This window comes from Artibeus jamaicensis, unplaced genomic scaffold (assembly GCF_021234435.1).
Source record: "Artibeus jamaicensis isolate MK-2021 breed Jamaican fruit bat unplaced genomic scaffold, CSHL_Jam_final contig_196, whole genome shotgun sequence".
In the NCBI taxonomy this organism is placed as follows: Eukaryota; Metazoa; Chordata; class Mammalia; order Chiroptera; family Phyllostomidae; genus Artibeus; species Artibeus jamaicensis.
In genome coordinates, this window is record NW_026521401.1 from 2,531,079 (window position 1) to 2,603,167 (window position 72,089).

Here is a 72,089-nt window from a genome sequence, read left to right on the forward strand (position 1 = left end):
CCCCAGTAGGAGGCCAGTGAGCGGCAACCACATACTGATGTTTCTCTTCCTTTCTCCCTCCCTTCCCCTCTCTAAAAATAAATAATTTTTTTTCAAAAATTAAAATAAAATTGTAAATTACACTAGAGAATTTCTCTTTAGGAAGAAGAGAAGAGCCATTGAACAAAAGAGCCATTATTAATCCTTGAGTATTTAGCAAAGACACAGCTATTAAGTTTTGCTGGAAAGACATTCCATGACTTTTTAACTGCTTCTTCACTATACTTATGGAACATTATCCAAGCCATCTGTTTGAAGAAACAACCAGTTTTTATATTTCGTAAGGGTAAATTATGGAGAAAAATAGAAAATGTGAATGGAAAGTAATATACACCTGAAATCTATTTTTTTGTTTTAAAACTGGGTATTAAAACTTTATTTCTTTAAACAGTGTAATAGGCAAAACAATGTATTTGAGAATTAAGATTTGTCTGTTAATTATTCCAATTTTTTAAATTACCAGAAAAAATGTCAAAGTTCTGCATCTTTAAATTTGAAAATTCCAGTTTGTAAAAAGATACATTTTCAGCTCAGTCAATGAAAGCTGAGAATATCATGTAAAGATTTTTGGGAGGCCTAGACTTTTAGATGTTTTCTGTCTTTTGAATAAATTCTGGTATAGCTTATGTTTGAAAACAAACCAGGAAACTAGACCCTTTTTAAAAATATATATATTTTAATGATTATGCCATTACAGTTGGCCCATTTCCCCACCTCATTCCCCTCCACCCTGCACACTCACTTCCCCCATTTCCCCTCTTTAGTTCATGTCCATGTGTCACAAGTTCTTTAGATTCAATATTTCCCATATTATTCTTGCCCTCCCCCCTGTCTATTTTCTACCTACCATTCATGCTACTTAGTCTCTGTACCTTCTCTCCCCTTCTCCTCCTCCCACTCCCCTGTTGCTAACCCTCCATGCGATCTCCATGTCTATGATTCCGCTCCTGACCTAGCTGTCCTCTTAGATTGCTTTTGTTTTAGGTGTGATTGTTAATAACTGTGAGTTTGCTGTCCTTTCACTGTTCATCTTTTTATCTTTTTCTTAGGTAAGTCCCTTTAACATTTCATATAATAAGGGCTTGGTGATGATGAACTCCTTGAATTTGACCTTATCTGAGAAGCATTTTATCTGCCCTTCCATTCTAAATGAAAGCTTTGCCAGATAGAGCAATCTTGGGTGTAGGTCTTTGGATTTCATGACTTGGAATACTTCTTTCCAGCCCCTTCTTGCCTATAAGGTCTCTTTTGAGAAATCAGCTGACAGTCTGATGGGAAGTCCTTTGCAGGTGACTGTCCCCTTAGCTCTTGCTGCTTCTAGGATTCTCTCCTTCATTTTAATCTTGGCTAATATAATTATGATGTGCCTTGGTGTGTTCCTCTTTGGGTCCACCTTCTTTGGGACTCTCTGAGCTTCCTGGACTTCCTAGAAGTCTATTTCCTTTGCCAGATTGAGGAAGCTCTCCTTCATTATTTGTTCAAAAAAGTTTTCCACTTGTCGATCTTCCTCTTCTCCTTCTGGCACCCCTCTAATTCGAATGTTGGAGCGTTTAAAGATGTCCTGGAGGTTCCTAAGCCTCTCCTCATTTTTTTGAATTCTTGTTTCTTCATTCTTTTCTGTTTGGTCATTTTTTCTTCCTTCTGGTCCACTCCCTTGATTTGAGTCCCAGTTTTCTTTCCATCACTATTGGTTTCCTGTGCATTTCCCTTCATTTCACTTAGTTCAGCCTTCATTTGTTCCTCTAATTTGTGACTAAAATCAACCAGTTCTGTGAGCATCCTGATCACCAGTATTTTGAACTGTGCATCTGAAAGGTTAACTATCTCTTGGTCGCTTAGATCTATGGGCTCTGGGGCTTTGAGCTGTTCTTGAGCCATAATGTTTTGGTCTGTTTGCACCTGTTATGTATGAAGGGTGGAGCCTTAGGTGTTCACCAGGGCAGGGTGATCCAGTCACTGGGTTATGATGCTGTATGTGGGGACCAGGTCAGAGAGAGACAATGTAGTTTGTTCTTCTCTCTCTTGGATTTTGGTCCTCTCTGCTGCTTCCCGCTAGCAAATTGGGCCCTTCTGGTACTGGTTCCCCGGTGTGTGGGCTCCCAGCACCTCGACCCAGAAAGTTATTCCAATTGGTGCTTTTAGGCTTTAATTCCCATCACTGGGGCCCTGGTTTGCACAGTCTGTCTCACTGCTCACTTCTCTGCCTGGTTTATCTGAGTGTGAATGTGTGACCGCAGTCAGCCAGCTGCCTTGCATCCTTACTGGGTCTGCCTGTTGCCACCCCCACCTGGGATCTGCCAACTGCCATCTGCACACCTGGGTCTGTCTGGCCACTTTTCCCTCTAGGACCCCGCTCCGCCAGTCACTGACTCTGCCCTTCTTACCAGTCTGGCTGAATGGTTCATTGTTGTCAGACTTTCATACAGTTCAATTTTCTGTGTTTTGGTTGTGTTAGGAGGCACAATGTTTCCACTTATATCTCCATCTTGGCCAGAAGTCTCGAAACTAGACCCCTTTTTAAAAAGCTCTTTTCACCCTGTAATGTAGTTCAGTGAATTGAGCTCGGGCCTGTGAGCCAAAGGGTCGCATGTTGGATTCCCAGTCAGGGCCCACGCCTGGGTTGCGAGCCAAGTCCCCAGTAGGGGACGCATGAGAGGCAACCACACATTGATGTTTCTCTCCCTCACTTTCTCCTTCCCTACCCCTCTCTATAAAAATAAATAAATAAATAAATATTTTTGAAAAAACTCTTTTCAGAGCCCACTTACAAAGTTTCCTTTATCTACTAATATAAGGGAAACAAGAATAAAGTTTTTTTTTCAGAGGAGAAGAATAAAGTTCATTTCATTCTGTTAGTTTTGGTATTTCTTTGCCCCATACCAAATTCTCTCCCCAAACAAGCAAATTAAAAAGAAAAAGAAAATAAATTTTAAGCATTTTTTCAATCCTCAGAGCTCTGTATAGCACTGTACAAAATTATTATTATTTAGGGTTGATATTTTTTTACTAGCCCTAGGTTCTTAAAGTCATAAAATACTATTCCAGAATTCTGTTTAAACTGCTTAATGATTCCAGCCTACAAATGAATGAGCATAGACTTGGCTCTTTTGTTATAGATAATGTAAATGGGGCAGGAGGGGAAAAGGGAGGACACAGTAAGCTAAGCAGTCATTCACTGCTCAAAAAAGACCTGCATCGTACAGTACAAAGAAAAAGGTGACAAGCAGTTCATCCCAAGGGTGGCATTTGTCAACCTATTAGCATTTAGGTAACCTCTTGTGAATTACTCTGTGATTTGTACTGGCTCTGTGGTATACCTTAGATCAACTGACAAAAAAGAAAAGAAAATATTATCACCTAGGATACTAAAATTCAATACAACAAGATTTGTCTGAGAGTTAAGGACAGCCGTAAAAATTGAACTGTTACTTTAACAGTTTAAACACAAGATTTTCCGTTAATCACAAACAGCTGGGAGAAATAGCTCACTTTTAATTGAGAGTGTGAGAAGGAAAAAGTAAACGCATTAAATTTAGTAGCAAAAGTGCTGTTCTAAAGAAACTAATATGGAAAAGAAAATGTCATGATAGACAAATTGGCTTTTATCCCATTTGCTGCCAGTATGTGTATATACAAGTCATAATCTACAAAGCAGTATTTAAGGGCAAAAATGTTGCTTTGTAGTATACAAAAGCTAACTTGAAATTATTTGCACTCTAAAATTAAATAAATCCTTAGTAATGGGCCTGGATGTGAGTCTGGTGGCATCTGCTCAAGAGTGGCCCTATGCTGGCTCCAGAGGGATATTGCCTGTCTAGGTGGAAAAGTACTGTAGAGCTGGTTGGAAGACAGGCCACAACTGAAAAAAGACAAAGAAAAGCTTCCATCAACTTCATCTTTTCCCAGGGTTGTGGTTCTTGGAAATCTTCAGCCTCCTGAAATACAAAAGTTTAAATGAATAATGCATCTGGGCAGAGTGCATTAGAAATACCTAGCGTTATGAATTACATACATATCATTAGATCTGTTATTCATTGTGCATGAGAATATTCTTAAACATATTTATTCTCCCCCTAATGTAACTTTTAAAAGAAGTTTCCTGATCCTTATTCTCAGAGTCAGTGTCTTTAATTCATAGTCACTGCATCCACTGTGTGATACTTTGATGATTCATAGCTCATTAATACAAACATTTCTTCTCTCTCCCTCCCTCCCTTCCTTTTATTATAAGCAAAATCAAACATAGAGAAAAGTAGAGAAGGCAGAAATTCACCCATCACATAATTTAAAGTATTTTGCCTCACTTACTATATTTTTGAACTGACAAATGACTGACTTATCCCTAAATACTCCAATATGCATTTAAAAAATAGGAACATTCTTCTGTATAACCACAATATCCTTATTATACCTAATAAAATTCATAATTCCACAATATTATTCATATTCAAACATTTTTCAAGACTTTCCAAGTTATCCCCCCAAATCTTTTTATAACTAGTTTATTCAAACTAGTATTCATTCAGTCAGGGATCACGTGTTGCACTTGATTCTGTTAGTTCATTAAATTCTTTAAACATAAAAGAGCCACTATCTTATTTTTCCATGACCCACATGTTAGAGAATTGCCTTGATTTTAAAAATAAATAGCCCTTGGTAAAATCGCTCTGATACTCAATTTATTTTCATGGGTTTACTATAGAATCATTTCTCTCCATATTCTATTTTATAAATGTTTAAGGTCTTTCACTGGAGTTTTAGGCTATTAAAAGGTGACTTTTTTTGCAAATAATAATAGTGGAGCTATTCTAAAAAATAGAAGAAATCCTGATTATATTAAAAAATTAAATCATCCTACCTTTTAAGCCCAATAAACCCCAAAACTGGAAAAACAAAATTACATACTTCTAAAATTGGATTGAACAAAATTACACACTACTAAAATTGCATTTGTGGTCCCAATAACTAAGTGAGAAGAATTGAAATCCATTCCATATAGTACAACAGTTCTGCCAAAATGTCAGGCACATCTATTAAGTCACTCTTTTAATGCCATGACTTATTTACAATAAAACACAACAAACAGATGTTAATTCTTTTGTTTAAATATATTTCTTTACATGTTGAAAGTTAATTTATTATTCTGGATGAAAAATATAGCCCTCAAAGCCTCATATACTATTAGAATTCTCTCAGTTTTAATGGTCTAGCTTCCTAATAATTTGTACAAATCACTCTCAAAGAGGAAGCCATCCATAATTACTAATAGCCTTTTACTTCCCTGATCCAGCTCCTCAGACTTCATATAGGAAACACCTAACGGTCATATAATCTGGGAAGTCTACATTAGAGATGAGCCAGAAGGCTAGGGAAAGAAATTAATCCTTTTGTGAACCTCACCGTTTAAGAATGTTAGTCTGTATCTTCTAGATAAACAGCAACCTTTTTTTCTTGGTTGAGTCTTTCATCCTCTTTTCTGGAACAACAACAAAAAAAAACCCAGAAACTAATGTTAAGTGAACAGTAGAGGAAACAAGGGAGGTAAATCTTACAAAGCTTCAGGTAAGGTATTTCCCCCCATATTTTGGGAAGAATTACATGTACCTGGGCATAGATCCAAGCTTACAGAGAGCTATATCACTAGTGCCATCTAATTAATAATACTCATGCCTTAACATGACCCCAGGTATCTGAACTCAGACATTTTTCAGAATATTTTTAGAAGAGAGTAGTATATTTTGGGGTCTCCAGGGATTTAAAGCAGGTACCTTAGTTTACCATTAGTATCTTACCTACAATCCTACTCCTCATTTAGAAAAGAAGTTTTGAGAAGAGAAAGGTTGGGGAACTGGGAGAGAGTGGTGAGGGGATTAAGTACAGATTGGCAGTTACAAAATAGTCAAGAGGATATAAAGTGTAGAGACAGTAATACAGTCAATAATATTGTTTTGGCTATGTATATTGCCAGTGGAGTACTGGAAATATCAAAGGGAACAGTGTGTAAAGTATGTGATTGTCTAACCACTATGCTGTATACCTGAAACCAAGACAAAATAATATTGAAAGTAAATTGTAGTTTAAAAATTTTAAAAAGAAAGAAAAAGTTTTGTGTTGATCTATAAGTCATCTTTATTGATTAGGTTCAATTTAGACCAGAACCTCAGAGGGAGGTTCATTAGGCTCCTTAAAATCAGTTCTACTTACTTCAATAAAAATTTCTCAAGGACAACAAATAAATGGTGTTGGGAGCACCAAGAAACTGCAACTTGTGCAAAAGAATAAATTTGGATTCCTACTTTACACCATATACAAAAATTAACTCAAAATAAATCAAAGACCTAAATGTAAGACCTAAAACTGTAAAACTCTTAGAAGAAAAAAACATAGGCATAAATCTCCATGACCTTGGGTTAGGCAATGGTGTCTTAGATGTGACACCAATATTAGAAGCAACAAAAGAAAAAATAGATAAATTGGACTTCATCAACATTTTAAACTTTGATAGTGTCTTGATAGTGTCTAGGACACTATCAAGAAAGTGAAAATACAGCCCACAGAATGGGAGAAAATCATTGTAAATCATATATCTACTAAGGCACTTTTAGATATTCCAAAGTAATTTTTAATTATTTAAAATAATTTAAAATAAACCCAATTTTTAAATAGGCAAAACATTTAAATAGATATATCTCCAAAACGATATACAAATGGTCAATAAACACATGGAAGGATGCTCAACATCATTAGTCATTAGGAAAACACAAATCAAAACCTCAGTGAGAAGACACTGTATACCCACTATGGCTATAATCAGAAGGACGGACAATAACAACTGCTGTCAATGATATGGACAAATGGGAACCATCATACATTCTGGTGGTGATGTAACATGATACAGCTGTTTTGTGAAACAGTCTGGCAATACTTCAAAAAGAACCTCTGCACCCCAGTGTTTATAGCAGCACAATTTACAATAGCCAAGAGCTGGAAGCAACCTAGGTGCCCATCAGTAAATGAATGGATCAAAAAATTGTGGTACAGATACACAATGGAATTCTATGCAGCAGAAAGAAATAAGGAGCGTGGATGGAACTGGAAAGTATTATGCTGAGTGAAATAAGCCAGGTGTTGAAAGACAAATACCATATGATCTCACCTTTAACAGGAAGCTAGCAACAAAACAAACAAGCAAGCAAAATAAAAACAAAGACACTGAAATAGAGAGCAGGGGGATAGTGACTGGAGGGGAGGGAGTTTCAGGGGACAAAGGGGAAGGATTTACAGGAACTAGTATAAAGGGCACATGGACAACAACTAAGGGGGGTGGAAATGGGATGGAGGTGGGGAACACTGGGAGGGTGGGCTGGGATGGGAATAAAAGACAGAAAACTGTACTTGAACAATAATTAAATTTAAAGAATTGTTTAAATACTTCAAAAAGGTAAACATAGAGTTACATATATTCTAGCAATTTCACTTTCAGATATATATATATATACCCAGGAGAATTGAAAACATATGCCTACACAAGAACTTACAGATGTATGCTCACAGCAGCACTAGTCAAAATAGCCAAAAAGTGGGGAAAATCTAAATGTCCATCAATTGAATGAATAAAACAAAATGTGAAATATACATGCAGTAGAATATTATGTAGCCATAAAAAGTAATGAGTACTACTACATGCTATAACATAGATGAACATTGAAAACATTATACTAAGTCAAAGAAGCCAGACAAAAAGGCCAAGTATGGCATGATTCCATTTATACAAAATATCCGGAATAGGCCAATCCATAAAGACACAAAGCAGATTAGTAGTTGTCAGGGTCAGGTAGGAAGGGAAAATACCAAGTGACAGCTAAAGGGTATTCACAAGTTTCTTTTGGGGGTGATGAATGTATTCTGGAACTAGTGGTGACTGAAATATTTAAAAAGTGGATTTTATAGTGTGTAAATTTTATCTCTAAAAAATATTTATTGAGCACCTTATTTCCACAGGGCTAACTTTCCTAGGTACTGACTCATAGTGCCCTTGCTGACTGGTCAGTGGTTTTTAGAAATGTATGTGTTACAATAAAAGTAATGAGTATTCTGCCATGACTGGTGTGGCTCAGTGGATTGGGCATTATCCCACAAATCAAAGGGTCATGGGTTCAATTCCTAGTCTCAGAGCATATGCCTGGGTTGCAGGCCAGTTTCCCGGTTAGGGGCAACTGATCAATGTTTCTCTTCTGCGTCAGTATTTCTCTCCCTTTCTTCCCTCCCTCCTTCCCCCTCTCTGTAAAAATAAAGTAAGTAAGCAGTATTCTAAAAAAGGTTTACATAACAGATTTTTAAAATTTTTTAAATATTTTATTTATTTATTTTTAGAGAGAGGGGAAAGGAAGGAGAAAGAGAGGGGAAGAAACATCAATGTGTGGTTGCCTCTCGCATGCCTCCTACTGGGGACCTGGTCTGCAACCCAGGCATGTGCCCTGAGATTTTTTAAAATTTTTATACCATATTATATTAGTTTCAGGTGTACACCCTAGTGATTAGACATTATATAACTTACTATATGATCATTCCAATAAATCTCGTACTCATCTGATTTAACAGATTTTAATAATCTCAAGTCCTCTATAATAGAGAAAGGCTATAATGAAATCTTCTGTAAAATCAGGAATCCTTTTGTAAAATTACTGATTTACACCCTAATTTATCTATACTTGGAATTTGAATTATTTTATATAAGATTTATTCAAAGGAAAGACTATCCGTTCAACAGTTATTTAGCCTCGCTGTAAAATACCAAGTGTTACCATACAAGGGTATTAAAAGATTTTCCCATAAATTGCACAAATGCAAAATGTGAAATGTTTCAGCGAAACCATCATCACAATTAAGATAATGAACATGTCCAACAACAACACACAGGACTCCTTGTGTCCCTTTAAGACCCTTTCTTCCCAGTCCTTTCTAAACTCGTTTCTCACAATTCACAAGCAGTAGCAAGCACTTCCTAAAATTTTATGTAATATGCTATCTGGGCAGTGGGGACTCTGGCTCTTTAAATTAACTGTGACTATTTTGAGATTAATCCATCTTCTTACACATACCAATAGTATGTTCATTTATATTGTTGGGTGTTATTCCATTGTATGGATATACCACAATTGTTTTTTATCCTTTCAGCTATTAGTGGATATTTAGGTTGTTTCCAGTTTTTGGCTATTACAAATAAAGCTGCTGTGAAGATTTGTGTATATGGTAAAAAAAAGATTTTCCCAGCCTTACGATTTTATCTCCACCACTTTATGAGCTCTGTCAGCCCATCGTTTTTTCCGGAAATGCTGAAAGAGGACCACCACAATTACTATTATGACCATCAGTGCACAGGCGGAGCCAATGGCCAGAGCCAGGAAATACATCTCAGAGAAGCGTACTGTAAGGAGAAAAAAGGTCAAGTTAGGGTTCTATAAAAGAGGAAGATTATGAGAAATCTAAAGATATAATAAGGATGTGTTGTTATCATTAAATGGAATCTCTCTTTCTTCTAACACATTTCCTTGTAAATTCTAGTAGCAATAGGGAGGTCATACAGACTACTTTAGTGGTTCTCAGACTATAGTCCTAGGAGTAGCAGCAACAGAAGTTAGAAACACAAATTATCAGACCCTACCCCAGACCTACTGAATGACAGGTGGGGCTGGCAATTTGTTTTAAATCCTCTAGGCGATTCTGATGCAAGCTAAAATTATGAGAACTACTGGACCAGCTGTGTAAAGTTGTTGCTGACTTAATCAATCCAGTGCCCAAACTCTCCCTAATTATCTTTGCCATTCATTCGGTCATTTATTCAAATTTATTAAGGGCCTACCATGTTCCAGGAACTAATGGAAATATCAAGCCAAAAAAAAGACATTACCTTTAAGGAACTCATACCCACTGGGAAGATGGATGAGTAAGTCAGTAATTACAGCCATCCATCAGAAACGATAGGGATACATTCTGAGAAATGCACTGTTAGGCAATTTTGTCACCGTGCTAACATCATAGAGTGCACTTACACAAACCTAGATAGCAGAGCCTACTACATTCCTTGGCTTGTGGAATAGCCTATTGTTTTTAGGCTACAAACCTCTATAGCACTTCACTGTACTGAATCCTGTAGATAATTATAACATAATGGTCAGTATTTGTGTGTGAAAACATACCTAAACATGCAAAAGGTACAATAAATATATGGTATAAAAGATTAAAAATGGGGATGAAGGCGTAAGTGGAAACACCTTGCGTCCTTGCACAACCAAATCTAAAAACAACAAAGTTTTAACAATAATAAACGCAACCAAACCACACAGAAAATCAACAATAGGGAGTCCAAAAACAACGAAATGCTCAGCTAAACCAGTAAGAGGGGCGAAGCCAGCAGCAGAGCAGGTTGGCCAAAATGATCCTCGACCAGGGTGGTTCGCAGGCAGCCAAGGGCACAAATCCCAGGTGCGGGCTAGCTACAGGCAGACACAGGGAAGAGGTGAGGCTGGCTATCTGCACTCAGTCGAGCATTTGGGTGCAGATATACCAGTGAAGAGGCGAGCAGTGAGACCGCATGGCGCAAGGCAGCGGGCTCCCACATTTCTGCTCAGATAAACAGGTGGGGGCGAGTGGTGGGACGGACTGGGTGAGCAGAGAGGACCACCATTGCTCCCTCTCTGACCCTGCCCCCACATACAGCATCACAAACCAGCGACCTGGGTGGCCCCGCCCTGGTAAACAACTAAGGCTCCGCTCCTCATACCTAACAGGCACAAACAGACAAAAACATGGCTCAAGAACAACTCAGAGCCCCAGAGCCAGTAATTCTAAGTGACCAAGAAATAGCCATCCTAACAGATGCACAGTTCAAAACACTGGTGATCAGGATCCTCGCAGAACTGGTTGATTTTAGTCACAAATTAGAGGAACATATGAAGGCTAAACTAATTGAAATGAATGGAAATGCACAGGAAACCAATAGTGATGGAAAGGAAACTGGGACTCAAATCAAGGGAGTGGACCAGAAGGAAGAAAAAAATGACCAAACAGAAAAGGATGAAGAAACAAGAATTCAAAAAAATGAGGAGAGGCTTAGGAACCTTCAGGACATCTTTAAACATTCCAACATCCGAATTATAGGGGTAACAGAAGGGGAAGAGGAACAGTCACAAGTGGAAACCTTATTTGAACAAATAATAAAAGAGAACTTCCCCAATCTGGCAAAGGAAATAGAATTCCAGGAAATCCAGGAAGCTCAGAGAGTCCCAAAGAAGGTGGACCCAAGAAGGAACACACTAAGGCACATCATCATTACATTAGCCAAGATTAAAATGAAGGAGAGACTCCTAGAAGCAGCAAGAGCTAAGGGGACAGTCACCTACAAAGGAGTTCCCATCAGACTGTCAGCTGATTTCTCAAAAGACACCTTACAGGCCAGAAGGGGCTGGAAAGAAGTATTCTAAGTCATGAAAACCAAAGACCTACATCCAAGATTGATTTATCCAGCAAAGTTTTCATTTAGAATGGAAGGACAAATAAAGTGCTTCTCAGATAAGACCAAATTCAAGGAGTTCATCATCACCAAGCCTTTATTATATGAAATGTTAAAGGGACTTACCTAAGAAAAAAAAGAAGATTAAAAAGATGAACAGTGAAAGGACAGCAAACTCACAGTTATCAACAACCACACCTAAAACAAAAGCAAATTAAGAGGACAACTAGATCAGGAATGAACCATAGAAATGAAGATCACGTGGAGGATTAGCAACAGGGGAGTGGGAGAAGGAGAAGGTACAGAAAATAAGTAGCATAGATGGTAGGTAGAAAATAGATAGGGGGGAGGGTAAGAATAGTAGGGGAAATACAGAATCTAAAGAACTTGAGACACGTGTTTATGAACTAAAGGGGGGGAATGGTGGGGGAGGGGTGTGCAGGGTGGAGGGGAACAGAGGGGGGAAATAGAACAAAATGTGCAATGTGTAATGGCATAATCAATTTTTAAAAAAGGATTAAAAATGGTACACCTGTATGAGGCACTTATCATAAATGGATCTCACAGCACTAGAAGTTGTTCTAGGTGAGTCAGTGAGTGAGTGGTAACACTGATGGCCTAAGACATTACTATATACTACAGTAGACTTTATAAACACCAGACACTTAAACTACTCCTAATTTATTTTAAAATATTTTTCTTCAATAAATTAACCTTAGCCTACTGTAACTTTTTAAATTTATAAACATTTTTATAATAAGACAGCTTAAAACACAGACACATTGTACAGCTGTACAAAAGTACTTTCTGTATATTCTTGTTATCTAAGTGTTTTTCTATTTTTTATTATTATTTTTTTTTACTTTCTAAACTTTTTTGTTAAAAACTAAGACACAAACACACACTAGCCTATGCCTACAGAGTCAGGATTGTCAGTATCACCATTTCCACCTCTACGTCACATCCCACTAGGTCTTCGGGGACAATAAGACACACACAGCTGTCATCTACAACCATGCCTTCTCCTGAACATCTCCTGAAGGACCTGTCTGAGGCTCTTCTTGAGGCTCTTCTTGAGGAGGTATCACTCTTTTCAGAAATATGTCCATGGCAGTTTGCTTGGTTTGTTTTTTTCTCATCATAAATTTGCTTGTATACAGATAATGCACCATGAAGATTCCTCTCTATTAATGAAAACCTTTCAGTGTTGTGGTCCATGTTGTTAAGCTTTTTAAGGAGCTTACTGAGGTCTGCAAAAGCTTCTGCTAAGCCTCCACTGTGACTTTTGTTGAGGGTTCTTATTCTTCTGTAGTTTCCTTTTCTCTTCCCTCCTCTTCAACCATGTGTTGCTGTTCCAGTTCCAACAATGCCTCATTAGTCACTTCCTCCAAAATCACATCTAGGAGCTCCAAAAGTCATCCTTATCCATAATCAGGTTAAAATTGTTTACCATCTCAACCACAGCCTTGTTTTTTTTGCAATCTTTGTGCTATGGTGTGATGATGGCTACAACTTCACTGAGTGATAGCAGTTTTTCAGCTCCATTATAATGTTATAAGACCACCATTGTGTATGTGGTCCATTGTTGATTAAAACATCATTATGTGGCACAGGACTGTATAGTGTAGTGGGTAAATGATGCAAGAGGGAACCCAGAGGTAAAGGTCCCTAAACCTACTAGAATCGTGAAGCCTGGGTCCCCTATCTTTTAGCTTGATTTCTGATTTAAACTTCAATAAACCCTCAGAACCAGGAAAGACAATGGAGAACATCAGTTCAGGGGTTTCCAGCCTAGATACCGTGAAGGAGGGGGGAGAGGAGAACACAAGCCCACAAAATCCATGTCATATTTTCTGTTTGTACATTTTGGGGTGGTAAGGAAGGAGGACTATGGATTTCATTAGATCTCAAAGAGCAGTGATCTCATTATGTTTAAGAACCATGTGTTCTTTTGTGATCTGTTCATTTTTCAGATGAAGAAACTGAGGTCCAAAGGTATGACATTACTTCTTTCAACACTCAGATTACATTTCCAAAGTCACAGCTCTCTGTTGATAGGGCCTTGAAGAATAGTACTAAGAACGAATGCAGAAAATCATACCACTTTAAAGGGTAGTAACATTGTGTGTTGGTTAAGAGCACACACCAGAGAAAGCTAATTTTAAATATCAGCTCCACTGTTTACTAGCTGTATCTTTGGGGTGATAATTAACTTCTCTAAGTGTTAGTTTCCTCAGTGTATAAAATAGAGATAATACCTATTTCTAGCATTCTTATGAAAAATAAAATTATTCATTTAAATTATTCCATGATGTGCCTGCACATAACAAATACTCAATACATAGTAGCTGTTATAATTTTCAATACAATCAAGAGTTTGGGAAATTTTTACATTATGTCATTTTATCCTCACCATATTCCTTGCTATATTATTTTCACTTTACTGAAGGGGGAGAAAAAAGATGTATTTTCAGCTGGTAAATGGTAGCATTTACAAACCCAAACTTACAACTCTGAAGTTTTATGGTCTTTGCTCTTTGTTATCTGGCAGAGCTTCCCAGGTTTTCCTTTATAGACTGTGGGCATAACAATGCATTAGTATGGAGCACAATTCTGGAGTCAAAAGTTGCTTGGATTTGAGTCCTGCGTGACTCCTTTTATCAGCTACATGACTTTGGACAAGTGACTTAACCTCTATTAGCCTCAGTTTCCTTGTTAGTAAAATTGGGAGGTACTAAAAGTACAGTAACCTGACACGATATGTAAAGATTAAATAAGATATGCAAAGCCCCTAACACAACTCAATAAACAACAGCTACCATTATTGGTATCTGCCTCGTAGGGTGGTTAGGAGGATTAAATGAGAGAATAATGTCAAGCACTTTGGACAGTACCTTACAGAGGAGGCACTCAATGAGCACCGTGTAAGTAAATGAGTTAATGAACAGACCTGTTGTTACCCTTTTATCAGAAAGTTGCTTCCACTCCCTTTTACGATCTCAGTGCCATTTTTGTAACAGATTCCCCAGGTCCCTTTGCTTTACTTCCTGTTCCTTTCCACAAACAAAGCCTTTCTCTTTTTACCCTCGGATTCTCCACTTTCCCTCCATGGTTTCCAGATTTGAAGGGTTTAGTCCTCGCTGCTCTTCCAGCCATCACAAAAGATTGCTTCTCTTTTCTACAATCTCTCACACTTCCCAAAACCGTTTCCTCTGCATAACCTACCAGTCTGCACGACGCTGAGCCGGATCTCCCCTATTAGCCCATCAACATCAGGTGGGTTCTTCACCTGGCAGGTATATGTCCCATTGTCATCAAACTGCAGCTTCCAGAGGATGATAGAGACATCATAGCGCTCAGGGTTCCCATCCCAGACTACCCGGTCCTTGAACCTTCCACTCATGGGTTTGAAGGGATCCACATGGTAGTAGAATACCTAGAAAGGAGAATTAGCAACAGGTCTTTTTCAGTGCCTGGGCAATGAAGCGAGAGGGTGGAGGCGGAAACACCAGCAAGCCTCATTGCCCTATCTGTAGCTCTCTGGCAAAAACTTACTTTCCTTTTCACTGGCCTCTCAGTCTCAGTTCTGTCAGTCTCTGTCCCAAGAATTGTTCCCAGCTTTACCCTCTGTTGCTTTAAAAAAATAAAGTGCAGGAAGGGCAAGGAGAAATACACTGGCTTGTTTTCTTAACTGAATATCCCCTAGAAAATGACAATAATCTACTTACAAACTGCTCAGATCCCCCATCTTGGGGACGGAAATTCCAAGTCACTGTCAGAGCATCACCTACAGGAGCAAAGCTGGAAAAAGTGCATTTTAACCGAACATCTGTCCCATTAACAGCCTCCAGCACTCCAGAGGTGTAAATTTCCACAGCTGCTATAGGCCAAAGAGCTGCAATAAAGAAAAGGAAAAGAAGGGTTAATCTGGGGTTGTGTAGAAAGAGAATTGCTGACACAACCAAAGTAAATGTTTAAGTAGGGCATAAAACAACATGAATGACCCAGCTCTCATACTTTCTTTTCACCCAGAGTCTGTATGTCTATACACTACCTTGACCCTCCCTTTCTGTGTAACAACTGAAATACCTCACAGTGAACCTTTTTAGTGCTCTCACTTTCTCCACAGTATGATCCGCTAGCCTTATGGTACCCACTTCAAAACTCTAAACATCAGCAAGTAAAAATTGAAAGCAGAAACAAAAATGTAATCATAACATGAATTACACATGTATACAAGTTAAGCATTCTGTATTGTATGTGTAATGGTCTTTTAGCAGGTAAGTTTTCCAGAAAAGTTTCTTGTTATGTGGATTTCGCACTATTCCTTGTCTTCTGCAGAAATTAAGTTACTCAACCCCAGAAAGTTTATGCTTGCCTGAACTCCAGAAACATGCCAAACGGCACTTTTTTCCATGATATTTACATTTAGAATGCACATGGTGGGGCAGTTTTGAAACCACTGTGGATTTCTCTCCTTAACAATTTTGGCCTTCCCAGTGCTGCTGAGAGTCCCAGACAGGACTCACACACAGAAATCCAAATGCCAAGTCCCGCCTGCAGTGAGAGACTGAAAGTTGCCACAAAAGAATGGTTTGTAATCTGAGATTTGAAAGCCCTCTCTGTGCCTGAATAACTGGCAGCTGAAACACACCTAAACCTGTTTGTCCAAAAGCAGTTCCCCCAAAATAAGTCACCGACTTTGGTTTCAGTTAAGTCAAAACTAAAGTGAACTGCAGCTGTGGCTCAGGCTCAAAAACAAAACAAAACAAAACAACGAAAAACCTCTTTCGACTCAATAGAATCGCAACTTTCCAGAATAGGCAATGAGGGAGGAAATGCTGAGGGAAGTCCACCAATAAGCTTACCTGTGAGTTGTATGCCAAGGAGAAGCACAGCACGCGTAAGGCTCTTGCCATACATGAGGGAAACCCAGCCCTGACCGGAGAGACCAGACAAGGCAGACTGAGGGCTCCAACACCCTCTCAAGGCTGTTCCCAAGGAGTGAGCACCCGAGTTTTCCCAGAGAGAGAAGTCAGTCTCTCACCTATGGGAATCTGAGCGCCTGTGTCTGTGACTCATTCCTACTTGGCTGGTGCACTTTGCTGGAATGAAAGGTGGGGCCTCAGCTCCCAACGCCCTCCTTCCCTCCTTTCTTCCCTCCCTCCCTCTACGCTATGAGCATGTCTGCACAAAGTCCCAAACTCTGCAGTCCTCTGTATACTTTTTAGTTAATCTGGCCTCTGCCTCTGGATGGTCTCAGAAACAGCTAGAGGAGGTGGTGCCAGTCTGAAATGTCCCGTGCTGCTTTCGACTTAGCCCAGACACACTTTTTAAAAAAAACAGACTTTAGCCTTGCCTGGAAAGTGCATGTTCAAACTAACTTGCAGTGATTTAACTTGCTAAAGCACCTCCCTAAGGCTACATTAGCCTAGGGCCAGATTCACAACAACTCAAATCAGGATTCCTTAGCACCCTCTGTGGACAAAACATCCTACAGTTTACACCCTAATTTTAACTAAATGTTACCACAAGGATTTCTGAGCCTTTTCTAGCTTGTAGCTTTCCCCGAGATACATCTAAAATAAATGGACCAAAACAAATCTTAATGTTTAATGAGCCTTTACCTTTGAAGGATTTAAAGAAGAATCAAGATATTCGTGCTCATTTACCCTACCATCTCAATACAGCTTGCAAAGTGCTTTTCTGTTTATTTCTTCTCTATTATACTCCCATGGGGTGTACTCATTTTACCAGTGAGGACACTCAAACCCCAGAGGAGGTACGTGATTTGCCCAAGAATTAAAAATTTTTAGCTTTAGTTATACTTAATAGGTTTAGTGGTTAATGCATGTAGAAAGCTGTTGTTCTAGGAACTGCAGTGCATGATCAGAAACATACTGACTCCAGGAGGCCTGCAAGCAATTCAACTTTTATGCCCTAGGAGGACTGCAAGTGATCAAGATGTTATCTGAGCCATTGTACAGGAAGAGAATGTCTACTGACCAGAATGCAGATAAAGAATTGCTGGCCAACAGATGAAGGGATACTAAGAAAATTGCTGGACTGCAATTTTTATCTGATTAACCTTTTTCTTGAATTCCAAGCCTGTTGCATACCCTTTTCTCTTCATTATAAAAAAAGGTAGGCTTGATGTTAAGATGGTTTTAGGGTACATAACCCACTGTCTTCTCTGATTGCTGACATCTAAGTAAAATGCCCACAAAGATTCAATCTTTGTCTCTAATTATTAGTTCTGATAGTGACAGGCAACACAAATGCCAACTTTTCCAGTTTCACATTCTGGTGACTGTGGTGGGACTGCTTTGGGATTCTCTGGTAAGTCTGGATATTTTACAGGGAATCCTGTTGGTTACCTAGACTGGAGGGCCCCTAGGGTGCAGATTTGGAGACCCCCTAGCAGCTGCCAAGTGATTTCACTTGGGAACTCTCCTTCTCCAACTCTCAGCACTCCCTATTCACCTTCACTTTCAATTTAATTGCTGTGCTTTCTGGTTCAGGATTACGGTTCCAGGTCATGATTTAGATTGGTCATCAGAAGTTAAGGTGCCTTCTGGTTTATGTGATATTACAGAGCTCTGTCTTTTAGAACATAGTAAGAGCTGGGAAACAGGTCTTTGGGACAAATTTTTGCTAATTGGTTGACCTATGCTTATGAACCTATGACTAAAAAGAAAATGATTTTTTCATTGTAATACTGTTTGGCTTATTTATATTTTGGACTCAGGAGAGTACTGGACTCTGAAATCATCTTTAAATTACTATATTATACTGCAATTAGAGTTCTTTTTTCAAAGATCATGGAAATGGTACAGGCTTTTATGGCTTTGCATAATAAAGATGCAGGATTAAAAAGAAATAGATAAATGATTCAGAGAAAAGGGAATTTGCCTGTGGCAGACAGCAGAAGCTCATAAGAGAGGGATGTGGAAGAACAGGATGTTATGGCTGCTGTGAGCATGGTCAGGGTTCCCAAAGACCCTCCAGCCCTGGGTGATTTTCCTCCTGTCTCAGCTGAGTTAGCCAGAGGAGGTGAGCCTGAACTGATCTCTCTGTTCCAAACCTATCAGGGAACCAAATTCAGGGGAGAAAAATCCCCTACTTGAGCAGGGCAATACCATTTGCAAAGACTTCCAGTGGGAATAGGGCCAGAGAGCCAGCTCACTGAATATTATTGGACATGTACTCCATTTTCTACATCAGATTTGTTAAACTGAGAACACTTAAATCCTTCTTATAGGGATGATTATACTAAAATAACTGACTTAGTTATGTCAATTTTTGCTACCTGCCATCCCAGTTGGGCAAACATGCAAGCCTTGCTGAATTTTTACTTATGGGGGATGAGCAGAGGTTGATATTGGATAGGAAATGAAGAGGCTCAGAGGAGACTTTATCAAGAAAATCCAGATAGGGCTTCCAACCCTACTATATTTTCCTACTAAGACAATACCTTTCATCAAGCCCAAATGGGACCATAATGAGAATGGCCTTCCTCTCTCAGAGCATTATAAGAGGTGCATTCTTGAGGGAATGAAGAAAGGAGTCCCTAAACAGAAAAGTCTGAATATGGTTCAGGAAGTACAACAAAAGCCCACAGAGTACTCCTTGGAGTTTCATAAAAGAATCAACCAGGCCTGCCCTGGCTGATGTGGCTCAGTGAGTTGGGCAGCATCCCATAAACCAAAAAAAGGTTGCCAGTTCAATTCCTAGTCGGGGCATATGCCTGGGGTGTGGGCCAGGTCCTGAGCTGGACGTGTGTGGGAGACAACTGATCAATGTTTCTCTCCCTCTCCTCCCTTTGCTCTAAAAATAAATAAATAAAAATATATATACCAAGCCTACAAAAAATAGACTGATTTGGATCCATAAGCCACTGAAAATATTAGAATGGTGAATTTGGCCTTTATCTGCCAAAATGCACCTGACATCATAAAGAAACTTGAGAAGTTAGAGGGAGGAATAGGCAAGAATCCTTCCTAATTACTAATTAAGACATTGCCTTAAAAGCTTATAACAACATTGAACAGAAAAAGGCCCAAGCAGCCACTATTTTCTTGGAATAGGCCTCAGGGAAATTACATTGGCAAGCAAGAGGATTCCAACTCCCATTTAAAATGCTTGCCACTGATCAATGAATGTATTGCAAAAGAATGGAGCACTGGAAAAAATGAGTACTCCAAATGAGGAAAAAGGAAGTTGGAGTTTGAGAATTCGAGTTATGCTGAGGAAAGGAAACTACTCTGACAATGAATGACAGGGTCCAGAGGTTCAATAATTACAACAACCTATTAAAGTCACCCCCACCCCAAAGAACCTCAAGTAAACTAACAGTGGGGGAACAAATTGTAGACTTTTTGATTTGTACCTGAGCAACATATTCAGTGATCAATAGAACTCTGAGTCCTTGTGGCAAACTGTAACTATTATTGGAATCTCTGAAGCTCTGAAAGCCAATTTTTCTTGAAGCCATTAGAATATGCTGTGGAAAATATGGTTTTAACTCATACGTTTTCATATTTTGCTGACTGTCAAATTCCTACTCTGGAAAGGGCTTTGCTGTCCAAACTCCATGCACAAATCACTTTCTCTCCAGAAGAACAACAGCTTCACCAATAGGTTCCTCCAGAGCACACCTGGCAGTTCCTTATGAAGCCATGGGAAGAAGAAGAAAAGCGATTATGGCCAGAAGAATTTGAGAATCAGGTAAACCCCATTGTGTGGACTGCTAGAAAAGACAGAGAGGGCTAAGCAGGCAACCCCTGTTAAAGTTGACCTCAAACCAGGTGTGGGGACCCCCAGTAAGAAGCTATATACCTTCAGGAAAGAGACCCTAGAAGGAATATGCCAAATAATTCAGAAGTTTTGGGAATATAGATTTATTCATTCCTGCTACTCCCCATAAAATACACCCATATTGCCCATTAAGAAGCCCCACCCAGAGCACGTAGAGAACAGGACACCCAGGGACCAGTGCTACATGGTGGCCATACAGAAACTGTTTTTTAAAAGGAGAGCTGAGGTGAGATCCAAGGCTTCACAGGGACCCATATCTTGCATGCCTGTGTGTGAGGGTGGGGCACAGCAGCATTGCTAACCAAAAACTCAGAGGCAGAGAATACACTGAAGGAACAGGAGGACCCAACCCACATGGCTTATGAGAGGACATCAGCTCAGAATGGAGAACTCAGGCTGGACCTCCTGCAAGAGAGCAGCAGGCTTTGGTCTTGAAGACAGGAACTGAATGTCTGAGATTTGCTGCAGTCAGCCATATCCTTTCACAGACAGGTGAACCCAAATCCCACCTGTGGGATTACAGGCTCCACAGATCAGTGAAGCCAACCTCAAGAGTTTCCTGCTACATACATTTTCTCAGGAAAGAAGAAAAAGCACTGATAGGGCCCTTTGCCAGACTCTACATGCAACACAGCTCCTTAGGCCTTGATCTACTAAACCCAGCAGAGCAGAGAAAATAGAGACAAGTGCCATTCATGTCTCTATTGATATGGCATTCATGTCATATCCTTCAAGTTTGGGAATAATATGACACCAGGTTTTATAATATAGTTTATTTCAAATAAACTATATTATTTCATTTATTGTTCTTCCCTTTTACACCATAATACTTCCTCCCTCCCTCTTTGTATTTTTGTTTTAAGCTCTATTTTCTCTCTTGCTATGACTTTCTATTCTGCGCTATTACTATTGCTGTCCTTTCCAGACTCTCAAAACCATATGTGATTGTCATTAGTCATCTCACATTTCTTTTCCCATTCTTAAAATATCCCTACTTTCTCTCCACTTTTATCAGTATTTGCTCATAGGTTGTGGATAAGGAGGTTGTTGTTACAATATCTTTAATATTATTTCTAGGAAGTTACCATGTTTGTATTTCAAATCTCAAATTTCACCATTCCCCACTACTATTCCATTTTGCCTTCCTCCTACCTTTCCTTGTTAGTTTTAAATGTTAATCTTTCCCTGTCTTAGCAGAGTTTTCATCCCATGTTCTTAGTATTTCTCCTCCCTCTGTCCTCTCAAAATAACTTCTCTTTCCTCTAGACATCTTTTAAGCTCTTTCTTCATTTTTCTTTCTTATTCCCATCCCACCTATGTAAATCTTATCTGTTTGGTTGTTGATATTCCTGTGGGGAAGCTTTTTCTACAATTAGGTTCATATTATTTGATAATGTGTGTGTGTATGTGTGTGTTGTGGTTACCAATTTTTTTCTCTCATTAGGTATAAACATATGTATTTTTCTTTAAATTTTTATTTTAACCTACCTGCTTCCCTTCTCTTACTCCATTCCACTTCCCCTCCTCCCTTTGTTATTTATGTAACATTTTATTTTCTTTCCCTCTTTGCCTTTTCTCTATACCCTGCTCTTATTATTGTCCTTCCCTCTACCCTCTCAAAATCTCTTTTCTTTTCATTAGTCATCTCATATTCATTTCTCTTTTCTTATAATCTAATCCCTTTACACATTTATTAATATTGGCTTATTTGCTGTTGATAGTGTAACTGGGGGCTGGGGTTATTTTTTAGATGTGGGTCTGTTTCCTGGGCAGTTTGGTTTTTGCTCTGTCAATACCTGTACAACAGTATACAAGATATGGTGAGTAGAGTGACTCTCAAGTCAGTCATCCAGAGGTGAGAAAGCACCAAAGAATGACCCAACAACAACCAAAACCCAACTACAACCAGAGAGCCCACATAAATGACATAAAAGGCAGCCCAAGAGCGTCAAGATCAAGTGATCAAGGAGACTGCACCACTGAGTCCCACAGGTCTCCTACCATAGAAGTTCACACCACAAAGACAAGGAATCAAAGCAGAAAACATTATGGTACATATACACAATGGAATTCTATGCAGCAGAAAGAAAGAAGGAGCTACCACCCTTCGCAACAGCATGGATGGAACTGGAAAGTATTATGCTGAGTGAAATAAGCCAGGTGGTGAAAGACAAATACCATATGATCTCACCTTTAACAGGAAGCTAAACAGTGAAACAAACAAGCAAGCAAAATAAAAACAAAGACACTGAAATAGAGAACAGGGGGACAGTGACCAGAAGGGAGAGGGGAGGGAATTTCGGGGGAAAAGGGGAAGGATTTACAGGAACTAGTATAAATGACACATGGACAACAACTAAGGGGGTGGAAATGGGAGGGAGGTGGGGAGCACGGGGTGGTGGGCTGGGATGGGAGTAAAAAAACAGAAAACTGTACTTGAACAAGAATTAAATTTTAAAAAAATTTTAAAAAGAAAACAAAAAGAGTCACCTAAAACAGGGAGACAAAGAAACAACCTCCAATCGAAAGGAAAGGAGGAAGCCCTAGAAAGACTGCTAAACAAAATTGAGGTAACCAAACTTTCAGACATCAAGTTCAAAGTAATGGTTTTAAGGATGCTCAAGGACCTCAGCAAGGTCTTCAAAGAACTCTAGGAAAACTTCAAGGAACTTACTGCAAGCTACATCAGCATGAAAAAAAGACATAGAAAGTATTAGTAAAAATGAGGAGTAAGTGAAAAATACAATATGTGAAATGAAGAACACAGTAGAAGGAATTAAAACCAGGTTAGATGAAGCAGATGATTAAATTAGTGAGCTGGAAAACAAGATAGAAAAAAAATTCCCAGGCAGAGCAACAAAATGAAAAAGACTCAGAAAAGAATAAAGAGGGGTAACAGAGCTGTAGGACAACATGAAAAATAAAAATATCCATATAATAGTGATACCTAAAGGAGAAGAGGACCAAGGGATAGAAAACCTTTTTGAAAAAGTAATGATGGAAAACCTCCCTAACCTGATGAGATAAAAAGTCATGCAAGTCGAGGAAACACAGAGGGTCCCAGTTAAGATGAACCCAAAGAGGCCTACTTCAAGACACATCATAATTAAAATGGAAAATTCAAAGATGAAGAGAGAATCTTAAAGGCAGCAAGGGAGAAACAAGAAATAACATACAAGGGAGACCCAATAATGCTAGCAGCTGGTTTCTTAACAGAAACACTACAAGCCCCAGGGGAATGGTAAGAAATATTCCAAGTGATGAAAAACAAAGACCTACAACTAAGAGTATTCTACCAAGCAAGACTGCCATTTAAAATGGAGAGCAGGAGGGATTCAAGATGGTGGAGGAGTGAATGGAATTTACACTAATCTTCTCCCAGGAGCAATCTGGAATTACAGTGAAATTGTGGAGAAATCATCCAGAACAAACAACTGAACAGTAGTGAGAGGGAAGCCTTATAACCATGGATACACAAAAGAAACAGACAGCACAATGTGACTGGTAGCAAGTGTGGTGGACACACTAGAGGGCTGGCTGAGCACCCAGAGGTGTCAGCTGAAGTGCCAGATGGATATTTAAGTGACCAGTTGGATCCCTCTGAGTAGTGTGGGGTCTAAATCCTAAGCTTGGATCCCCAGCCTAGAGCACCAAAGCCCATAAAGTATATAAATAATATCCAGCTGCAAAAGGTGGCAGGGTTTCTCTCTGCCAGAGATGGACTGCTTGAGATGCAAAGGGCCATTTAAAGGACCAACACATAACTTTTCACATGCAGCCACTTACCCTGGGCTGCTGCAAAGGTAGGGGCAGAGTGGACTAGAGACACTTGAGGAGAAACTGGGGACAGAGGCTTTGGGGAGAGGACTGAGAGAGTAGCCATCAGGACCCCGGTGCTCCATCAACCCCCATGCAACAGTAGCCATCCTGCTCAGGCACAGTAGTCCCCTCTGAGCTGCAGCAGCCTGAGGGGAAACAATAGCCCCAACCCCAGAAGGGATTCTGCCCTGCCCTATAGTGGTTAAGCCTGACTGCTGAGTGCAGAGTGACTAGATTAACAGCTGAAGAAGACAGCCACAGACAGTAAATCCCTGGAAGTCTCAAACAGGCTGTCTAAGGCCAAAAGGTCAGATGGCACCATCTGACATCACCAGAGATGGATCCAGAGAGAAAAAACAGTGGTAAATACTAGATGATACCACAATGAAATCCACTGTGGTCTTAACCATGGTTTGCAATACTTTCTTTCCTGCATAGCTTTTTAACATTCATTTCTTGTCCCTCAAGTTTTACATATTAAGTCACAAGACTTTATATTATACCTTATTTTATTATTTTATTTTATTTATTTATCTTTAGAGGGGAAGGGGAGGGGGGGAGAAACATCAATGTATGGTTGCCTTTTGCACATCCCCTGCTGGGAACTGGCCTGCAACCCAGGTATGTGCCCTGACTGGGAATCGAACCACAATTCTCTGGCTCACTGGCCTATGCTCAATCCACTGAGCTACACCAGCCAGGGCTATACCTTATTTTAATTCACATATTTTTCTCCTCCCTTCTCTTAACCCATATTACCTTCTTCTTTCTTATTATTTTTATTTAAAATTTTGTTTTTTCTCTTCTTACAACTTGTTTCTATTCAGCACTCTTGCTATTTCTCCCCTGTCCAGATTCTAAAAACCAATTTTCTCATCAGTGGTCATCTCACACTATTTTTCCCCCTCTTAATATACCCGTATTCTCTTTCCACTTTCAGCCATCTCTGCTCATTGGTTGTGGATTGGTTAGTTCTTGTTGCATGTTTTTAATTTTACCTCTATATATTCAGTATTTTTGTATTTTCTCAAAGTTTACCATCCACCTCTCCTACATTTTTGTCTCCAATTTTAATTTTTCCCTGTCTTAGCCTGATTTTTTTCTTTGCTCTCTTTCATTCTGCTTTTTTTCTTTTTCTTTTCATCTCAAATTTTAATTCTTTGCTGTCCTAGCCTGGATTTCGTTCCTTATTCTTTGTATTCACTTCACCGCTAGCATATGAAAATTACTTTTCTTTCCTCTAAACATTTCCTAAGCTTTTCTTTCCTCCTTTCTCCCCCCTTATTCCAATCCCACCTACATTAATTTTAGCTCACTTGTTATAGATAGTGCTGTGCTGAATTTTTTTTATCCAATTTGGTTCCTATTTTTTAATTATTTCCTTTTTTACTTTTTATCTCTCACTTTATTTTAAAAATTTTTTTTATTTTTCAAGTATTTTTTTATTTATTATGCCACTACAGTTTTCCCATTTTCCTCCCTTTATCTTCCTCCACCCTGCCCCTCTAACCCTCCCACATACCCCTCCCCCTTAGTTCATGTCCATGGGTCATACCTATAAAGTTCTTTGAGTCCTCTGTTTCCTATACCATTTTTATCTCTCCCCATCTATTTTATGCCTACCAATTATGCTTCTTACTCCCTGTACCTTTCCCCCTTTCCTCCCTTCCCCCTCCCCACTGAACTCCCTCCATGTGATGTCCATTTCTCTGATTCTGTTCCTGTTCTACTTTTTGCTTAGGTTTTTTAAAATTGTTTTTCTTTTAGGTTCATTTGTTGATAGTTGTGAGTTTGCTGTCATTTTACTGTTCATAGTTTTGATCTTGTTTTTCTTAGATAAGTCCCTTTAATGTTTCATATAATAATGGCTAGGTGATGATAAACTCCTTTAACTTGACCTTACCTGGGAAGCACTTTATCTGCCCTTCCATTCTAAATAAAAGCTTTGCTGGATAGATTAATCTTGGATGTAGATCCTTGCCTTTCATGACTTCAAATACTTCTTTCCAGCCCCTTCTTGCCTGTAAGGTTTGTTTTGAAAAATCACCTGATAATGTAATGGGAACTGCTTTGTAGGTAACTGTCTCCTTTTCTCTTGCTGCTTTTAGGATTTTCTCTTTGTCTTTAATCTTCAGTAACTTAATGATGATGTGCCCTGGTGTGTTCCTCTTTGAGTCCAACTGCTTTGGGACTCTCTGGGCTTCCTGGACTTCCTAGAAGTCTATTTCCTTCACCAGACTGGGGAAGTTTTCCTTCATCATTTTTTCAAATAAGTTTTCAGTTTCTTGCTGTTGTTCTTCTCCTTTTGGCACTCCTATAATTTGGATACTAGAATGTTTCAGATTGTCTCAGAATCCTCAGCCTCTCTTCATTTTTTTTGGATTCTTGTTTCTTCATTCTGATCCAGTTGGATATTTATTTCTTCCTTTTGTTCCAAATCGTTGCTTTGAATCCTGGTTTCCTTCTTGCCACTGTTGGTTCCCTGACTCTTTTGCTTTATTTCAGTTTAGGTATCTGCCATTTGTTCTTTAATTTTTTGACCAAGCTCAATCAGTTCTGTGAGCATTTCAATTACCAGGGCTTTAAATTTTTCCATCAGCTAGGTTGGCAATCTCCTCATCACTTAGTTCTGAGGTTTTGCTGTGTTCTTTCATTTGGGCCATATTTCTTTGCCTTGGTACAGCTGATAAATTATAAGGGGGCGGGGCCTTAGGTATTCACTGGAGCAGGGCAACCTTCTTTGCTGCACTTCAGCTGTGCCTGTGGGGGAGGAGCCAAAGAGGGAACAGTGCAGTTTACTTGCTCATCTCTAGTGCACTTTTCAACAAACTCTTGTCAGACTGGAAGAAATTGCCACCCCAGCCTTAGCCCACAGTCAGCTCTGAGTCTCAGTTTTCTCCTTAAGTCAGCCCTTCCTGCACAGCCACTGAGCTCGGCAGCCAGCCATGCCCCTAAACCACCTCACCACAGTTTTTCTGGGTCTGTCCACATGGTCCACCACCTTACTAGTCTGGTTGTTCTGGTTAATTTTTTCTTCAATTCTTTGGTTGTCAGAGTTCCTTGTAGTTTGATTTCCTGGTGCTTTATTGATTTTAGATTGGTTGTTATCTACCTTTTGGTTGTGCAAGGAAGAGAGGGGTTTCTACCTATGCCTCCATCTTGGCTGGAACTCCTATTTTTTAAATTTCTGTTTAAACCTAATCCTATAAACTTCCTTTCCCCTTACTCCATTCTGTCTTCTTCATTTCCCTTTTTATTTATAATGTTATTTTTACTTTCTCTCTTTGCATTTCTTCAATTTCCTATTTTTATTAGTGCTTCACCCTCTACCCTCTTAAAATAATTTTTCTTTCAGTAGGTCATATCATATTCACTCTCTTTTCTTAAAATAGTCTCAATCTTTTTATATCATTGTTAATATTGGTTCACTTACTATAGATAGTGGGATTGCAGGTGGGACTTATTTTTCCCACTATGGGATTTTTTTCCTGGACTTTGTAGTATTATACTGGCAACACATGCACAACAACACACAAAATAGGGTGGGTGGAGTGACCCTCAGTCAACCAGCTGGAGAGAAGGACCCAACAAACAATGACTCAACAACATTCAAAACCCAATTATATCCAAAAAGTCAACATAAATGGCATAAAGGACATCTCAAGAACATCAAGTTCAAGAGGTCAAGGAGCCTGCACCACTGAATCACACAGGTCTCCTACCATAGAAAATAACACCACGAAGTCAGGGAATCAAAACAGATCAAGAAGCAGAAGTAAACAATGAGTCTCACAAATAATAGGAAGACAAAGAACCCCCAATTTAAAGGAAAAGAGGAATCTCCAGGAAGATTGCTAAATGGAATAGAGTCAAGTAAACTTATCAGATACTGAGTTCAAAACATGGTTATAAAGAAACTCAAAAAGCTCAGTGACAATTACCAAAAACTAGAGGGAACCTACAAGGAACTTACCACAAAATACATCAACATGAAAAAGGAAATAGAAACTATCAATAACAGCCAGGAGGAAATGAAGAGTACAGTTTCTGAATTAAAGAACACAGTAGAAGGAATCAAAAGCAGGCTAGATGAAGCAGTGAGCGGGCACACAAGGTGGAAAAAAACTCCCAGGAAGAGCAAGAAAAGGAAAAAAGACTCAAAAAGAACAAAGTGAGGTTAAGGGAACTGCAGCACAGCATGAAATGTAATAATACCTGTATAATCTGAATACTCAAAGGAGAAGAAGAGGAGCAAGGGATAGAAAACCTGTTTGAAAAATTAATAATGGAAAACTTCCCTAATTTGATGAGAGGAAAAAGTCATACAAGTCCAGGAAGCTCAGAGTCCCAATCGAGGAACCCAAAGAGGCCCACTCCAAGATACATCATAACTAAAAGGCCAAAATTCAAAAATAAAGAGAATCTTAAAGGCAGCAAGGGAAAAACAAGAAGTAACAAACACAGGAAGCTAATAAGGCCAGCAGCTGACTTCTCAATGGAAACACTACAAGCCAGAAGGGAATTGCAAGAAATATTCCTAGTAATGAAAAGCAAAGGCCTGCAACCAAGACTATGCTATCCAGCAAGGCTCTCATTTGAAATGGAAGGCAAAATAAGAAGTTTCCCAGTCAAAAGAAGGCTAAAAGAATACACCTTTTCTAAACCAGCATTGCAAGATATGCTAAAGGGACTACTTTAAGATGAAAAAAAAAAGGTGAGAGAAAGGGAGGAAATGGCAATGAATAAGTACCTTTCAATGTAAATGGAGTAAATGCTCCAATCAAAAGAGATAGAGTAGCTGAATAGATAAGAAAGTGCCCTGGCAGGTGTGGCTATGTGGATTGGGTGCCAGCCTGTGAACCAATGGGTCACTGGTTTGAATCCAAGTTGGGGCACATGCCTGGGTGGCCAGCTGGGTCCCCAGTGAAGGGTACATGGAAAGCAGCCACACATTGGTATTTCTCTCCCTCTCTTTCTACCTTCCTTCCCCTCTCTCTAAGAATAAATAAATTAAATATTTTAAAAAACACAAGAAAACATGGACTACACATACACTGCCTACAAGAGACTGATCTCAAAACAAAAGACCTACACAGACTAAAATGAAGGGTTGGGGAAAAAATATTCCAAGCAAATAGACAGGAAAAAAAGCCAGGGCAGTAATACTTGTGTCAGACAAAATGAACTTCAAAACAAAGGCCATAACAAGAGACACAGAAGGGCACTTTATTATACTCAAGGGAAGAATCCATCTAGAAGACATAAACATTGTAAACACATATGTAAGAGCAACCAACATACGGCGCACCCAAATACATAAAGAAAATCTTGGCCCTGGCTGCTGTAGCTCAGTGGATTGAGTATGGGCCTGCGAACCAAAGGATTGTGGTTCAGTTCCCAATCAAGGCACATGCCTGGGTTGCAGGCCAGTTCCCAGTAGGGAATGCACAAGAAGCAACCATACATTGATATTTCTCTCCCTCTCTCCTTCTCTTTCCTCTCTAAAGATAAATAAATAAAATCTTTGAAAAAAAGGAGAGAGAGAGAATCTTGGAGGACTTTAAGAAAGATATAGACAACAACACAATTATAGTAAGGGATTTTAACACCACGATGTAAATAATAGATCTTCCAAACAAAATATCAACAAAGATATTGTGGCACTGAACAGTGAACTACTTCAAATTAACTTAACTGATATAGATAGAACCTCTCATCTCAAAAAAGTAAAACACATTTTTTTCCAAGTGCACATGGAACATTTTCCAAGATAAACTATATAATATGATACAAAACAAGCTTCAACAATTCAAAAAAATTAAAATCATATCAAGCATTTTCTCAGACCAGAAGGGCTTGAAACTAGAAACCAACCTTAAGGAAAAACTCAAAAAAATTTAGATTTATGGTGACTGAATAGCATGCTATTAAACAATGAATGACTTAACAATGAGATCAAGGAAGAAATAAAAAGGTTTCTAGAGACAAATAAAAATGAATACACAACACCCCAAAACTTAAGGGACGCACAGAGGCAGTCCTGAGAGGGAAGTTTATAGCAATACAGGCCTACCCATAAAAGAGAGAAACATTTCAAACAAACAACCTAACCCTACATCTACTAAAACTGGAGGAACAACAGCAAAGTCCAGAGTGAGTAGAAGGAAGGAAATAATCAAAAGCAGAGCAGAATTAAATGACATAAAGATTAAAAGAACAATTCAAAGGATCAATAAATCTAGAAGATGGTTCTTGGAAAAGAAAAAACTGATAAGCCTTTAAACAGACTCATCAAGAAAAAAATAGAGGGGATCCAAATAAATAGAATCAGATGTGAAAGAGGAGAAATTACAGCTGAGACCACAAAAATACAAAGGATTGTAACAAATTACTATGAACAAATATGTGCCAGGCAATTTGAAAACCTGGATGAAATGGACAAACTTATAAAATATATAATCTTCCAAAGCCGAATCAAAAAAGAAGCAGAAAGCCTGAACAGACTGATAACAGCTAGTGAACTTGAAGGAGTAATAAAAATCTACCAGCACAACAGCCTTGGACTGGACAGTTTCATAGGAGAATTTTACAAAACATTAAGGAAGAGCTAATCCCTATCCTTCTCAAACTATTCACAAAAATTCAAGAAAAAAAACAGACTCCCAAACTCTTTTTATGAGGCCAGCATCATCCTAATCCCAAATCTAGACAAAGACACAACAAATAAAACTACAAGCCAATATTTCTGATGAACATAGACACTAAAATCCTCAACAAAATGTTGGCAAAACACATCCAGCAATACCTTAAAATGATCATACATCATGACCAAGTGGGATTCATCCCAAAGATTCAAGGACAGCACAATATTTACAATAAACATAATACATCACATAAAGAAAAGACAAAAATTACATGGTCCTATCAATAGTTGTGGAACAGCATTTGATAAGGTACAGTAAAAAGCACTCAGCAGAGTGGGAGTAGAGGTAGCATACCTCAATGTAATAAAGGCTATATATGAGAAACCTACAGCCAACATCATAATTAACAGGCAAAAACTAAAAACTAACCCACTAAGATCAGGAAGAAGACAAGGATGTCTGCCACTTCTATTCAACATAGTATTGGAAGTCCTAGCCACAGCAGTTCCACAAGAAAAAACAAAAACAAAAATGAGGCATCCATATTTGAAAGAAAGAAGTAAAACTGTCATTGTTTGCAGATGACATGATAGTGTACATAGAAAACCCTACAGGGGGGTTTCAAGATGGCGGTGGACTAGGACGGAACAGATACCAGTTCCTAGTACAAAAGAGACAGAAACGTATCCGATCGGAGGAGGTGAGGCCAGCAAGCCAGCAGTTGCCAAGCATATATGAAAATAAGAGACCAGAAACCTCATCGGTCACGGAGGAACCAGACGGTAGGGAGACAGCAGCGGTACAGTAGTCTCTGGGACGGAGCAGGGAGAAACAGCCGGTGCAGGGTAGGGGAACCAGAGCCCTGTGGCCAGAGCCAAACGGCTCCTGGGGCAGCCTTCAGCGCCCGGACTGCTCCCTCCCTGGAATTTTTCTGCCGGGCAGGCCGAGTGGCCCAGGCGGAGAGGTGTGGAAGAAATTTCAGCCTGTGCGCAATTTGGGGAGCTAGTCGCTCCACACGCAGTGTGTCTGGGCCAGTGCCGGAGGGCGCCTAGGCCAACGTTCAGCGCCCGGAAAGCTCCCTCCCTAGGATTTTTGGGCCGGGGACCTGCCAAGTGGCCCAACCAGAGGGGAGCAGAGGTGATTTCAGTCTGTGCATAGCTCGGAGGTCCAGCGCTTGGTGGGAACTGTGTCTGGGAGAGTGCCTAAAGGCGCCTGGGACAGCGTTCAGCGCCCGGATGGCTCCCTCCCTGGAATTTTTCTGCCAGGCAGGCCGAGTGGCCCAGGCAAAGAGGTGTGGAGGAAATTTCAGCCTGTGCGCAATTTGGGGAGCTAGTTGCTCCACACGCAGTGTGTCTGGGCCAGTGCCTGAGGGCGCCTAGGCCAACGTTCAGCGCCCGGAAAGCTCCCTCCCTAGGATTTTTGGGCCGGGGACCTGCCAAGTGGCCCAACCAGAGGGGAGCAGAGGTGATTTCAGTCTGTGCATAGCTCGGAGGTCCAGCGCCTGGTGGGAACTGTGTCTGGGAGAGTGCCTAAAGGTGCCTGGGACAGCATTAGGCACTCCGACGGCTCCCTCCCCTGGAAGTTTTCTGCCGGGCAGGCCGAGTGGCCCAGGCAAAGAGGTGTGGAAGAAACTTCAGCCTGCGCGCAAGTTGGGGAACTATTAGCTCCACACGCAGGGTGTCTGGGCAAGTGCCTGAGGGCGCCTAGGCCAACGTTCAGCGCCCAGAAAGCTCCCCTCCCTAGGATTTTTGGGCCTGGACAGACCGGGGGACCCAACCAGAGGGGAGCAAAGGAGATTTCAGCCTGCACACGGTTCTGGGTCCAGCACCCGGCGTGGTGCTGCTACATCCCTAGGGTTTTTTTTTGTTTTTTGTTCTTTTGTTTTTTGTTTTTGTTTGTTTGTTTGTTTTGTTTGTTTTTCTTTTTTTTGCCAGAGGTTGGCCAGGGGACCCAGACAAACACAGGAGCAGAAGGGATACACACCACGCAGCGTGCCATGACGAGCACACAGAGTTTCTAGGTCTGCGCCCAGTCCTCAGATCGGCTCCCAGCTTCCAGTCTATCCCCCTCAGACTATCTGGAAGCCCGGGAGGCTGAGGGGTCCTGGGAAAAGAGCTGAGACCCTCAACCCCCTCCCTTTCTGGCCAAGCAAGGTGGGGGGCCAGGAGAGACTTGTTTGATAGAGTTTACAGAGAGGGTGCGGAGGACAAAGGGCCCCAACCAAAGACTCTGTGGTTGCCAGCCCAGGAGAACTCAGAGGTGCAGCCTGGGGCTCTGAATCCAGTAGCCACGGCAGCCTGGTCTGCTTCACACCCAGCTTGGCAGCAAGCCCAGGATTGGGCAGAGGGTCTGGGGCTTCCCAACTGAACGGGGGCAGGCCTGTGCTCAATCCCGATGGAACCAGGCAACTAGACCCGTGCAGGTGCCTGCAAACACAGCAAACCAGACTATGGCAGTAACCCCTGGGAGGGGAGCGCTGCGAGAAAGTCCTAGTTCCCCATTGTAGGGAGCTGGGGGAGAGGCGCCAAGTGTCTGGATCCTGAGAGGGGCTGGCTGGAAAAAAAAAAAATCACAACAATCGACCCTCAGCCAACTGCAACCAGAAAAACCGGTTCAGCTAGTTTGAAGCCAACAAGTGACATTCCTTTTTCTGAGGTTGTTTTTGAGAGATTATTTTGGTGCGTTTTTTGGTTTTTGTTTTTTTTTACTTTATTTTATCTTTATTCTTTCTTTTTTTTATCTACCTTTCTTCCTTCTCCATTCCTTTTCTTTATCTTTTTGCTTTTTTAAAGTAATCTGTTATTTCTTTAAAACTTTATTACTGTTTCATCTTTCCATACTTTTGTCCTCTTTTCCCGGATTTTCTGTTTTATTTCTTTTTCTTTTCTTTCTAAACTTATTGCTCTTTCTTCCATTCCCCTACCATTTTTTTCTTTCTTCCTTTTATTTCTTTCCTTATCATTTCTTTCTTTTACCCACAAGAGTCACAATCAACTTGAAAATATAAAAAGACCAGAGATGGACCCATAGAAGAGGCCTCCCAATAGTAGAGTCAGAGACAAATTGCACATTGTTGTGGGAGAGAAGCCACAAGTTGCTGCATATTTGAGTAGGTGGAAGCAGAAAACAACAGGATAACCAAAAGAGGCTGCACCATTGAAATTCACAGGCATTCCACCACAAAAGTTCATACCATAAACCCAGGGTGTCAAAACAGATTAATCTAAGAAGCTGAGGCTAACAAGAAGAGTCTCACAAACAATGGGAAGACAAAGAAACAATCCCCAAATGAAAGGAAAGGAGGAATCCTCAGAAAGAATGTTAGATGAAACAGAAGCAAGTCAACTATCAGATACTGAATTCAAACCACTGGTGATCAGGAAGTTCAAAGAGCTCACAATCAACTACCAGAAACTACAGGGAAGCTACAGTGATCTCACTGTGAACTATATCAACATGAAAAAGGAAATGGAAATTATTAGCAAGGGCCAAGAGGAAATGAAGAATACAATTTCTGAATTAAAAAACACAGTGGAAAGCATTAAAAATAGGGTGGATGAAACAGAAGATCGGATTAGTGAATTGGAGGACAAAGTAGAAAGCATCTCACAGAAAGAACAGGAAAGGGAAAAGAGGCTCAGAAAGAATGAAGAGAGATTAAGAGAAATGCAAGACAATATGAAACGTAATAATATCCGAATAATAGGAATACCAGAAGGAGAAGAAGAAGAACGAGGGATAGAAAACATATTTGAAAGAGTAATGAGAGAAAATTTCCCTAATTTGACAAAAGAAAAAGTCACACAAATCCAGGAATCACACAGAGTCCCATTCAAGAGGAACCCAAAGAGGCCCACTTCAAGACACATCATCATTAAAATGGCCAAATTCCAAGACAAAGAGAGAATCTTAAAGGCAGCAAGGGAGAAAAAAAGAAATAACATACAAGGGCGTCCCGATAAGGTTAGCCACTGACTTCTCAATGGAAACAATCCAAGCAAGAAGAGATTGGCAAGAAATATTCCAAGTAATGAGAAACAGAGGCCTACAACCAAGACTACTTTACCCAGCAAGGCTCTCAATCAAGATAGAAGGCCAAATAAAGAGCTTCCAAGACAAAAGAAGTCTAAAAGAATTTGCTGCCACCAAGCCAGCTCTACAAGAAATACTAAAAGGTCTGCTTTAAGGAAAGGAAGGAAAAGAGACAGACAGAGAGGAACACAGGTACAAAAATGGCAATGAATAAGTACCTATCAATAATAACCTTAAATGTAAATGGATTAAATGCTCCAATCAAAAGACACAGAATAGCGTCATGGATAAGGAAGTATGACCCACACATATGCTGCCTACAAGAGACCCACCTCAGGACAAAAGACCATCACAGACTAAAAGTGAAAGGCTGGAAACAAATTTTCCAAGCAAATGGACAAGAAAAAAAAGCTGGGGTAGCAATTCTCATATCAGACAAAATAGATTTCAAAAAAAGAGCCATAAAGAGTGACCCAGAAGGTCACTTCATAATACTCAAGGGAAGAATCCACCAAGAAGACATTAACATCATAAATATATATGCACCCAACATAGGAGCACCAAAATATATAAGGAAAATCTTAGAGGAATTCAAGAAAGATATAGGCAGCAATACAATTATAGTGGGGGATTTTAACACCCCACTATCAAAAATGGACAGATCTTCCAAACAAAATATCAAGAAAGACATTGTGGCATTAAACAACACCCTTGATGAAATGGACCTAACTGATATATACAGAGCTCTTCACCCCAAAGAAGCTAAATACACATTCTTTTCAAATGCACATGGGACATTCCCAAAGATAGACCACATGATAGGACACAAAACAAGCCTCAACAAATTCAAGAATATTGAAATCATACCAAGCATTTTCTCTGACCATAAGGGACTGAAACTGGAAACCAACCCCAAAGGAAAAAACCCAAAACACCCAAAATCATGGAGACTGAACGGTATGCTATTAAACAATGAATGGGTCAAGAATGAAATTAGGGAAGAAATCAAAAAGTTTCTGGAAACAAATGAAAATGATCTCACAACAACCCAAAACTTATGGGATACAGCCAAGGCAGTCCTGAGAGGGAAGTTTATAGCAATACAGGCCTACCTAAAGAAAACAGAAACATTTCAAACAAATGACCTTACTCTACGCCTGCAAGAACTCGAGGAACAACAACAAAAACAGCCCAAAGCAAGTAGAAGGAAGGAAATAACTAAGATCAGAGCAGAACTAAATGACATAGAGATTAAAAGTACAATTCTAAAGATCAATGAATCCAGGAGTTGGTTCTTTGAAAAAATAAACAAAATAGACAAGCCTTTAAGTAGGCTCATCAAGAAAAGAAGGGAACGGACACAAATAAAACACAATCAGAAATGAAAGAGGAGAGATTACAACTGATACCACAGAAATAGAGAGGATTGTAAGAAATTACTATGAAGAACTGTATGCCAAGAAATTTGAGAACCTAGGGGAAATGGACACATTTCTAGAAAAATATAATCTCCCAAAACTCAATGAAAAAGAAGTAGAACAGCTGAATAGACCAATAACAGCAAAAGAAATTGAAGCAGTAATCAAAAAACTCCCATCACACAAAAGCCCTGGACCAGATGGATTCACAGGAGAATTCTACAAAGCATTTAAGGAAGAGCTAACCCCCATTCTTCACAGACTATTCCAAAAAATCCAAAAGGATGGAAAACTCCCTAACTCCTTTTATGAAGCCAGCATCATCCTAATTCCAAAACCAGATAGAGATACAACAAAGAAAGAAAACTTCAGGCCAATATCGCTGATGAACATAGACGCTAAAATCCTCAACAAAATATTAGCAAATCGCATCCAACAATATATCCAAAAGATTATACATCATGACCAAGTGGGATTCATCCCAGGGATGCAAGGATGGTTCAACATTCGCAAAACAGTAAATGTAATTCATCACATAAACAAAAGCAAAGACAAAAACCACATGATCATATCAGTAGACGCAGAAAAAGCTTTCGATAAGGTACAACACCCATTTATGATAAAAACACTCAGCAAAATGGGAATAGAGGGAACATTCCTCAATATAATAAAGGCCATTTATGAGAGACCTACTGCCAATATCATACTCAATGGACAAAAACTAAAAGCTTTTGCACTAAGATCAGGAACAAGACAAGGATGTCCACTTTCACCACTTCTATTCAATATAGTATTAGAAGTTTTGGCCACAGCGATCAGGCAGGAAAAGGAAATAAAAGGCATACGAATAGGAAAGGAGGAAACAAAATTGTCACTGTTTGCAGATGACATGATAGTGTATATGGAAAATCCTATAGACTCTACCCAAAAACTGCTCAAACTAATTAATGAATTTGGCAAAACAGCAGGATACAAAGTCAATATCCAGAAATCAAAGGCATTTTTGTATACAAACAATGAATCAGCAGAAGCAGAAATCAAGGAAAAAATCCCATTTGATATAGCAAAAAGAAAAATAAAATATCTGGGAATAAACCTAACCAAAGAGGTAAAAGACCTGTATGTAGAAAACTACACAGCACTGAAGAAAGAAATCAGGGAAGACACAAACAAATGGAAACATATACAGAGTTCATGGATTGGAAGAATTAACATCATCAAAATGTCCATACTACCCAAAGCAATATACAGATTCAATGCAATACCTATTAAAGTACCAATGGCGTATTTCACAGACATAGAACAAACACTTCAAAAATTTATATGGAATCATAAACGAGCCCGAATAGCAGCTGCTCTTTTGAGAAAGAAGAACAAAGTAGGAGGGATCACAATACCTGATATCAAACTGTATTACAAAGCCACGGTAATCAAAACAGCCTGGTACTGGCATAAAAACAGGCACATAGACCAATGGAACAGAACAGAGAGCCCAGAAATCAACCCAACCCTCTACAGTCAATTAATATTCGACAAAGGGGGCAGTAACATAAAATGGAGTAAAGATAGCCTCTTCAGCAAATGGTGTTGGGAGAACTGGACAGCTACGTGCAAAAAAAAAGAAACTTGAGCACCAACTTACACCATACACCAAAATAAATTCAAGGTGGATAAAAGACTTAAATATAAGCCATGACACCATTAAAGTCCTAGAGGAGAACATTGGCAAGAAAATCTCAGATATTCCATGCAGCAACATTTTTACCGATATGTCCCCTAGAGCAAGGGATATACAGGAAAGAATAAACAAATGGGATCTCATCAAAATAAAAAGCTTCTGCATGGCTAAAGAAAACAGTATTAAATTAAAAAGACAACCAACTGTATGGGAAAACATATTTGCCAATGATACCTCAGACAAAGGTTTAATCTCCAAAATATACAAAGAACTTACAAGACTCCACTCTAGGAAGACATCGAACCCAATTAAAAAATGGGAAAAGGACTTGAACAGACACTTCTCCAAAGAGGACATACAGAATATCCAGAGACACATGAAGAGGTGCTCAATATCGTTAGCTATCAGAGAGATGCAAATTAAAACCACAATGAGATACCACTTTACACCAGTCAGGATGGCTATAATAGACAAAGCAACAAACAACAAATGTTGGAGAGGGTGTGGGGAAAAGGGGACCTTAGTTCACTGTTGGTGGGATAGCAGACTGGTACAACCATTATGGAAAACAGTATGGAATTTTCTCAGAAAAATAAGAATTGACCTGCCTTTTGACCCAGCAATTCCACTGCTAGGATTATACCCCAAGAATCCTAAAACATCAATTTCAAAGAACCTATGCACCACAATGTTCATAGCAGCACAATTTACAATAGCCAAGAGTTGGAAGCAACCTAGGTGCCCATCAGTAAATGAATGGATCAAAAAATTGTGGTACATATACACCATGGAATTCTATGCAGCAGAGAGAAAGAAGGAGCTACTACCTTTTGCAACAACATGGATGGAACTGGAAAGCATTATGCTGAGTGAAATAGGCCAGGCATTGAAGGACAAATACCATATGATCTCACCTTTGACAGGAAGCTAAAGAATAAAACAAACAAGCAAACAGAATAAAAACAAAGTCACTGAAATAGAGAACAAGTGGGCAGCGACCAGAGGGGAGAGGGAAGGGAACTTAAGGGGAAAAAGGGGGGAGGGATTTTGAGGAACAAGTATGAAAGACACAGAGATGAGGACTGGGGGGGGAATGGGAGGGAGGGGGGGAGACCGGGCGGGGGTGTACGGTGGGATGGGAGAAATAGATTAAAAAAAAATGTACTTGAAAAGTAACTAAATAAAATAATATTTAAAAAAAAAGAAAGAAAAAAAAAAAGAAAACCCTACAGACTACACCAAAAATTACATGACCTAGTAAGTAAGTTAAGCAAAAGAGTGGGATACAAAGTCAATATTCAGAAATCAAAGGTATCAACAAATGGTGTTGAGAGATTTGGACAGGTACATGCAAAAAAAAAATGAAACTTAATCACCAACTTACACCACACATAAAAACAAACTCAAGGTGGATAAATGACTTAAATATAAGACACAACACTATAAAATTCTTAGAAGAAAACATAGGCACAAATATGTCAACAATATTTTCACTGATACATCCCTAGGGCAAGAGATGTAAAGGAGAGAATAAACAAATGGGACTATATCAAATTAAAATCCTTCTGCACATCTAAAGAAAACACCAATGAATGAAAAGGGAACCAACCGTAGAGGAAAACATAATTGCCAATGATACCACAGACAAGGGTTTGATCTCCAAAAATATAAAGAACTCACATGACTCCACTCCAGGAATACAATTAAAAAATGGGCAAAGGACCTGAACAGATACTTCTCCAAGGAGGACATACAGAGGGCCCCAAGACATAAGAAAGGATCCTCAGCTATCCCTGAAAGTGTCCAGAGGTGACCTCTGAAGATGGTTCACTATTCACTTGACCCGGAGAACCCCACAAAATCATGCAAATCAAGAGGTTCAAATCTTCATGCTCATTTTAAGAACACTCAGGAAACTGCCCAGGCCATCAAGGGTATGCATATTCGAAAAGCTACTAAGTATCTGAAAGATGTCACTTTAAAGAAGCAGTGTGTCCCATTCCATCGATACAATGGTAGAGTGGATAGGTGTGCCCAGCCCAAACACTGGGGTTGGACACAGGGTCAGTGGCCCAAAAAGAGTGCTGAGTTTTTGCTGTACATGCTTAAAAACACAGAGAGTAACACTGAACTTAAGTGTTTAGATGTGAATTCTCTGGTCATTGAGCACATACAGGTGAACAAAGCTCCCAAGATGTGATGCAGAACCTACAGAGCTCACAGGAGGATCAACCCGTACTTGAGCTCTCCCTGCCACATTGAGATGACCTTCACCAAGAAAGAGCAGACTGTTCCCAAATCAGAGGAGGAAGTTGCGCAGAAGAAAAAGATATACCAGAAGAAACTGAAGAAACAAAAGCTTATGGCCCAGGAGCAAATTCAGCATAAAATAAATACCTAGTAAAAGTAAAAAAAAAAAAAATTAAAAATTCTCAGCATCACTAGCCATCAGAAAGATGCAAATTAAAACCACAATGAGATACCACTTTACACCAGTCAGAATGGCCATCGTAACAAATCAACAAACAAGAAATGCTGGCAAGTTTATGGAGATAAGGGAATCCTGGTGCAGTGTTGGTGGGAATGCAGACTGGTGCTACCACTGTGGAAAACAATATTAAATTTCCTCAAAAAACTAAAAATGGAACTGAGTTTTAATCCAGTGATTCCACTGATGGAATCACTGTACCCTAAGAATCCTGAAACACCAATTCAAACACCAATTGGGGTGGGTATGAACCTATCCACTCCAATGTTCATAGCAGCATTATTTACAATGGCCAAGTGCTTGTAACAGCCTAAGTGTCCATCAGTAAATGAATGGATAAAAAAAAAGTGTGCTACATTTACACAATGTAATACTGCACTTCTGAAAGAAAGAAGGAACTCCTACCCTTTGCAACAGCATGAATGGAACTGGAGAGCTTTATGTAAGTGAAATAAGCCAGGCAGCAAAAGACAAATACCATGTGATCTCACCTATAAGTGGGGCCTAATGAACAAAACAAAGAATAGAACCAGAGATGGAAATAAAGAACAAGCTGAGAGCAACCAGAGGGGAGGCACAGGGGATAATAGAGGAAAGAATGGAAAGGGGCAAGTCAAGGAACATGTATAAAGGACCCATGGTAATGGACAACAGGGTAGGGATTAACTGAGAGCAGGGTTGGGGTGAGTCATGGGAGAGCAACAGGAAAAAAATTGGGATAACTATAATTGAACAACAATAAAACAAAGGGTTAGATTACTCATTGTCACCCCAATAAATTTAATAAAATTAAAAATGGTTAGAAAAAAATTTTTCAAGAAAGAGAAAGAAACCCCACTCAAATGACTAGAATTTTACAAGACTTAAGAGCCATAAATTACATGGAACAGAACATTCACCCCACTGTCCCAAATCCTTATACTTTGGTGAACAGTACATCTATGTATTCAGTCTTGGACTTAAAAGATGCCAACTTTTGCATTCCAGTTTAGGGAGACTCTAAACCTTTGTTTGCTTTTGAATGGCAGGGCCCAGAATCTCAGGTCAAGGTTCAGCACTGCTGGACAATCTTACCAAAAGGGTTCAAAAACTCCTCTATGATTTATTGGGATAACCTGAGCCAGGACTTTGAGGTTCTAAAACTAGAAGGAGGAACTCATTTACAGAATGTATATGATCTCTTATTTACCAGAATATTATTTCAGCAATATTTAACTAATACTATAGCTACCTCAAATCATTTGGCATTTTGTAGCTATAAAGTATCAGCACAGAAGACACAGATTTGCCAACAAGCATTAAGATTTCTTGGGTTCCTGCTTGAGCCTGGCAAAAGGACACTTATTTGAAATAGAAAAGAAACCTAATCAACAAAAAAACAAGCAAAATATAGCCAGAGACATTGAAATTAAGAACAATCTGACAGTAACAAGAGGGGAGGTGAAAGGGGATAATGGGGGTAAAAGGGGAAGGAAGGGTTTTCAGGAACAACTATAAAGGATACATGGACAAAACCAGGATGGGGGTGGAAGCTGGGGAGGGAGATGGGGATGGCTGGGGTGGGGGGAGTTGTGGGGGATAAATACAACTGTAATTGAACAAAAAGAAAATAATGTAAATAAATAAATAAGAAAAGAAACCTAATTTAAATGAGAATTCCCAATACCAGGATTTTCAAATGAGAGTTCCCAACACAGTTAACAGGATTTCTAGGAATGGAAGGCTACTGCTGCATTTGGATTCCATACTTTGGGCTCATTGATAAACCATTTTATGAAACTCTGAAAGGACCAGAATGTAGTCTTTTAGAATGGATAAAGAGTGCACTCAGGCTTTTGCATCCCTGAAGGCACACCTGGATTCTGCACCAGACTTGGGGCTCCCAAACCTACTAAAGCATTACATGAACAATTACATGTTCATGAAAGCCAGAGCATTGCCCTAGGAGTCCTCACCCAAATGCTTAGTGACATTCCACAACCTACTGCATACTTGTCAAATAAATTATCAATAGATCACACTGTCCAGGGGTGGCCAGCTTGTTTGAGAGCTGAGGCAGATACCTACAAGCTTTTACAGGAAGCTGAAAGTTTCCTTGGAACAGCCTATCACCATTTATGTACCCACTAATTGTTGAACCTGATGGAGCAAAAAGGAAATTTGCTGGAAGAATGGGCAGGTACCAGGCAATTCTTCTCAACAATCCCAACATCTCCCTCAAAACTCTAAGTAAGTTAAATTCTGTTTCCTCTCTCCTGGAACCTGACTCAGCCATGCTAATGCATGATTGTGGTGAAATAATTGATGAAGTTTATTCTAGCAGAATTGATTTACAGTACCATCCTCTAGAGGAGGAAGACTGATTATATGCAGATAGAAGCAGTTATATGGACAAAGAAAACATAAAGGCTGGATATGCAGTTGTGACTCCTGAAAGAATAGTAGAAGCCAAGGACTTAGTGCTGGGAACCTCTGCTCAGAAAGCTAAACAGATTGCACTGACAAAAGCACTAGAATTGCCACCTGAAAAGGGAGTGAGTGTATATACCAACTTGAGGTATGTTGGTAATTTTGCATCCACATGGTTCTATCTGGAAGGAAGGAGGACTATTAACCTCCAATGAGAAAGAAATTAAGCATGGAGCAGAAATTTTAAGATTATTGGAAGCTCTCTATGTACCTTTACAAGTGGTAGTTATGTACTGAGCATCAAAAAGAGGTCACTGAAATGGTTAAAGGAAACAATCTAGCTGATAGAGCAGCAGAAGAGGCTGCTAAAAGAAGATTTATAATGTCTTTGTTACCTGTTCTAGATGTATCACAATCCAATCTTGAATATTTGACTGCAGACTTAGAGAAAGTTAGGCTGAGGTTTTGATGAAGAATGTCCCTATAGCAGATGGAGAAAGAATAAGAAAGGAGTTATACTCCTTCCTGAACATTTAATAGAGCCAGTCATGAAGCATTTGCATGAGACCACTCACTATGGAAAGGATTTGTTAGCCACTTATATTAAACTGTGGCTCACAGTTCATGGAATTTTTAAAGCTATATGAAAAGTAATGGCTATATGTGTTGTGTGCCATAAGAACAAACCCAAGACAGATCTCCATCACAAGAAACAAGATAAATAATACCAAGGACAATACCCACTTGAGAACTGGCAAATAGACTTTACCAGATGCTGAGGGTCTGAGGTGGAAATATTTTAGTCCTTGTTGATACTTTTTCAGGATGGGTAGAAGCCTATTCTACTAGAACTGAGAAATCCTCAGAGGTAATGGAAGATCTACTGAAGGAAATAATTCCTCACTTTGGCCTACCTGCCAGCATCCAGAATGATAATGGACCTGCTTTTGCTTCACAAATTACACAAAAGGTTAGTAAATATATAGGAATCAAATGGAGACTCCATGTAGCAAGGAGACCTCAGACTTCTGGGAAGGTAGAAAAGATGAACCATGTCTTGAAGAAAAATATAGCCAAAATGTGTCAAGGAACTCATCTCCATTGGAATCAAATTTTACCTATTAACCTGCTCAGAATAAGGGTGGCACCTTGAAGTGGGATTCAATTGAGTCCTTATGAAATTGTGTATGGGTTACCATTTCAAACTATGATTGGGGTGGGAGATATGTATGCAGATCAGGAAGTGAAAGTAAAGAACTATGTACAGAGTTCTGGCCAAGACAGAGGTGTAGGCAGAAATCCTTTACTTATTTGCACAACCAAAAGAAGGATAACAACTAATTTAAATACAAAGAACAACCAGAATTGCCAGAAAAACATTTACATGGAATTCCAACAACCAGGAAGTGAAAGAAACATTCATCCAGATGGTAGGAGGGACAGAGTCAAGCAGCTGGGCAGAGAGGACATGCAGCAAGGTGGTGGATGGAGAACCGGACAGGCAAAGCAGCAGCTGGCAGACTGGGGGATGACAAGGCAGCAGCTGGCAAAACAGACAGGAGATCCCACATTTATACACAGACAAGCCCAGCGAAATGACAGGAGAGTGAGACAGACTGTGGAACCCATGGTTTCGGCGCAAGAAACCAGAGACCCAAAACCCCAGGCTGTAAAAAAAAAAAAATTGTGGGGGTTGTGGTGGCAGGAGAAACTCCCAGTCTCACAGGAGAGTTCACTGGAGAGACCCACAGGAAACAGACACAAACCCACTTATAGGAGACCATTCTGCATGGTGTGGGCCTAGCTCCCAGTGGAAGCAAAGTCCAATGCACAAGACCCACACCAATGGATAGGTTCTCCCATGGAGAATCAGGACTGCATTGTACCTAGACTGCTATAAGACTTGCTTCTGCTAAAACTCCCTCACCCTGAATTGAGGCAAAAAAAAACATTTACTGCAAAGTAGCTTCCTAAAATCCATGCTAAACCTTCCAAGGATGAGTGTAACTTGTTCAGCCACTTTTCCCTTTTCATTTGCAGATATCCCTTTCCTGTGATGTGATTAGCGGCATTGGCCCCTTTGTTTTCTGTAAAAGGTAACCATCTAAAATGAACCTGTGTGTGGGTTCACAGGAGAATTCTACAAAGCATTTAAAGAAGAGCTAACCCTCATTCTTCAGAGACTATTCCAAAAAATCCAAAAGGATGGAAAACTCCCAAACTCCTTTTATGAAGCCAGCATCATCCTAATCCCAAAACCAGATAGAGATACAACAAAGAAAGAAAACTTCAGGCCAATATCACTGATGAACATAGATGCTAAAATCCTCAACAAAATATTGGCAAATCGCATCCAACAATATATCAAAAAGATCATACACCACGATCAAGTGGGATTCATTCCGGGGATGCAAGGATGGTTCAACATTCGCAAATCAGTAAATGTAATTCATCACATAAACAAAAGCAAAGACAAAAACCACATGATCATATCAATAAACACGGAAAAAGCTTTTGATAAGGTCCAGCACCCATTTATGATAAAAACACTCAGCAAAGTGGGAATAGAGGGAGCATTCCTCAATATAATAAAGGCCATATATGAGAGACCTACAGCCAATATCATACTCAATGGGCAAAAACTAAAAGCTTTTCCACTAAGATCAGGAACAAGACAAGGATGTCCACTTTCACCACTTCTATTCAATATAGTATTAGAAGTTTTGGCCACAGCAATCAGGCAGGAAAAGGAAATAAAAGGCATCCAAATAGGAAAGGAGGAAACAAAACTGTCACTGTTTGCAGATGACATGATAGTGTACATGGAAAATCCTATAGACTCTACCCAAAAATTGCTCGAACTAATTAATGAATTTGGCAAAACAGCAGGATACAAAGTCAATATCCAGAAATCAAAGGCATTTTTATATATGAACAATGAATCAGCAGAAGCAGAAATCAAGGGAAAAATCCCATTTGATATAGCAAAAAGAAAAATAAAATATCTGGGAATAAACCTAACTTAGAAGGTAAAAAACCTGTATGCAGAAAACTACACAGCACTGAAGAAAGAAATCAAGGAAGACACAAACAAATGGAAACATACCTTGTTCATGGATTGGAAGAATTAACATCATCAAAATGTCCATACTACCCAAAGCAATATACAGATTTAATGCAATACCTATTAAAGTACCAATGGCATATTTCACAGACATAGAACAAACACTTCAAAAATTTATATGGAATCATAAACGAGCCCGAATAGCAACTGCTCTTTTGAGAAAGAAGAAGAAAGTAGGAGGGATCACAATACCTGAATCAAACTGTATTACAAGGCCACTGTAATCAAAACAGCCTGGTACTGGCATAAAAACAGGCATATAGACCAATGGAACAGAACACAGAGCCCAGAAATCAACCCAACTCTCTACAGTCAATTAATATTCAACAAAGGGGGCAGTAACATCAAATGGAGTAAAGATAGCCTCTTCAACAAATGGTGTTGGGAGAACTGGACAGCTACGTGCAAAAAAATGAAACTTGAGCACCAACTTACACCATACACCAAAATAAATTCAAGATGGATAAAAGACTTAAATATAAGCCGTGACACCATTAAAGTCCTAGAGGAGAACATCGGCAAGAAAATCTCAGATATTCCATGCAGCAACATTTTTACCGATATGTCCCCTAGAGCAAGGGATATACAGGAAAGAATAAACAAATGGGACCTCATCAAAATAAAAAGCTTCTGCATGGCCAAAGAAAACAGTATTAAATTAAAAAGACAACCAACTGTATGGGAAAACATATTTGCCAATGATACCTCAGACAAAGGTTTAATCTCCAAAATATACAAAGAACTTACAAGACTCCACTCTAGGAAGACATCGAACCCAATTAAAAAATGGGAAAAGGACTTGAACAGACACTTCTCCAAAGAGGACATACAGAATATCCAGAGACACATGAAGAGGTGCTCAATATCGTTAGCTATCAGAGAGATGCAAATTAAAACCACAATGAGATACCACTTTACACCAGTCAGGATGGCTATCATAAACAAAGCAATAAACAACAAATGTTGGAGAGGTTGTGGGGAAAAGGGGTCCTTAGTTCACTGTTGGTGGGATTGCAGACTGGTACAACCATTATGGAGAACAGCATGGAATTTTCTCAGAAAAATAAAAATCGACCTGCCTTTCGACCCAGCAATTCCACTGCTAGGATTATATCCCAAGAATCCTAAAACATCAATTTCAAAGAACCTATGCACCACAATGTTCATAGCAGCACAATTTACAATAGCCAAGAGTTGGAAACAACCTAGGTGCCCGTCAGTAAATGAATGGATCGAAAAATTGTGGTACATATACACAATGGAATTCTATGCTGCAGAAAGAAGGAGCTACTACCCTTTGCAACAACATGGATGGAACTGGAAAGTATTATGCTGAGTGAAATAGGCCAGGCATTGAAGGACAAATACCATATGATCTCACCTTTAACAGGAAGCTAAATAACAAAATAAACAAGCAAATAGAATAAAAACAAAGACACTAAAATAGAGAACAAGTGGGCAGCGACCAGAGGGGAGAGGGAAGGGAATTTAAGGGGAAAAACGAGGAGGGATTTTGAAGAACAAGTATGAAAGACACAAGGATGAGGTCTGTGGTGAGGGGGGTGATGAGAGGGAGGTGGGGAGATGGGGCGGAGGGGGGGTTGGGATGGGAGAAATTGACAAAAGAAAACTGTACTTGAAAAATAACTCAATAAATTAAAAAATAAATAAAATAAAATGAACCTGTGTGCAAAAATAAAAAATAAAAAATAAAATGAACGTGGGCATAGTAAATGAGGACCATCATGTAATGTGTGCGGGAAAAAAAAAGAAGTAAAGGCCAGTCATAATGGAGGTCATGGCTTTTTGCACCCCTTGAGAGAAAAAGCCATGCTGTCTTTTTTCTCCACAGGACTTGGTAGTCCATGTGAATGTCTCGTATCTCATCCACAATGTGGCAGATCCCATGAGCCAGTGTCTGCATCACCCACACCCCTGTGAATCAGCGCCTGAAAGGGCACAATCTGCTTCTGGGAAGCAAGGGAATTGATGCAAAATGGGGCAACAGTGGAGCAAGCAGCATTGTACCCTCTCTGACCCCATCCCATTGACAGCCCCACAATGCCCCAAAGATGGTTGCCCCACCCTGGTGAATACCTAAGGCTCCATCCCTTACCATGTAACAGGTGCCCTGAGACAAATATGGCCCAAGTGAAAGAACAAATCAAAATTCCAGAAAAAGAAATAAGCAACAAGGAGATAGACAACCTGTCTAATGCAGAGAGTTCAAAACGCTAGTAATCAGAATGCTCACAGACTTGATTGAGTTCGGTCATGAAATGAAGGCTACACAAAGTGAAATAAGGCAAAATATACAGGGAACTAGCAGTGAATGGAAGGAAACCAGGACTCAAATCAACGATTTGGAACAAAAGGAAGCAATAAACATCCAACCAGAACAGAATGAAAAAACAAGAATGCAAAAAATGAGGACAGGCTTAGGAACTTCTGGGACAACTTTAAACATTCCAACATCTGAATCACAGGGATGCCAGAAGGAGAAGAGGAAGAGTAAGAAATTGAAAACGTATTTATTTGAACAAATAATGGAGAACGTCCCCAATCTGGCAAAAGAAATAGACTTCTAGGAAGTCAAGGAAGCCCAGAGAGTTCCAAAGATATTGGACCCAAGGAGGAACATGCCAAGACACATCATAATTAAATTACCCAAGATTAAAGATAAGGAGAGAATCTTAAAAGCAGCAAAAGGAAAGGGGAGTGTTATCTACAAAGGTGTGCCCACAGGACTACCAGCTGATTTCTCAACAGAAAGCTTACAGGCAAGAAGAGGCTGCAAAGAAGTACTTGAAGTCATGAATGCAAGGACCTGCATCCAAAATTACTCTATCCAGCAAAGTTGTCATTTAAAATGGAAGGGCAGATAAAGCACTTCCCAGATAAGGTCAAGTTAAAGGAGTCCACCATCACTAAGCCCTTATTATATAAAATGTTAAAGGGACTTATCTAAGAAATAGAAGGTCAAAAACTATGAACAAGCAAAATATAACCAGAGACACTGAAATTAAGAACAATCTGACAGTGGGAAGGTGGGAGGGGTATTGGGGGGAGGGGGAAAGGGTTTTCAGGAGCAACTATAAAGGACACATGGACAAAACCAAGGGGTGGGGTGGAAGCAGGGGAGGGAGATTGGGATGGCTGGGGTGAGGAGGAGTGGTGGGGGATAAATGAAGGCAACTGAACTTGAACAACAATAAAATATTTTTTTAACTATGAACAGTAAAATGACAACAAATTTACAACTATCAACATCTAAACCTAAAAACAAAAACTAAGCAAACAACTAGAACAGGAACCAAATCCTAGAAATGGAGATCACATGGAGGGTTATTGGTGGGAAGGGGGAGGAGGAGATGGGGGGGAAAGGTACAGGGAATAAGAAGCATGATAGGTAGCACAAAATAGATAGGGGGAGGTTAAGAATAGTATAGGAAATGGAGAAGCCAAAGAACTTATATGTAAAACCCATGGACATGAAGTGTGGAGGGAAGGGGGAAGGAATGCTGGAAGGTGAGAGGGGCAAACCGGGGAAGAGGAGAATAAAGAAGAGAAAAAAATGGGGATAACTGTAATAGCATAATCAATAAAATATACTTTAAAAAAGAACTATGTACAACATTTAAGTCAGACCTTAGCTGTAATTAATGACCTAGCTTGTATTAGAGACCTCTGACACACAGGTTCACTACACTTCTTTGGGCCTTCAGATAAAATCCTACTCAAGACTTGGAAGATAGGATCCCCAGAAATTTGACTAGAAGGAAAGTGGACTTGGCTTTGGGATGTACTCCTTACCACCCACAACCATAGTGAAATTGGCAGAAATAAAAACTTTGCATTCATCACATTGAGAAAAGAAAGCACCAAAAGAACAATGGACCACCAAATCACAAGAAAACCTGAAAGCCATCTTTTGAAAATAATGACTTACATTATTTTCCTTGTTGTTTTTTTTTTTGTTTGTTTGTTCAATCCCATGTTGCAGAGAACTTATTCCTTTCAAATGAGATGAAAATATTTGGGCATATTTAGCAAAAAAAAAATGTTCTAAATATCTCTTGGTGTATTGAAAGATGAACCTCTGTCAAACAAACTTTCATTTCATATCTTGTAAGTATTTGTACACCCCTGGAAAGCATTCGAAATTATACTTTGTTTCTGCATATCAATAAGAGCATCACCTTCTTCCATATTTATAATTGGGGACTTATGGTAACTCTAAAGGACAGGGAAATATTTTCCTTCAAAGTCACTAATGGAGCCCTGGCTGGCGTAGCTCAGTGGATTGAGCGCAGGCCTGCAAACCACATGATCATTGTTCCATTCCCAGTCCAGGCGCATGCCTGGGTTGCGGGCCGGTTCCCAGCGGGGGACTCATGAGAGGCAACCATACATTGATGTTTCTCTCCTTCTCTCCTTCCCTTCCTCTCTAAAGATAAATAAATAAAATCTTTTTTAAGAAGTCACTAATGTAGCCCAAGCTGGAGAGTGTGCAACTTTTGTCAACTGTACTAAAAATTGTTTCGTGCTTTCAGCAGATGGGGAGATGAATTGCAACACCACCACTAATGTGTCTTATCCTTTAGTCACATTGAATTGCCTGCAAGATGGTTTCTAATATGTAGAAGGACTGTTTATTTCTATGTTCCAGCAAATAGTTCTAGGGGACCATGCTCTCTGGGAAGAATGATGGTGTTTATGCCTCAGAAGCCCCCCACCAGTTGGGCTTGATGGGAACTTTTTCTTGTACCTGATTATAACATTGGTTTGCACTTTTTTAGCCCCACTGAATATATACCTTTGACTATATTTGTAAAAGCATGGTCACCTCTTTGAATATAAAAGTAGGTTAGCTTGTGCTATGGTAAAATCTTCAAATGCCATCCCTCAAGCCATTAATGCCATTGTTGAAGAACTAGGACAAGTTACAGAAGCAGTATTAGAAAATTGTGTGGCTATAGGCTACCCCCTTTTAAGACTTAATCATGAATGTGAAGAATTTAAAGGACTCGTCTGCTTCAACCTGACTAATAACCCACAGCTCACACAGCATAAAGTAAAGCAAGTAAATGAAGTAGTGTTCAATGTAAAGAGAGGAATTCTTTGTTGTTGATTTATCTAATCTAACCTCCTAGCTGCTTAGTATTACTGGTCTTAGAGAGGCATTTGTTGTTATTCTTTTTATCTTTTTTTATCATAGCTTCTTGTTGCACACAGTGTGTCCTTTATGTGGATCTGCAATTATGAGACTTTCTAATGCTAAGATACATGCTCAAAAGTAAAATGATTATTTCCATATGAAACTAATCTCATAGAAATAAGATAGTTAGAACTAACTGGGAAATGATGGGGGAACACAAGAGTTAACTTTTTTTACCTTTGGTTATAGTTATTAGGTTAGTGATTAATGCACATAGAAAGCTCTTGTTCCAGGAACTAGAATGCAACCAATTCAACCTTTGTGCCCCAGGAAAACTGTGAATGATCAAAATGGTATCTGAGCCATTGTACTCCAGGGAGAGAACATCCACTGGCCAGGATGCAGATAAAGAACTCCTGGTTAGCAGATGAAAGGATGCTAGATTTTCATCACTGGTCTGCAACTTTTATCTGATTAACCTTTCCACCGAATTCCAAACCCCTTACCTACCCTTTTCTTCTCCTTATAAAAAAGGTCACCTTGAAATGAGATGTTAAGATCATTTTAGGGTATATAACCCACTGTCTTCTCAACTGACTGGCATCTGAATAAAGCACCCATAAAGATTCAATAAAGCACCCATAAAGATTCTCTTGTCTCTGCTTATTGGTTTTGGTAGTGACAGGCAACACAAATGCCAACTTTTCTGGTTTCAGTTCCATAGCCAATAGGGAGAAAATCTGGAACTTTTCCAACTTTTGAATCTAGTTCTCCTTTTACAAAATAACAGCTAATGTGAACCATCATACAGAGGACTCTCAAGGAATAGGTTTTCATAATAACTGTTTTGTGCCTAAAAGTTCATGGGCCATTTTTAGGGCAGCCATCTGTCTGAGAAATCAAAAGGGTAGAATAATTTAAATGAGAAATGGTGCCTCTCTCCCCAGAAAAGTGTGGGTAACAGGTTTAAGAAGCAGTGCTGAAACATCAGTAGGGGGGAGATAAAACAAGATTACACATGCTGTTAAGAGATACACCTAATCAGGAATCTAAACCCAAACAGAATGAATTGCCCTTATCCCTGATTAGCAATCTAGAAACTCTTTAGTGATTCATAAAATTCTGCAAGTTAAATCCTGGAATGGAGAAGTTACCACAAGAGGGAGGAAAGGGCAGCCTGACTAGAAAGAAATATCAAGAAGAAAAGAGAAAATTTTATCAAGAGAGAAGCAGATTACAGACATGAAGGAAATGAAAAGAAAAAAGAAAAAAAACAATGAGAAAAATATCAAGGTAATGGAGGAAAAAAGTAAACAACATCAAAAACCAGTTGTTAAAACTGAGAAATTCAGGAGCTATCCCAATGAGTGATCATCAGTGTCCTAGCACGAATGTATTATTATGAATGTTTCTGAAAATAGAGTATTTGATCTTCTCAGCTTCTAGGTCAGAGATCAACATAAAATCAAAATGCTTTGGGAACCTTTATAATAGTGACAGGATAAAAGAGAGCTTTTCTGGCATATAGGTCCAAAAAGTTCAGTTCCAGGACTTCGAAAGGAGTTAAGGAAATGTGATCCTCTTTGTTGACTTTCAACTTTTGGGGAAATGCAGCTCTAGAAGAAAGAGAAGTGGAGCCTGAGTTTTGAAATCTGCAGCAAATTGCAAAGTTTGGTGAGAAGTTACCAAAAAGCTCATGGATACAGAGAAAAGCAGCAAGAGAATTGGGGCAAGAACTAAACAAGGTGTCTATTGTCAGAAGCAGAAGAATCTCTCCCTCGGGTAGGCAGCTACCCTGTGAGCAGGCTTCCAGCTCTGCTCTGAGTCAGCAGCTACCCTGATTCCATTCCTCAGCAGAGTTCGAGTTTCTGGCTTTGTGCCCAGCAACGCCCAATTCCTTCTAGTTAGCAGGAGTAGTTTCAGCCACCCAGTTTCCCTCCCTAGGCTGGGAAGGAGAAGGCCAAGGGCTGGACTAAGAGAAAACACTACATAAAAAGGACATTTGCCCATAAGAGGCCCTGATGCCAGTCAGCAGGACTTTGATCAAAGCTGCAGGCATCTAGGTAAGGCCTAAGTTATAGTTAGAATCTAGGCAAAAGAAATAAAAGAAAGAGGAATTATAGAGATTAAAAGGAAAAAAATGATGTTTTCATAGACATTACTTTCTCTAAAGTTTTTCAGAGGAAAAAAATCCTGATTGTCATTAAAATCTGTGGCATACAATGATACCTCAGAAAAGGGTTTGATCTCCAAAATATAAAAAGAACTCAAACAACTCCACTCAGGAAGACAAACAACCCAATTAAAAAATAGGCAAAAGAGGTTGGAAGATGGCAACAGAGTAGGAGGGAGCAGATTCCACTTCCCCCTACACATGGGAGAAAAACCTGGCAGATCTACAGAGGAACAGAGCAAACAGCCAACAGTACCCCAGCATATATGAAAATAAGAGACCATAAAATTGTAGCAGACACTGAAAAACCAGAAGGTAAGGAGACTACTCCAGGACAAGAAGGTCCCAGGGACCAGCACGGAGATGAGGCTGTAGCTCAGGCCAAGCACCTCGCGTTTGGCATCCAGTGCTCAGCACTCAGCATTAGGTCTACCACAGACTCTTTGAGAGCCGCAGACCTGCCACAGAGTCCTTGGGAGAAACAGGTCAACTGCTCCCTCCCTCCCTGGCCAAGCAAGGTTTGAGCAGCACCCGGAGAGACCTTGTTGCATGAAATTGCAGAGAGGGGAATAAGGACAGAAAGGCAAACACACAAGGGCCATGATCACCCACAGAGTCTGTGGTCACAGGCTTGGGAGAGTTGAGAGTCACAGTGTCAGGCTCTGACACAGATGGTCACCTGTCAGGCTGGGGAGTTGGTATGTGCTGAGCAGCAGGCTTGAGTGGGAGGAATTTCTCAGAAAATGAAACTGTTTGGGAGATTTTCCTGGGACACCTGCTCGGCTTACACCCCACCCAGTTGGGCAGCAATCCGAGGTTGCACGGAAGTCCCTGCATTCCCCCATAGCACTGGAAAGGGTTTGAGCCCAAGCCTACGGGACCCAAGCGGCCTGGCCTGCATGCACACCCACCTGCACCCCAGCCCACAGTGATGACCCCAGGAGAAAGAGTGCTCTGAAGAAGCCCTGGATCCCCCACCTGGGGCACTGGGGAGAGGCGCCAGATTAGCTCTTAGGACAGTGCTTCCAAGAATGGCTGAGTACACAAGGGCCACACCAATCCCCCTCAGCCTGCTGCAGCCAGCAAGACCAGAAAAACCGGCTTGGCCGGTTTGAAACCAACAAGAGGTTTTTTTGTTTGTTTGTTTTGGTTTTTATCTTTTGTTTTTTTTTAATTTGTATTATTGTTTATCTTTCAATACCTTTTTTCTCTTTTTCCTTCTTTCTTGTTTTATTCCTTCTTACTTTCTTTCTAATTTTATCTCTTCTTCATTTCCCCTGCCTTTTTTTTTTATGTACCCACAAGTGAGACAAAAAACTTGGAACTGTGAAAGGACCAGAGTTGGGCCCAAAGAGGGGGCATCCCAACAGTTGAGACAGTGAGACAAATTTCACTTTGCTATTGCAGAGAAACTACAAGCTACTGCATATTTGTATTATTAGTTTTTTTTTCATTATTTATACATCTTATATTTTAATAGTGTTTTTGTACTCCTTTCAGGATAGTCTTCTAAGCTTGGCTTGTTATATTGTATCATTTGACAGGTTTGCCCTGTTCTCTCCTCCACAGTGTATTGCTAATTTAATATCCTTCACATCACTTGTATTCCTTTAGCACACTACATAACCTTCTATACCCCTATTTATCTTATCCAGATCACATAGATTCTGTCATATGATTGTTGCTCTAATGTTATTGTAAATAATAGTTGTTTTATACAATTGTAAGTACTTCACATCACCCCTCCTGGACCTTAGCCCACTTCACAGTCTCCTGAACTCTATTACTGTAATAGTTAACTCTATTCTCTCACACACTACACCTATTTACTATCCTTTACTCTCACTTTACTTCAGAATCTGACCTCCCACAAACTCACTGCTTTCTAAATCCAACTCAGAATCCTTCCCTCCCCAACAAGAGTCTTATCTTCTTTCCATCCTTTCTTAAAAGTGGCTAGTTGGGTTGAAGATCATGGTTAACACTAAACATAGCCAAAGGATCTCCTATCTCTTTTCTACCACCTGCTACAGTAAATATTATAGAATACTCTCTTGCTGTCTTAAACCATTTTGCCTTCCCAGTCCAACTGATCACAAAAAATAAAAGAGTAGGTGGAAGTGGTGAACACCAAGATACCCACTGGAAGAGAAAACCCAACAACAAAGGAACCAGCAACAGATAACAACAGAAGAAAGTGAAGGAGGGAGTAGAAACCATACAAACTTCAATTCAGGACCTAGCTGGAAATACAACTAAGTAGTGGAGAAACTACCCAGTACAAACAACTGAACAAGAGCAAAAGAGAATCCTCAAAACCTTGTACACACAGAAGAACTAGCTTCAACACAACCTGCCCTCACCAGCACAACAAACTACAAGAGGTGGTGGATAGAGTGACCATAAGTTAACCAACTGGTGAAAAGGACCCACAAAAGAAAGACCCAAAAATGATCAAAACCCAAAGACAAACACAGAGCCAACATAAAGGACAGCCCAAGACCAGTGAGCTTGGGAGATCATGGAGATGACACCACTAAATCTCATAGGTATTCTACCACAGAAGTTCACACCATAAACCCAGAGAGCCAGAACAAATCAATTTAAGAAGCTGAAGCTAACAAGAAGAGTCTCACAAACAATGAGAAGACAAAGAACCAATCCCCAAGTGAAAAGAAAGGAGGAAGCCTCAGAAAGAATGCTAGATGAAATAGAGGCAAGTCAGCTATCAGATACTGAATTCAAAGCACTGGCTCTCAGGAAGTTCAAAGAGCTCACAGTGAGCTACCAGAAACTACAGGGGAGCTACAATGAACTCACTGCAAACTGTATCAACATAAAAAAAGAAATAGAAAATATCAACAAGGGCCAAAAGGAAAAGGAAATACAATTTCTGAACTGAAGAACACAGTGGAAGGAATCAAAACCAGGATCAATGAAGCAGAAGATCAGATCAGCGAGTTGGAGGACAAAGTAGAAAAAAACTCTCAGAAAGAGCAAGAAAAGGAAAAGAGGCTCAGAAGGAATGAAGAGGGATTAAGAGAAATGCAAGACAATATGAAACGTAATAATATCCAAATAATAGGGATACTCACAGGAGAAGAAGAACAAGAAATAGAAAACCTATTTGACACAATAATGAGGGAAAACTTCCCTAATTTGATGAGAGAAAAAGTCACACAAATCCAGGAAACACAGAGTCCCAATCAAGAGGAACCCAAAGAGGCCCACTTCAAGACATATCATCATTAAAATGGCAAAACTCCAAGACAAAGAGAGAATCTTAAAGGCAGCAAGGGAGAAAAAGGAAGTAACATACAAGGGAGCCCCAATAAGGTTAGCTACTGACTTCTCAATGGGAACGCTCCAAGCCAGAAGAGAATGGCAAGAAATATTCCAAGTAATGAGAACCAGAGACCTGCAACCAAGACTACTTTACCCAGAAAGGCTCTCAAATCAAGATAGAAGGCCAAATAAAGAGCTTCCAAGACAAAAGAAGTCTAAAATAATATGCCTCCACCAAGCCAGCTCTACAAGAAATACTAAAAGGACTGCTTTAAGGAAAGGAAGGTAAAGAGAGAGACAGGAACACAGGTACAAAAATGGAAATGAACAAGTACCTATAAATAATAACATTAAATGTAAATGGATTAAATGCTCCAATCAAAAGACATAGAATAGCTGAATGGATAAGGAAGCATGACCCACACATATGCTGCCTACAAGACACCCACCTCAGGACAAAAGACCTACACAGACCTGCAAGTGAAGGGCTGGAAACAAATTTTCCAAGCAAATGGGCAGGAAAAAAAAAGCCAGGGTAGCAATACTCATATCAGATAAAATGGACATCAAAAAAGGGGCTGTAAAGAGAGACTCAGGAGATCACTTCATAATACTCATGGGAAGAATCTACCAAGAAGACATAAACATTGTAAATATATATGCACCCAACATAGGGGCACCCAAATATATCAAGAAAATCTTAGAGGATTTCAAGAAAGATATTGACAGCAACACAATTATAGTAGGGGATTTTAACATCCCACTGTCAAAAATGGACAGATCCTCCAAACAAAATATCAACAAAGATATTGTGGCATTGAACAATGCCCTAGGTGAAATGAACTTAACTGACAAATATAGAGCCCTTCATTCCAAAGAAGCTAAATACACATTCTTTTCAAATGCACATGGAACATTCTCAAAGATAGACTACATGACAGGACACACAAGAAAAAACCCTCAACAAATTCAAGAAAATTGAAATCATCCCAAGCATTTTCTCCAACCACAAGGGACTGAAACTGGAAACCAACCCCAAAGGAAAAAACCCCAAACACTCCAAATCATGGAGTCTGAATGGCATGCTATTAAACAACGAATGGGTCAAGAATGAAATTAGGGAAGAAATAAAAAAAGTTTCTGGAAACAAATAAAAATGAACTCACAACAACCCAAAACTTATGGAACACAGCAAAGGCAGTCCTGAGGGGGAAGTTCATAGCAGTAGAGCCCAACCTAAGAAAGATAGAAACATTTCAAACAAACAACCTAACCCTATGCCTACAAGGAACAACAGCAACGACAGCCCAGAGCAAGTACATGGTAGGAAATAACAAAGATCAGAGCAGAATTAAATGACATAGAACTAAAAGCACAATTCTAAGGATCAATGAATCCAGGAGCTGGTTTTTTGAAAAGATTAAAAAAAATCAACAAGCCTCTAAGCAGTCTCACCAAGAAAAAAAGTGAGAAGACCCAAATAAACACAATCAGAAATTAAAGAAGAGAGATTACCACTGACCCCACAGAAATACAAAGAATGGTAAGAAACTACTATGAAGAACTGTATGCCAACAAATTTGAAAACCTGGGTGAAATAATCAAATTTTTAGAAAAATATAATCTTCCAAAACTCAATGAAGAAGCAGAAATCCTGAACAGATCAATAACAGCAGATGAAATTGAAGCAATAATCAAAAAACTCCCAACACACAAAAGCCCTGGACCAGATGGTTTCGCAGGAGAATTCTACAAAGCACTTAAGGAAGAGCTAACCCCTATCCTTCACAGACTACTCCAAAAAGGGCAAAATGATGGAAGACTCCCAAACTCTTTTTATGAAGCCAGCATCATCCTAATCCCAAAACCAGACAAAGACATAACAAAGAAAGAAAACTTCAGGCCAATATTGCTGATGAACATAGACACTAAAATCCTCAACAAAATATAGGCAAACCACATCCAACAATACATTAAAAAGATCATACACCATGAGCAAGTGAGATTCATTCCAGGGATGCAAGGAGGGGTCAATATTTGCACGTCAGTAATGTAATGCATAACATAAACAAAATCAAAGACAAAAATTATATGATCATATCAATATGCAGAAAAAGCATTTAATAAGATACAACACCCATTTGTGATAAAAACACTCAGCAAAGTGGGAATAGAGGGAGCATTCCTCAACATAATAAAGGCCATATATGAGAGACCTACAGCCAACATCATACTCAACGGGGAAAAGTTAAAATCTTTTCCACTAAGATCAGGAACAAGACAAGGTTGTCCACTTTCACCACTTCTATTCTATATAGTATTGGAAGTTTTAGCCACAGTAACCAGACAAGAAAAGGAAATAAAAGGTGTCCAAATCAGAAAGAAGGAAACAAAACCGTCATTGTTTGCAGATGACATGATAGTGTACATAGAAAATCCTATAGACTCTACCCAAAAACTGCTTGACCTAATAAACGAATTTGGCAAAACAGTGGGATACAAAGTCAATAGCCAGAAATCAAAGGCATTTTTGTATACCAACAATGAAACAGCAGAATCAGAAATCAAGAAAAATCTCATCTGATATAGCAAAACCAAAAATAAAATATCTGGGAATAAACCTAACCAAGGAGATAAAAGACCTGTATGCAGAAAACTACACAACAATGAAGAAAGAAACCAAGGAAGACACAAACAAATGGAAACATATACCATGTTCATGGATTGGAAGAATTAACATCATCAAAATGTCCATACTACCCAAAGCAATCTACAGATTCAATGTAATACCTATTAAAGTACCAATGACATAATTCTGAGACATAGAACAAACACTTCAAAAATTTATATGGAACCATAAACGACCCCAAATAGCAGCTGCAATTTTGAGAAAAAAGAAAAAAGTAGGAGGGATCACAATACCTGATATCAAACTATATTACAAGGCCACTGTAATCAAAACAGTCTGGTACTGGCATAAAAACAGGCACATAGAGCCCTGGCTGGTGTAGCTCAGTGGATTGAGCGCAGGCCTGCAAACCACACAATCACGGTTCTATTCCCAGTCAGGGCACATGTCTGGGTTGCAGGCCAGTTCCCTGCAGGCCAGTTCCCAGCAGGGGACACACAAAAGGCAACCATACATTGATGTTTTTCTCCCTCTCTCCTTCCCTTCCCCTCTAAAGAAATAAATAAAATCTTAAAAAAAAGGCACATAGACCAATGGAACAGAACAGAGAGCCCTGAAATAAACCCAAGTCTCTACAGTCAATTAATATTTCACAAAGGGGACAGCAACATAAAATGGACTAATAGTAGACTCTTCAAACAAATGGTGTTGGGAGAACTGGATAGCTATGTGCAAAAAAAAAAAAAGATAAAATTCAAGCACCAACTTACACCATACACCAAAATAAATTCAAGGTGGATAAAAGACTTAAATATAAGCCATGACACCATTAAAGTCCTAGAGGAGAACATTGGCAGGAAAATCTCAGATATTTCACGCAGCAACATTTTTAGTGATATGTCCCCTAGAGCAAGGGACATAAAAGAAAGTATAAACAAATGGGATCTCATCAAAATAAAAAGCTTCTGCACAGCTAAATAAAACAGTATTAAAATAAAAAGAGAACCAACCATATGGGAAAACACATTTGCCAATGATACCTCAGACAAAGGTTTAATCCCCAAAATATACAAAGAACTTACACAACTCCACTCTAAGAAGACAAACAACCCAATTAAAAAGTGGGCAAAGGACTTAAACAGATACTTCTTTGAGAAGGACATACAGAGGATCCAGAGACACATGAAAAGATGCTCAATATCACTAGCTATCAGAGAGATTCAAATTAAAACCACTTTGATGAGATACCACTTTACACTGGTCAGAACGGCCATCATAAACAAAGCAACAAATAACAAATGTTGGAGAGGTTGTGGGGAGTTCACTGTTGGTAGGATTGCAGACTGGTGCAACCACTATGAAAAACAGTATGGAATTTCCTCAGAAAACTGAAAATGGATCTGCCTTTTGAGCCAGCAATTCCATTGCTAGGATTATATCCTAAGAACCCTGAAACACCAATCCGAAAGAACCTATGCACCCCAATGTTCATAGCAGCACAATTTACAATAGCCAAGTGCTGGAAGCAACCTAGGTGTGCGTCAGTAAATGAATGGATCAAAAAACTAGGGTACATTTACACAATGGAATTTTATGCAGCAGAAAGAAAGAAGGAGCTACTACCCTTTGTGACAGCATGGATGGAACTGGAGAGCATTATGCTAAGTGAAATAAGCCAGGCGGTAAAAGACAAATACCATATCATCTCAACTTTAACTGGAACATAGTCAACAAAACAAACAAGCAAGCAAAATATAACTAGAGAGATTGAAATTAAGAACAATCTGACAGTAACCAGAGGGGAGGTGGGAGGAATAATAGGGGGGAAGGATTTTCAGGAACTAAAAAAACACATGGACAAAACCAAGGGGGATAGAGGCAGTGGTGGGGAGATGGGGATAGCTTGGTCGAGGTGGGCAGAGTGCTGGGGGGTAAATGCAGACAACTCTACTTGAAAAACAAAATAATTTTTTAAAACTTGTGGCATACCAGTAGGGTTTTATTTCCTGCTCGAGGGACCCTTTTAATGGTGAACTGCAGGTTGCAACACAATAACTTATCAATTCAACTACACCAAAGGTTTCTGAAGACAGTGGCTTATCTGCCCAAGAAGGTTGTAAATAAATTTCTAATGGAACCTGGCATCACTATGAAGGAGTTCTAACTTCACACTGTTGGGGTAATTTACCATGATGGCTTCAGAGCAAACTAACTTTATAGAGCACACTTTTTTAAAAAGACATTTATTCAGCATTATGATCAGACTATTGCATTTAGCAATCAACAGTATGGGTGCAAAAAAAAAAACCAAATTAAAACTCTATTGGAATGCCTCACATTTTCCACAAAACAAACTAAAATAGCCTCTTATACAATTAGTTACAAATACAGTCCTCAAGGGTTTTGGGGGGTTTGTTTGTTTGTTTGTTTGTTTGTTTTTTGCCTGTTCACATGAGTATTGTCTAAAATGTATCTTCTTTGTAGCAGCTAGGCCCTACCACCACTGTGCTTGGCTAAGTTCACAAATCTGTTGTAACCTGTAGCTTCCCTGTCACTTCTCTGGCCCTCCTCTTCTAGTAAGCTTTGTTTTTTGGAAGTAATTAAAATGTCTGCCACTTTTATAGCTAGTGCTACTGCTGGAACCAGAACAGCCACCTTGGTTTCAAGGTTTGACAGAGTACTGGCCTCCATCAATAAAGGGGCCAGAGCTTCTGCCTCCAGTTTTCTCCTTTCATGGGTGAAAAATTTGAAGATGGAATATTGTAAATTCCAAAATCATTGTAACTTCTGCCACCTCCAAAATTATGTCCACTACCACTGCCAAAACCATCTCCATCCCCTGTATTGTTATGGCTGTCATAGCTGACACTCCTGCCATAGCCACTGCCCTGGTTTTCATAAACCTGTCCACCATTTCCATAGCCCCTGCTTCCTCCAGAGTAACCAGAGCCACCTCTTTCATAACCACCATCATTACCAAATCCATTATAGCCATCCCCACTGCCACCATATCGAACACCACCATGGCTACCACCAAAGCAACCTCAACCACCAAAAGTTTCCTCCATGACCAAAGTTGCCATTCCCTCCAAACCTTCCCCTCCAAGTTTCCAGAACCACTTCAATCTCTTTGGCTGGATGAAGCACTAGCCATTTCTTGCTTAGGTAGGGCTGTCCTTACTTCACAGTTGTGGCCATTTACACAATGGCATTTCTGAATAACAATCTTGTCTACAGAAACATGGTCATCAAAGGTTACAAAAGCAAAGCCTCTATTTTTGCCACTGCTGTGGTCAGTCATGATTTTAATTACTTCAATTTTCCCATACTGTTCAAAATAATCTCTTAGATGATGTTCTTCAGTGTCTTCTTTAATACAACTGACAAAAAATCTTTTTCATAGTTAAGTGGGCACCAGGTCTTTGAGAATCTTTCCTTGAGACAGCTGTCTTTGATTCTACAACTCTTCCATCCACCTGTGGCCTTGCATTCATGGCTGCATCCACCTCTTCCACAGTGGCATATGTGGCAAACCCAAAGCCTCTGAGTACATGGTGTTTAAATTTCTCATCACCACACAGTCTGTGAGCATTCCCCATTGTTCAACATGGCTTCTCAGACTCTCTTCTATTGTTTCAATGTTTAAACCTCCAACAAAGAGCTTCCACAGCTGTTCTGGCTCTTTGGGAGACTTTGACCTAGACATAAAGGCTGCAGGAGGGGAGACCAATGATGCTTACTCAGCAGAATCCACTGGCAGAAAGGGGTGATCTAACAAACATATCTCCATACCAATAGTTTTGAAAGCACTTAATTTGTCCCAACCTCCTACACATATCCCCAAAATATATCTAGTGGATACCTAGACATTGGCCAAAAGACATAAAGGACAATTGGCCTGTATCAATATTTGTAAAAATTGTTGTCTTAAAGTCCTAGGTAAAAATGCTTTTCTCACCACAAGATAAAATTAGCATTCTGTGAAGCAAGGGAAACAATTGAGCTCTTAAGTTAGTTCAAATGAAGCATTCATTTACTCAAAGGTTTTTGCCCATGTCTTACTTACTAGTAAAAATTGTATTAAAATTTTGTTATATGCTGGGCTAGACATATAAAGCAGAATGAGTACTGGCCAAGTAGCTCTGTTGGTTAGAGCATCATCACCATACAACAAGGTTGTGGGTATGATTCCCATTCAGGACACATATAAGAATGAATCAGTGAATTCATAAATAAGAGGAACAACAAATTAATGTTTTTCCCTCTTCCTCTGTAAAAAATCAATCAATAAAAAAAAGATTTAAAATAGAATGAGACATGTCTGGCTATGAAAAAAGTCAGAATCTAAAGAGAAAGTGAAGTATATATATCATAAACAATTACCATGTGTGTGACTCTTGAACTCAACCCTTAAAAGAAGAATAGGATTTCTAGAAAGAGAGAGAAGAAACAAAGGCATTCCTACTTGTGCATGAGGCAGTGGCTGGTAAGTTCAGGTGCATTTAGGCTTCTAGGATAGCCACTGCCACAATCCTGCTGGAGATGTACAACCATATCACTGAAGAGACACTTGTGCTCAAGTTCAAGAACACAGCCACCAGAAACAAGTCAGAAGCAGTAGAAGTAACATTTACAGATTCTGACGGTGTCCTCTGTCATGTTTCAAATCCTACTAAAGATAAAACAAAAGTGTTCATCAGTCTTTCTTCAAAATTCTATAAGGAACTTCAGGCACATGGTATTGATGAGTTACTAAAGAGAGTATACAGAGTTTCTTGGTAAATCTAGAATCAGGATACAGCACCTCTTTGCTATATGGCCTTGAAAATCTGCCTGCATCCAAGGATTCCACTGTGCACGTTGAAATTGTTTTGCCTCCGTCTTTGAGAAAAACTTCCAGATCCAAGAAGAGGGCAAGGAAGGAGAGAATAGGGCAGTTATCCATAATAGGGATGATGAAAACATGCATGTTGAGTCTAAAAAAGACAAAATCACAGTAGACTTTATTACAGTATTTAAGGATGACAGTGATGTGGTCATTAGAAGGTGTTCATGCAGGAGTACAAAGAACATAGAGCCAACCACACAACCCCACAGGCCCTTTTTAGCCACAGGGAACCTCCTCTTGAGTTGAAGGACAGTGATGCTGCTGTGGGTGACAACACTGGCTATATTACCTTCACGCTGTTCCCTCTCCACACCAATGCCAGTGCTGGAGACAACACAACCCACCTGTTTCACACATGCTGGGACCACCCTGCGCTACAACATCAAGTGAATGTAAGGCCTACACACACGTATGTGGGCAAAAGTGTCCCACTTCCTCAAGTTGCTGAACAATCATGCCCAGATGCCAAGAAAAAAGAAATGAAAACATTCAATGTGAAGACATTTTCATCCCACTAACTCTTGGGACGAGAAAGAGAAAGTGGGTGGCAACCGAAAGCTGAACACTTGCTGCTGGATAATTGTAAGTTTCAATGTCACACTTCTTCAAGTTCTTAAGGAATTCACCATTTTGGTTGCATTTTGTACACATTTGAATAATAATCTCCAGAAGTGAACTATGCTTGTAAGGAGTCCATGGTTCCCAAGAATTTTTTTAAAAAGTATCAGAATACCTGATGTCAAACTATACTATAAGGTCACTGTAACAAAACAGCTTGGTGCTGGCATAAGAACAGGTATATAGATCAATGGAACAGAACAGAGAGCCCAGAAATAAACCCATGCCTTTATGGTCAATTAATATTTGACAAAAGAGGCAGAGCATACAATAGAGCAAAGATGGTCTCTTCAATAAATGGTATTGGGAAAACTGGACTGGTACACACAAAAAATTGAAACTATACCACCAACTTACTCCATACACAAGAATAAACTCAAAATGGATAAAAGACTTAAATGTAAGTCACAAAACCATAAAAATTCTACAGGAAAACATAGGCAGTAAAATTTCAGACATCTTGGGTAGCAATATTTTTGCCAATGTATATCTCCTGGGACAAGGGAAACAAAAGAAAAATAGACAAATGGACTACAAGTTATTCTGCACAACTCGAGAAACCATCAACAAAATGAAAAAAGAACCCACTGTATAGAAGAACATATTTGCCAATGATACATATGATAAGGGTTTAATTTTCAAAATATACAAGGTCTGTTTAAAAGCAAATAGAGACATTTTTTAAGAAGATACAAGATACAAAAACATTGTACATAGAACAACGATACCTTAGTCCCCTTCAAAGTAGGCACCTTGGGACCTCACAGAGTTCTCCCAATTACCATCAGCTTCAGTGTGATATTTTCCTGAATTTCACTGATGGTCTGAAATCTTTTCCCTTTCAAAGGTGATTATAGTTTTGGGAAAAGCCAGAAGTTGTAGGGCACCAAATCTAGGCTGTAGGGGGATGCTGAGTCTCCCAAGTAATTTCATATTTTCCCAAAAAACTGCATGTAGTCATGATGTCGTGATGAAGCTGCCAATCACCAGGTGCCCACAGCTGCAGCCTTCTGAATCATCTGAATAATTTACACAGAGGAATGTTCAAGCTTAATAAAAAAAATTTTATGCAGATTCATTACTCTGCCTGCTCCATTATTTTGAATGTAATGACAACACAGTATACATACTCACTCAATGTCATCTACTACTCCCAATGACTAGTAGAGTGGAGTTGTCATTGGTCACATATGCACATTCCAGTCCATTATCCTTGGCTGCCAGGTTACATCAATGTCATGAAAACCATTCTCATAATACTAACAATGGCTGGACTTTTTTTGGACAGAACTCATATAAAGAACTTATACAACTCAGCACCAGGAAGACAAACAATCCAATATTTAAAATGGGCAAAGGACCTTAATAATCACTTTCCCAAAGAAGACATACAGATGGCCCATAGACACATGAAAAAATGCTCTGTGTCACTAATTATCAGAGAGATGCAAATTAAAACTATGTTGAGATATCACCTCACACCTGACTACTATCAATAAATCAACCAACAAGTGCTGGTGAAGATGCAGAGAAAAGGGAAACCTCATACATGGTTGGTGGGAATGTAGACTGGTGCAGCCACTGTGGAAAACAATATGGAGTTTCTTCAAAAAATTAAAAGTGGATCTGCCTTTTGACCCAGAAATCCCACTTCTGGGAATTTATCTGAAGAAACTCAAAGCACCAAATAATATATGCACTCCTGTGTACAGAGCAGTGTTATTTTTAATAGCCAAGATCTGAAAACAGCCCAAGTGCCCATCAGTAGATAAGAGTATTAAAAAGCTGTGATACATTTACACAATGGAATATTATGTGGGAGGAAAAAAGAAGAAACTCTTTCCTTTTTTGTCAACATGGACCTGGAGAGCATTGTGCTAAGTGAAATAAGCCAATCAGAGAAAGAAAAATACCATGTGATCTCATTTATGTGTGGAATCTAATGAAAAAAATAAACTGACAAACAAAATAGAAACAGGCATGGATACATGGAACAGACTAACATTAGTTGTCAAAGGGGAAGGGCAAGAGGGCTGTATGAAAGAAGGTGAAGGGATTGGCCAAAGAACATATATGCATGACATGTGGACACAAACAACATTGTGGTGATGGCCTTAGGGAATGGGGTGTAGTGACTGGGTAGAGGAGGGCAAAGGGGGAGAATGGGGACATCTGTAATAGGGTCAATGATGAAAATAAAGTTTAAAAAAAGAAACAAAGTCATTCCTGTTGGGACAAATGTGTGGGACCATCATAGCCACTGGGACCTGCAAACAATCCCTTAAATGTGGAAGAGTAGCAGGCCAGGGGACTAAAGAGAGAGGCAAGCTCAGATGTTACAGATCCTCATTAACCATGAAACAAATAATGAGGGAAAATAATGAACAAAGCCTTGAGACATCAACCACCACATACTCTACCAGCTTTCTCTTAAAGTCCCTGGTAGAAACTTAACATAAGTTTTCTTTTTTTTTTAACTTTTTTTATTGATTATGCCATTACATATGCTCTATTCCCCCCTCCATTTCCCTCCACCCTGCATACCCCTCCCCCACCATTTCCCCCTTTAGTTCATGAACACGTGTCTCAAATTCTTTAGATTCAGTATTTCCCCTGCTATTCTTACCCTCCCCCTATCTATTTTCTATCTACTGTCTATGCTACTTATTTTCTGTACCTTCTCCCCCCCTTCCCCTCCTCCCACTCCCCTGTTGCTAACCCTCCATGAGATCTTCATTTCTATGGTTCTGCTCCTGATCTAGCTGTCCTCTTAGTTTGCTTTTGCTTTAGGTGTGGTTCTTAATAACTGTGAGTTTGCTGTCCTTTCACTGTTCATCTTTTTTATCTTCTTTTTCTTAGGTAAGTCCCTTTAACATTTCATATAATAAGGGCTTGGTGATGATGAACTCCTTGAATTTGGTCTTATCTGAGAAGCACTTTATCTGTCCTTCCATTCTAAATGAAAACTTTGCTGGGTAGAGCAATCTTGGTTGTAGATCTTTGGTTTTCATGACTTGGAATACCTCTTTCCAGCCCCTTCTTGCCTGTAAGGTCTCTTTTGAGAAATCAGCCGACAGTCTGATGGGAACTCCTTTGTAGGTGACTGTCCCCTTATCTCTTGCTGCTTCTAGGATTCTCTCCTTCATTTTAATCTAGGCTAATATAACGATGATGTGCCTTAGTGTGTTCCTTCTTGGGTCCAACTTCTTTGGGACTCTCTGAGCTTCCTGGATTTCTTGGAAGTCTATTTCCTTTGCCATCTTGGGGAAATTCTCCTTTATTATTTGTTCAAATAAGTTTTCCACTGGTGGCTGTGCCTTTCCCCCTTCTGGTACCCCTATAATTCGGATGTTGGAACGTTTAAAGATGTCCTGGAGGTTCCTAAGCTTCTCCTCATTTTTCTGAATTCTTATTTCTTCATTCTTTTCTGTTTGATCATTTTTTTCTTCCTTCTGGTCCACTCCCTTGGTTTGAGTCCCACTTTTCTTTCCATTACTATTGGTTTCCTTTGTATTACCATTCATTTCAATTAGTTTAGCTTCCATATGTTTCTCTAATTTGTGACTAAAATCAACCAGTTCTGTAAGGATCCTGATAACCAGTGTTTTGAACTGTGCATCTGAAAGACTGGCTATTTCTTCATCGCTTAGATCTATCGGTTCTGGGGCTCTGAGTTGTCCTAGAGCCATTTTTGGTTTATTCGTGCTGTTAAGTAAGCGGAGCCAAGCCTTAGTTATTTACCAGGACGGGGCCACCCTGGTCGCTGGTTTGTGACACTGTGTGTGGGGGCGTGGTCAGAGAGGGAGCAATGGCGGTCCTCTCCGCTAGCCCAGCCCGTCCAGTCACACCACTCACCTCGGGCTTGTTTATCAGATTGGAATTGTGCGTGGCTGCTGCCCCACGCAGGCTTCCCTTCTCACTGGTTTCTCCGCACGTAAATGCGCGGAACGACCTGCCGCGCCTCTTCCCTGTGCGCTCCCGTAGCTAGCTCGCTCACGATCAGCGCTTTCGGCTGCTTGCATGCTCACCGCGCACCACCTGGGAATTTTTTCTTGCTAACCTGCTCCGCTGCTGGCTTCGCTCCTCATACCGGTCCAGCTGAGTATCTAGTTGTCCTTTGAACTCTGTATTGTCGATTTTCCATGTGGCTTGGTTGTGACTGCTGTTAAAAATAGTTGTTCTTAGATTTGGTTGTGCACAGAGGCAAGGTGGTTCCTCCACCTACGTCTCCATCTTGGCGGAAGTCCAGAAACTTAACATAAGTTTTCAAAAAAACTCAGAGACTCCTAGTCCTCCCTTACCAACAATTCCTATTTATAATTCCTTTAAAACAAACTTTCTCTGGTTTAAATAGCTTTTCAAAGATGAGAGAGGTGAGGATGTGAGTCCTAGATGAGAGGTGACTTTCAGCCTCAAAAGATATGTGTTCTCTTTCATCTTCCTCCTTGCCTGAAGTTTCCTAGAGATAGCCCAAAGTAGGTCTGGATCTGAAACTGAGCTCAATAGTATAGAAAAACCATGGGAGGACCCGCTGGCCTATCTCCTCACCCCACAGCAGCATATATACCTCTTCAGTAAAGCCTTAGGCTCCTTTTTTATTTATAGAGGAGAAATTATGCTCTCATTAATCAGCTCAAGAGGCTCTGAAGTTTAACCTTCACTTATTCTGTAGAGAAGTTAGATGGATTTGCACAGGGCTAGAGTGATGGTGTATCTTTGAAGGTAACTTTGAATCTCCCAGGAGAATAAAGTGGCCTTGATAGATGAATTTATCTGTCTTTCTATTCTCTAAACATACGATATCTAAATAATGGATGAGAGTTTACATTTATATGTTTTTTGATGTGGACGCTGGTTCATGGGGTCCATGGCATTACAGCTGAGAAAAAAAATTCACATGGACTACTGAGTCCTGTGGAGGAAAAGGGACAACATGGCTTTTATCTCAAGAGGAGAAAAGCCTCAGCCCTTGCGGTGCCAGGCCTTTATTTCTTTTCTGGGCACATTACATGATGGTCCTCATTTACTATGCACAGGTTTGCTTTAGGTGGTCACCTTTTACAGAAAACAAAGGAGAGGATGCTACTAATCACATCACAGAAGAAGGATATTTGCAAATGCAAAGGGAAAAGTGGTTGAACTGGTTATACTCCATACTGGGGAGTTTTAGCATGGATTTTAGGAAGTTATAGTAAGCACTTTCTGTCTCAATTCAGGGTGAGGGAGTTTCAGCAAAAGCAAGTTTCATAACAGTCTAGGTACAATGCAGGCCTGATTCCCCCTGGGAGAACCTCTCCATGGGCGTGGGTCCTGTGCATCTTCAAGGGGGAGCTGGGCCCACGCCATGCAGAACGGTCTCCTATTGTCTTTATTGATGGACATAGCATCTTTGGATTACTATGACCACTTTCATTTTTAGGAAAGTAATTCATTTCCTGAGAAAAGAATTACCAACTTTTTTTGCTAGTATATATTAAGAGGCAGGAGGCACAGGAGCTAGAGACTGACCTGCTTAGATCTCAATCCAAGCTTGACTACTTACTAGCCATGTGATTTAATTTTCTGTGCCTAATTATCTCCCAAGTAAAATGAGAATAATAATGCCTGCCCCATAGGTTTCACATTAGAATCAGAGGAAATGTTATATTTAAATATAGCTCTATGCTCAGTGACCATAGAATATGCTCAGTAAATCTAGTTGTTTGTAGGTATACAATACTTAAGATATTCAAAACTGTTCCCATGACCACTTTGGGAAAGGCCTGGCAGTCTCTTATAAAGCCGATTCATGTAAAGCTAGCCACCTTAACAATTCCACTCCTAGGTATTTATCCAGGAGAAACGAAGTTATAAATCTACAAAGAATACTTGTGTGAGAACATGTGTAGGAGCTTTATTCACAGTATCTCCAAACTGGACACAGCTTAGGAGTTCATCAACAGAAAAGTGGATAAATACCCTGTGGAATACTCATACAATGGTAGACTGCTCAACAATGAAAAGGAACAAACTATTGATATATACAAACTATAAATGGATCTCAAAAGTATTATGTTGAATAAAATTAGCCAGATGTGAAGTACTATATACTCTTTGATTCCATTTTTATGAAGTTCTAGAACAGATAAAACTAATATTTGGTAGAAAAAAATTATAACAATGTTTGCCCTTGGGCGATTAAGGGTAGGTAATGACAATAGGGCAGCAGTCTCCAAACTTTTTGACACCAGAGACTGGTTTCATGAGGAGGAGGTGCAGAACAAGAGGCAGAGCTCAGGTGAGCTTTGCTCACAGTTCCTAACAGGGGACCCCTGCTGTAGGGACATGTTTGAGATCTTTAGCCCTTCGAGAAGGTAACTGCAGGAATGAGATTAAAGATTTTCCAGGGCTACTGAAGAGTTAGAAAGAATAAAATCCTAAGACAAGATTTACAGGCTGAACAATACCTAAGGAATAAGAAGAAAAGCAGATCTGTGGGGAAAAATAAGTGTGTCTAAAAGAAAAGGGAGGGAGAGAAGAAAATAACGTAAGAGAGTGGTTTAATGGAAGCTAGGGGAAGAAGGGGGTTTCAAAACAGAGCAACCATACAAAATATCAAATGCCAAGATTCAAGTAAAATAAGACTGGAAGTATCTACTAGATCCTTCAGTTGGTGATTTTGGTGAAAGCAGTTCCACCAGGTCATGAAGGCAGAGGCCACTTTTCAGTAGATGGAGGGGTAGGTAGGAGGTGAGGAAATAGTTTACAAAGAACAAAGATTGTGTAAAGGAAGCAGAAAAGGAGGTAACTGCAATGGGATATGGGCAGAAAAATTTTTAGTTTGGGACTCATTTGTTAGTTTTAAGAAGGGCAAGTTTTGTAATGTTAACATGCTTTAGAAATGAGCCAGTGGACAGGAAGAAGTATACCTTTCCTTGTTAACAAGAGCTTAAGGATGTTTTGGCTGTTCACAATAGTACTGGTTTATACCTGTTGTCCTGCTGTAGTGATTAATATTACTCCTTTCACACTCTTCTATACTTTGGAAGATCATTTATATGGTCAACCTGGATAAGGAGAGACCTCAGAACAGGCACCCATATGGCCATCTTTGAAGGTAAAAGAGACCAAAAATTGAAGGGTTTTTTTCATCTGTGTGTGTATTTATTTATTTTTTTAAAGATTTTATTTATTTATCTTTAGAGGGGAAGGGAAGGAGAGAAGGAGAGAAATATCAATGTATGGTTGTCTCTCATGTGTCCCCCACTGGGAACTGGCCTGCAACCCAGGCATGTGCCCTGACTGGGAATCAAACTGCGATCGTCTAGTTTACAGGCCCTGTGTGTGTATTTTTAAAGTCATTTTCCCCACTTCAGGGA

General features: G+C 39.6%; 1 protein-coding gene and 2 pseudogenes across 1 annotated transcript; 2 read left to right on the forward strand and 1 right to left on the reverse strand.

Moving 5' to 3' along the window:
- Positions 1-591: 591 nt before the first annotated feature.
- On the reverse strand, positions 592-16,773 carry MPZL2 (myelin protein zero like 2). Its single transcript, XM_037147239.2, has 6 exons — positions 16,420-16,773; positions 15,280-15,446; positions 14,777-14,987; positions 9,319-9,466; positions 5,440-5,515; positions 592-3,974 (listed from the first exon to the last, which is right to left on the reverse strand). Exons 1-5 carry the CDS (start codon positions 16,472-16,474, stop codon positions 5,452-5,454), a joined length of 645 nt encoding a protein of 214 aa, XP_037003134.1. The 5' UTR covers positions 16,475-16,773; the 3' UTR covers positions 592-3,974; positions 5,440-5,451.
- Positions 16,774-39,176: 22,403 nt separating this feature from the next.
- Positions 39,177-40,550, forward strand: LOC119050740 (60S ribosomal protein L17-like; annotated as a pseudogene).
- Positions 40,551-62,430: 21,880 nt separating this feature from the next.
- Positions 62,431-64,503, forward strand: LOC119050738 (actin-related protein 2/3 complex subunit 2-like; annotated as a pseudogene).
- The last annotated feature ends 7,586 nt before the right edge of the window (positions 64,504-72,089 follow it).

Coding starts and splice junctions, on each gene's coding strand:
- MPZL2 (XM_037147239.2), bottom strand. CDS start 16,474: ATGTATGGCAAGAGCCTTACGCGTGCTGTGCTTCTCCTTGGCATACAA. Junction 14,988..15,279: donor ATGGGGGATCTGAGCAGTTT/GTAAGTAGATTA, acceptor TCTCCTTTCTAG/GTATTCTACTACCATGTGGA. Junction 5,516..9,318: donor AAAGTGGTGGAGATAAAATC/GTAAGGCTGGGA, acceptor TTGTTGTTCCAG/AAAAGAGGATGAAAGACTCA.